The sequence below is a fragment of the Thalassophryne amazonica genome, unplaced genomic scaffold, assembly GCF_902500255.1.
Source record: "Thalassophryne amazonica unplaced genomic scaffold, fThaAma1.1, whole genome shotgun sequence".
Classification (NCBI taxonomy): domain Eukaryota; kingdom Metazoa; phylum Chordata; class Actinopteri; order Batrachoidiformes; family Batrachoididae; genus Thalassophryne; species Thalassophryne amazonica.
In genome coordinates this window covers 552233-624321 of record NW_022986249.1, presented here as the reverse complement: position 1 = coordinate 624321, position 72089 = coordinate 552233, and positions in this window count along the sequence as shown.

Genomic DNA, 72089 nt, shown 5'->3' with positions numbered 1-72089 from the left:
CAGGGGGTCGTTTTGACCGTTGGGGTTTTTACGTAATTATTGTGTCGCCTTGCCTTACAATATAAAGTGCCTTGGGGCAACTGTTTGTTGTGATTTGGCGCTATATAAATAAAATTGATTGATTGATTGACTGATTGAATATCAAACAGTGGAAAGGGGGGAAATGAGAACAGAGACCACAATGGAGCCAAAACCTGACATCGACCCTGTTCCTGTTGGTTCACTTACTGAGGCTGCAGCTTCTTAAAGATGGATCTGTCATGGCGGGGTGTGGCGTGGCACAGAAGGAGGTAGGACACACAATGCAGACTTGCAGACACAGCAGTTAAGGTAAAAAAAAAAAGGCTTTATTAAGGTACAGTACACAGTGTGGCAGTCAGCGGGGCGGCAGTACAGTTCAACGAGAGGCAGAGTCATAGGTTAGCAAACAGGCAGGGATCAGGATCACGGCGGGACGGAGGTCGCAAAAACAAGCAAGGTCAAAATACAAGACTAACAGGACTGAAACAAATCAAATCAAATCAAAATCAATTTTATTTATATAGCGCCAAATCACAACAAACAGTTGCCCCAAGGCACTTAGGACACAAGGATGAGAAACAAGTTCAACAACCTGGCAGGGAAGCGAGGGACTGTGAGGGCTTAAGTGCTGGCATGCTAATTAGAGGAATGAGGTGCACGTGTGAAGGAAGATTCTGGAAGGGGTGTGGCCAGGCAAGACAATGAAGACAGGTGGGTGTGACAGACAAACAACTGAGTGCAGAGACAAAAAGAACTGAATACCCCAGAAAATAAAAAGCAGAAACTTAACTAAGACAGAACTCACCAAGTGGCTAAAGAATAAGGCAAAAACAACTAATGACTACAGAGAAAGACGGAGCGCTACACCATGAGAAAATAAAAGGCAAAGACTAACGAGAACTCACTGGTGGCAAAAACAGAACAACAGATAACACATGATCAAAATAAAAAGTGATAGACAAATGATAAAGTGCTGAAAACAAGCACAGGGAACTGATGAAGAGCACAGAATAAACATGATAACAACCTGGCAAACCGACAAATGAATAACTGGAAAATAAATGATGACAAGCAAACAAAACCAGAGATTATCAATGAGTGCAATAAATAACAAACAACTTAATCAGACAAGAAACAGCAGAAGATAAATAACAACTATAACCTGTGACGAAGACATAATCCAATAAATGTGATAAACAGAAAAAAACTAAGACCAAAGCAACTAAAGGGACCAAGAATGAGAGCAAACGATAAGCAAAACTTTATATACGGCAAGCAAAAGATACACAGAGAGTAAATGAAAGTAAACCAATTAGAACCATGAAAACATGATGTGACATGAATAAAAGCACAGAAGGCTCAGGGCATGGAAGAGGAACAGGGTCCAGAACTATACCAACAGGACCTAAAGGGCCGGACCATGACAGGATCACCGTGTCCATGACAGAAACAAACACACACGACCTAAACAATCCTGATCGGCATTAAAGGACGTATAAGAACCCAAATAAAGCACAACACTTAGAGTGGCTGGACTTATTGTAAACGGACTGTATGTATATGCCGCTTTTCCATCTGCATCAGACACTCAAAGCGCTTTACAATACTGCCTCACATTCACCCTGATGTCAGGCTGCTGCCATACAAGGTGCTCACTACACACCGGGAGCAACTCAGGGATTAAAGACTTTGCCCAAGGGCCCTTAGTGATTTTTCAGTCAGGCTGGGATTTGAACCGAGGATCCTCTGATCTCAAGCCCAACGCTTAAAACCACCAGACTATCACCTTCCCTAAATCTTATTGTACAATAAGATTTTTACCAATTTACAGGCTGATGAATTTTTGCAGGTCCACGGTCATAAACACATTAAAGTTTCTACTCACAGCTGTGTGGATCTGGTGATGATTAACCACGTGACACGTCAGACACTCGATATTAAAGAGGAACTGAGGCGAGCTGGTTACTGCTGACTAATGGAAGAAAGACTAAAGACGACCTCAGGGGACGACTCAGTCCAGTTTAACCAGGTCAAAGGTGAGCCTTAGGGTGCTGGGCCTGCCCTCGGAGTCAGCTGGGCCACGCCCTTGGAGTCAGCTGAGCCACGCCCTCGGAGTCAGCTGGGCCACGCCCTCGGAGTCAGCTGAGCCCTGCTCTGGACTAATGAGCCTGTCAGTCACCCGCCAAGTACAAACAAATAAAGAAATAAAAAAACAATTGCAGCTACCATGATTACAATTTGTACAAATTTCCAATATAGATGATTTATAATAATGTTTCTGAGCGACATACGCACGCACGCGCACACACGCGCGTTCGTTCCAGCGTTGGAGTCATTAAACTGTCACAGCAGCACTGACGTCATCTGCAGACAGACTGCAGGTTGATGACGTCAGCTTCTAAAGTTCCCTTTTGTGAGGTTCGAACTGATTTTCTGAACTATGACTCGAATGCACGTTTGCCTGTTTGAAGGAGTCCGTTCAATAATCCACCAGCTGTTCTTCCTCATCGGGAAACAGAAAACAGCAGCATCTCGTGCACGACGAGCTTGTGACGTCACACTGCGTCCATGCGCACTGTGTCTTCTTTCTCCGGTTAAACTGTTTCTCTGTGGCGAAACACGCGCACACGCCACCGCTGGACTGATAGTACTGCACACCGGGCATTTGCCTGCTGGCCTGATGGCCAACTGGCCTGCAGATTTTTTTTGTTGTTGTTTTACGAAGTAAAGCGAGCTGTGAGCTTTTCATCCGCGTTTTTTTCTTTTTTTTTTTTTTTTTTTTTTGTAGCAGTTACGACTCGTCCTCACCTCTTAAAGCGCGGTGATCAGCACATCTGCACTGAGCTTTACAAAGACATTTTTATTATTTTTTCTCCTTTATTTAGAATTCTGAGCTGAGCCGCTCTGTATCTGCTCGTTAAAAACAGCTGATCCTCCGCCACGCGTCAACAACTAACACTATTTTCCACTCAAATGCACCTAAACTCTCTTTCTGAGGACCACATGATGTGAAAATGCAATAAAACTTTCTGACCTGTAAATCTGGTCATGTTTTCTGCATAAATAAATGTTATTCATTCTTTGTGCTCAAACGCCAAAGCAGGGGCGAATCCAGATGGAATGGGGGCGTGGGGGAGGGATGTGCCCCCCTCACAACACCCCTAGATTAAAGGTCCAGTTTTGAAGCCTTTTTTACTACAACTACTAATACTACTTAAAATAATAATTTCGACAAGTAAAATGTTTAGAGAAAATTTAAATGTTAGAAAAATGTTAGAAAGAATTTAATAGTTACATTTAAAATAATAATTTCGACAAGTAAAATGTTTAGAGAAAATTTAAATGTTAGAAAAATGTTAGAAAGAATTTAATAGTTACATTTATTATTAGTAGTATTAGTAGTTGTAGTAAAAAAGGCTTCAAAACTGGACCTTTAATCTAGGGGTGTTGTGAGGGGGGCACATCCCTCCCCCACGCCCCCATTCCATCTGGATTCGCCCCTGCTTTGGCGTTTGAGCACAAAGAATGAATAACATTTATTTATGCAGAAAACATGACCAGATTTATAGGTCAGAAAGTTTTATTGCGTTTTCACATCATGTGGTCCTCAGAAAGAGAGTTTAGGTGCATTTGAGTGGAAAATAGTGTTAGTTGTTGACGCGTCGCGGAGGATCAGCTGTTTTTAACGAGACGATACAGAGCGGCTCAGCTCAGAATTCTAAATAAAGGAGAAAAAATAATAAAAATGTCTTTGTAAAGCTCAGTGCAGCTGTGCTGATCACCGCGCTTTAAGAGGTGAGGACGAGACGAGCAGCTGCAAAAAACCGCGGATGAAAATCTCACAGCTCACTGAAAGTGGGCAGTTCAGTCGAACCCCGACCTCCTGCCCACAGACCAAGTTTAATGCTGCTATCGACCCACAATGCAAAATAATAATAACGGACAGTGACATGGAGAAGTAACTTTAATCTGATTACTGATTTGGAAAGATTAACGCGTTAGATTACTCGTTACTAAAAAAAGTGGTCAGATTAGAGTAACGCGTTACCGGCATCACTGTCCACGAGTGGGCAGTTTGTCCTCTCTGGTGATATTCAAACCCGTCTGTCTGTCCGTTTTTAAACACCTGTTCTGGGCGCAGAGTTCTGGTTCTGTGCTGCGTCCTGAGTGGACTTTGTCCTGCCTGTGGAGCCGAACAGCAGAGAAACAGGAGCACTGCAGGATGCTCAGTCCGGAGTCAAAGTGGAGCAGAGCGTCTGTCCCCGGGGACGATGCAGGAGACAACCGCCGTACCTTTTACACTGGTTCTGTTCTGTTGCAGCTCACGAAGCAGGGCTGTCTGCAGCTGCAGGGAGGGGGCGCCAGTTTGCTCCTTCTCCACACAGTGATGTGATAACCGCTTCTGTGGCACAGAGGATGATGATTTAGTTTTTCTGAAGTGTTTGTGCCGCCCCCTGTGTGTCAGGAAAAAATGCACCCCACATCAAATCCGCGTCTGGGCTCATATGGATAAAAATAAGGTTGTAGCTGGTTGTCCACCTTCCTGAGGTTAGAAACTAGTGTTGTTTGTTTTTCTACAATGTCTCTCTTAAGATTATTGAGCTGTGAACTTTGAACCTGTGAATATCTTTCTAACTTGAGTCTCCAGCAGAGGTTTAGTTCTGTCCTCCCTGAGTTTGACAGGTGGACCGTCCCAGTCAAACTCCACACCTGCCACTGTCCCTGGAGCGGGACACACCCAGCAGGACACACACAGCGGGACACACCCAGCAGGACACACCCAGCAGGACACACAGAGCGGAACACACACAGCGGGACGAACACAGCGGGACGCACACAGCGGGACACACACAGCAGGACACACCCAGCAGGACACACAGAGCGGAACACACACAGCGGGACGAACACAGCGGGACGCACACAGCGGGACACACACAGCGGGACACACACAGCAGGACACACAGAGCGGAACACACACAGCGGGACGAACACAGCGGGACGCACACAGCGGGACACACACAGCAGGACACACCCAGCAGGACACACAGAGCGGAACACACACAGCGGGACGAACACAGCGGGACGCACACAGCGGGACACACACAGCGGGACACACCCAGCAGGACACACAGAGCGGAACACACACAGCGGGACGCACACAGCGGGACACACACAGCGGGACACACACAGCAGGACACACAGAGCGGAACACACACAGCGGGACGAACACAGCGGGACGCACACAGCGGGACACACACAGCAGGACACACAGAGCGGAACACACACAGCGGGACGAACACAGCGGGACGCACACAGCGGGACACACACAGCAGGACACACCCAGCAGGACACACAGAGCGGAACACACACAGCGGGACGAACACAGCGGGACGCACACAGCGGGACACACACAGCGGGACACACCCAGCAGGACACACAGAGCGGAACACACACAGCGGGACGCACACAGCGGGACACACACAGCGGGACACACACAGCAGGACACACAGAGCGGAACACACACAGCGGGACGAACACAGCGGGACGCACACAGCGGGACACACACAGCGGGACACACACAGCAGGACACACCCAGCAGGACACACAGAGCGGAACACACACAGCGGGACGAACACAGCGGGACGCACACAGCGGGACACACACAGCAGGACACACAGAGCGGAACACACACAGCGGGACGAACACAGCGGGACGCACACAGCGGGACACACACAGCAGGACACACAGAGCGGGACACACAGAGCGGGACACTCACAGCGGGACGAACACAGCGGGACGCACACAGCAGGACACACACAGCGGGACACACCCAGCAGGACACACAGAGCGGAACACACACAGCGGGACGAACACAGCGGGACGCACACAGCGGGACACACACAGCGGGACACACACAGCAGGACACACCCAGCAGGACACACAGAGCGGAACACACACAGCGGGACGAACACAGCGGGACGCACACAGCGGGACGCACACAGCGGGACACACCCAGCAGGACACACAGAGCGGGACACACAGAGCGGGACACTCACAGCGGGACGAACACAGCGGGACGCACACAGCAGGACACACACAGCGGGACACACCCAGCAGGACACACAGAGCGGAACACACACAGCGGGACGAACACAGCGGGACGCACACAGCGGGACACACACAGCGGGACACACACAGCAGGACACACCCAGCAGGACACACAGAGCGGAACACACACAGCGGGACGAACACAGCGGGACGCACACAGCGGGACACACACAGCGGGACACACACAGCAGGACACACCCAGCAGGACACACAGAGCGGAACACACACAGTGGGACGAACACAGCGGGACGCACACAGCGGGACACACACAGCGGGACACACCCAGCAGGACACACAGAGCGGGACACACACAGCAGGACACACAGCGGGACGAACACAGCGGGACGCACACAGCAGGACACACACAGCGGGACACACCCAGCAGGACACACAGAGCGGAACACACACAGCGGGACGCACACAGCAGGACACACACAGCGGGACACACCCAGCAGGACACACAGAGCGGGACACACACAGCGGGACGAACACAGCGGGACGCACACAGCAGGACACACACAGCGGGACACACCCAGCAGGACACACAGAGCGGAACACACACAGCGGGACGAACACAGCGGGACGCACACAGCGGGACACACACAGCGGGACACACTCAGCGGGACACACCCAGCAGGACACACAGAGCGGGACACACACAGCAGGACACACAGCGGGACGAACACAGCGGGACGCACACAGCGGGACGCACACAGCGGGACACACCCAGCAGGACACACAGAGCGGGACACACACAGCGGGACGAACACAGCGGGACACACCCAGCAGGACACACACAGCGGGACACACCCAGCAGGACACACACAGCGGGACACACCCAGCGGGACACACAGAGCGGGACACACACAGCAGGACACACAGCGGGACGAACACAGCGGGACACACACAGCGGGACACACACAGCGGGACACACCCAGCAGGACACACAGAGCGGGACACACACAGTGGGACGAACACAGCGGGACACACCCAGCGGGACACACAGAGCGGGACACAAACAGCGGGACGAACACAGCGGGACACACCCAGCAGGACACACACAGCGGGACACACCCAGCAGGACACACAGAGCGGAACACACACAGCGGGACGAACACAGCGGGACGCACACAGCGGGACGCACACAGCGGGACACACTCAGCGGGACACACCCAGCAGGACACACAGAGCGGGACACACACAGCAGGACACACAGCGGGACGAACACAGCGGGACGCACACAGCGGGACACACACAGCGGGACACACCCAGCAGGACACACAGAGCGGGACACACACAGCGGGACGAACACAGCGGGACACACACAGCGGGACACACCCAGCAGGACACACACAGCGGGACACACCCAGCGGGACACACAGAGCGGGACACACACAGCAGGACACACAGCGGGACGAACACAGCGGGACACACACAGCGGGACACACACAGCGGGACACACCCAGCAGGACACACAGAGCGGGACACACACAGCGGGACACACCCAGCAGGACACACAGAGCGGGACACACACAGTGGGACGAACACAGCGGGACGCACACAGCGGGACACACACAGCGGGACACACCCAGCAGGACACACAGAGCGGGACACACACAGCAGGACACACAGCGGGACGAACACAGCGGGACGCACACAGCGGGGGACACACAGCGGGACACAACCAGCGGGACACACACAGTGGGACACAATCAGTGGGACACACACAGCGGGACACACACAGCAGGACACACACAGCAGGATGCACACAGCAGGACACACAGCGGGACACACACAGCAGGACACACAGAGCGGGACACACACAGCAGGACACACAGCGGGACGAACACAGCGGGACACACACAGCGGGACACACACAGCGGGACACACCCAGCAGGACACACAGAGCGGGACACACACAGTGGGACGAACACAGCGGGACACACCCAGCGGGACACACAGAGCGGGACACAAACAGCGGGACGAACACAGCGGGACACACCCAGCAGGACACACACAGCGGGACACACCCAGCAGGACACACAGAGCGGAACACACACAGCGGGACGAACACAGCGGGACGCACACAGCGGGACACACACAGCGGGACACACTCAGCGGGACACACCCAGCAGGACACACAGAGCGGGACACACACAGCAGGACACACAGCGGGACAAACACAGCGGGACGCACACAGCGGGACACACACAGCGGGACACACCCAGCAGGACACACAGAGCGGGACACACACAGCGGGACGAACACAGCGGGACACACCCAGCAGGACACACACAGCGGGACACACCCAGCAGGACACACACAGCGGGACACACCCAGCGGGACACACAGAGCGGGACACACACAGCAGGACACACAGCGGGACGAACACAGCGGGACACACACAGCGGGACACACCCAGCAGGACACACAGAGCGGGACACACACAGCGGGACACACCCAGCAGGACACACAGAGCGGGACACACACAGTGGGACGAACACAGCGGGACGCACACAGCGGGACACACACAGCGGGACACACCCAGCAGGACACACCCAGCAGGACACACAGAGCGGGACACACACAGCAGGACACACAGCGGGACGAACACAGCGGGACGCACACAGCGGGGGACACACAGCGGGACACAACCAGCGGGACACACACAGTGGGACACAATCAGTGGGACACACACAGCGGGACACACACAGCAGGACACACACAGCAGGATGCACACAGCAGGACACACAGCGGGACACACACAGCAGGACACACACAGCGGGACACACACAGCAGGATGCACACAGCAGGACGCACAGCGGGAGACACACAGCAGGATGCACACAGCAGGACACACAGCAAGACACACACAGCAGGACGCACACAGCGGGACACACCCAGCAGGACACACCCAGCAGGACACACACAGCGGGACACACACAGCGGGACACACAGCGGGACGAACACAGCGGGACGCACACAGCGGGACACACACAGCGGGACACAACCAGCGGGACACACACAGTGGGACACAACCAGTGGGACACACAGTGGGACACACACAGCAGGACACACACAGCAGGATGCACACAGCAGGACACACAGCGGGACACACACAGCAGGACACACACAGCGGGACACACCCAGCAGGACGCACACAGCAGGAAGCACAGCGGGAGACACACAGCAGGATGCACACAGCAGGACACACAGCAAGACACACACAGCAGGACGCACACAGCAGGACACACACAGCAGGATGCACACAGCAGGACACAACCAGTGGCACACACAGCGGGACACACCCAGCAGGACACACACAGCAGGACACACACAGCAGGACACACAGCGGGACACACAACGGGACGCACACAGCGGGACACACCCAGCAGGACACACACAGCAGGACACACACAGCAGGACACACAGCGGGACACACAACGGGACGCACACAGCGGGACACACACAGCAGGATGCACACAGCAGGACACACAGCGGGACACACACAGCGGGACACACACAGCAGGATGCACACACAGCGGGACACACACAGCGGGACACACCCAGCAGGATGCACACAGCGGGACACAACCATAGGGACACACACAGCGGGACACAACCAGCAGGACACACAGCAGGATGCACACAGCGAGACACAACCAGCGGGACACACCCAGCAGGACACACACAGCAGGACACACACAGCAGGACACACAGCGGGACACACAACGGGACGCACACAGCGGGACACACACAGCAGGACACAACCAGCGGGACACACCCAGCGGGACACACCCAGCAGGATGCACACACAGCGGGACACAACCAGAGGGACACAACCAGCGGGAAACACACAGCGGGACACAACCAGCGGGACACAACCAGCAGGACACACACAGCAGGACGCACACAGCGGGACACACAGCGGGAGACACACAGCAGGATGCACACAGCAGGACACACAGCGGGACACACACAGCAGGACGCACACAGCAGGACACACAGCGGGACGCACATGCAGGATGAGGCCTCTACTGGTGGTTGGCTCTCACTGCGGTATTGTATCACTTCCTGTTCCGGAGCACAGCGGTGTTTTTCTGTATCTGTTAGCTGTTTAATCTGTGCAGTTAGATTGATCTAGTTATCTAGATAACGATTTGTTTCCCAGTGTAATCACGTGCCTTAACTAAAGCACTCCTTCTGCTGAATCACCTCTAAATTAGTAACACATTATTCACTTTGCGTGTTTTTAGGAATCCGCTAGCTTAGCGCAGCTACTAGCTCTTAACCGGTTTAGCATGGCAGCTTCTCCTGTCTCTCCCGCACTTTTCTGCTCTGGGTATGAAATGTTTAGTTATTCCTCGGCCTCCTTTAGCAGTAATGGTACTTGTAATAAGCTTATTCGTAGCTTTGGAGGCCAGGCTGGGCGAATTGGAGACTCAGCTCCGCACCGTGGAAAATTATACAGCTAGCCAGGCCCCTGTAGTCGGTGCGGACCAAGGTAGCTTAGCCGCCGTTAGTTCCCCTCTGGCAGATCCCAAGCAGCCGGGAAAGCAGGCCGACTAGGTGACTGTGAGGAGGAAGCGTAGTCCTAAACAGAAGCCCCGTGTACACCGCCAACCCGTTCACATTTCTAACTGTTTTTCCCCACTCGACGACACACCCGCCGAGGATCAAACTCTGGTTACTGCCGACTCTGTTTTGAGAAATGTGAAGTTAGCGACACCAGCAACCATAGTCAATTGTCTTCCGGGGGCCAGAGCAGGCGACATTGAAGGAAATTTGAAACTGCTGGCTAAGGCTAAGCGTAAATTTGGTAAGATTGTAATTCACGTCGGCAGTAATGACACCCGGATACGCCAATCGGAGGTCACTAAAATTAACATAGAATCGGTGTCTAACTTTGCAAAAACAATGTCGGACTCTGTAGTTTTCTCTGGGCCCCGCCCCAATCGGACCGGGAGTGACATGTTTAGCCGCATGTTCTCCTTGAATTGCTGGCTGTCTGAGTGGTGTCCAAAAAATGAGGTGGGCTTCATAGATAATTGGCAAAGCTTCTGGGGAAAACCTGGTCTTGTTAGGAGAGACGGCATCCATCCCACTTTGGATGGAGCAGCTCTCATTTCTAGAAATCTGGCCAATTTTCTTAAATCCTCCAAACCGTGACTATCCAGGGTTGGGACCAGGAAGCAGAGTTGTAGTCTTACACACCTCTCTGCAGCTTCTCTCCCCTGCCATCCCCTCATTACCCCATCCCTGTAGAGACGGTGTCTGCTCCCAGACCACCAATAACCAGCAAAAATCTATTTAAGCATAAAAATTCAAAAAGAAAAAATAATATAGCACCTTCAACTGCACCACAGACTAAAACAGTTAAATGTGGTCTATTAAACATTAGGTCTCTCTCTTCTAAGTCCCTGTTGGTAAATGATATAATAATTGATCAACATATTGATTTATTCTGCCTTACAGAAACCTGGTTACAGCAGGATGAATATGTTAGTTTAAATGAGTCAACACGCCCGAGTCACACTAACTTCCAGAACGCTCGTAGCACGGGCCGAGGCGGAGGATTAGCAGCAATCTTCCATTCCAGCTTATTAATTAATCAAAAACCCAGACAGAGCTTTAATTCATTTGAAAGCTTGACTCTTAGTCTTGTCCATCCAAATTGGAAGTCCCAAAAACCAGTTTTATTTGTTATTATCTATCGTCCACCTGGTCATTACTGTGAGTTTCTCTGTGAATTTTCAGAACTTTTGTCTGACTTATTGCTTAGCTCAGATAAGATAATTATAGTGGGCAATTTTAACATCCACACAGATGCTAAGAATGACAGCCTCAACACTGCATTTAATCTATTATTAGACTCTATTGGCTTTGCTCAAAATGTAAATGAGTCAACCCACCACTTTAATCATATCTTAGATCTTGTTGTGACTTATGGTATGGAAATAGAAGACTTAACAGTATTCCCTGAAAACTCCCTTCTGTCTGATCATTTCTTAATAACATTTACATTTACTCTGATGGACTACCCAGCAGTGGGGAATAAGTTTCATTACACTAGAAGTCTTTCAGAAAGTGCTGTAACTAGGTTTAAGGATATGATTCCTTCTTTATGTTCTCTAATGCCATATACCAACACAGTGCAGAGTAGCTACCTAAACTCTGTAAGTGAGATAGAGTATCTCGTCAATAGTTTTACATCCTCATTGAAGACAACTTTGGATGCTGTATCTCCTCTAAAAAAGAGAGCTTTAAATCAGAAGTGCCTGACTCCGTGGTATAACTCACAAACTCGTAGCTTAAAGCAGATAACCCGTAAGTTGGAGAGGAAATGGCGTCTCACTAATTTAGAAGATCTTCACTTAGCCTGGAAAAAGAGTCTGTTGCTCTATAAAAAAGCCCTCCGGAAAGCTAGGACATCTTTCTACTCATCACTAATTGAAGAAATTAAGAACAACCCCAGGTTTCTTTTCAGCACTGTAGCCAGGCTGACAAAGAGTCAGAGCTCTATTGAGCTGAGTATTCCTTTAACTTTAACTAGTAATGACTTCATGACTTTCTTTGCTAACAAAATTTTAACTATTAGAGAAAAAATTACTCATAACCATCCCAAAGACGTATCGTTATCTTTGGCTGCTTTCAGTGATGCCGGTATTTGGTTAGACTCTTTCTCTCTGATTGTCCTGTCTGAGTTATTTTCATTAGTTACTTCATCCAAACCATCAACATGTTTATTAGACCCCATTCCTACCAGGCTGCTCAAGGAAGCACTACCATTATTTAATGCTTCGATCTTAAATATGATCAATCTATCTTTGTTAGTTGGCTATGTACCACAGGCTTTTAAGGTGGCAGTAATTAAACCATTACTTAAAAAGCCATCACTTGACCCAGCTATCTTAGCTAATTATAGGCCAATCTCCAACCTTCCTTTTCTCTCAAAAATTCTTGAAAGGGTAGTTGTAAAACAGCTAACTGATCATCTGCAGAGGAATGGTCTATTTGAAGAGTTTCAGTCAGGTTTTAGAATTCATCATAGTACAGAAACAGCATTAGTGAAGGTTGCAAATGATCTTCTTATGGCCTCGGACAGTGGACTCATCTCTGTGCTTGTTCTGTTAGACCTCAGTGCTGCTTTTGATACTGTTGACCATAAAATTTTATTACAGAGATTAGAGCATGCCATAGGTATTAAAGGCACTGCGCTGCGGTGGTTTGAATCATATTTGTCTAATAGATTACAATTTGTTCATGTAAATGGGGAATCTTCTTCACAGACTAAAGTTAATTATGGAGTTCCACAAGGTTCTGTGCTAGGACCAATTTTATTCACTTTATACATGCTTCCCTTAGGCAGTATTATTAGAGGGTATTGCTTAAATTTTCATTGTTACGCAGATGATACCCAGCTTTATCTATCCATGAAGCCAGAGGACACACACCAATTAGCTAAACTGCAGGATTGTCTTACAGACATAAAGACATGGATGACCTCTAATTTCCTGCTTTTAAACTCAGATAAAAATGAGGTTATTGTACTTGGCCCCACAAATCTTAGAAACATGGTGTCTAACCAGATCCTTACTCTGGATGGCATTACCCTGACCTCTAGTAATACTGTGAGAAATCTTGGAGTCATTTTTGATCAGGATATGTCATTCAAAGCGCATATTAAACAAATATGTAGGACTGCTTTTTTGCATTTACGCAATATCTCTAAAATCAGAAAGGTCTTGTCTCAGAGTGATGCTGAAAAACTAATTCATGCATTTATTTCCTCTAGGCTGGACTATTGTAATTCATTATTATCAGGTTGTCCTAAAAGTTCCCTAAAAAGCCTTCAGTTAATTCAAAATGCTGCAGCTAGAGTACTGACGGGGACTAGAAGGAGAGAGCATATCTCACCCATATTGGCCTCTCTTCATTGGCTTCCTGTTAATTCTAGAATAGAATTTAAAATTCTTCTTCTTACTTATAAGGTTTTGAATAATCAGGTCCCATCTTATCTTAGGGACCTCATAGTACCATATCACCCCAATAGAGCGCTTCGCTCTCAGACTGCAGGCTTACTTGTAGTTCCTAGGGTTTGTAAGAGTAGAATGGGAGGCAGAGCCTTCAGCTTTCAGGCTCCTCTCCTGTGGAACCAGCTCCCAATTCAGATCAGGGAGACAGACACCCTCTCTACTTTTAAGATTAGGCTTAAAACTTTCCTTTTTGCTAAAGCTTATAGTTAGGGCTGGATCAGGTGACCCTGAACCATCCCTTAGTTATGCTGCTATAGACGTAGACTGCTGGGGGGTTCCCATAATGAGTGTTTCTTTCTCTTTTTGCTCTGTATGCACCACTCTGCATTTAATCATTAGTGATCGATCTCTGCTCCCCTCCACAGCATGTCTTTTTCCTGGTTCTCTCCCTCAGCCCCAACCAGTCCCAGCAGAAGACTGCCCCTCCCTGAGCCTGGTTCTGCTGGAGGTTTCTTCCTGTTAAAAGGGAGTTTTTCCTTCCCACTGTAGCCAAGTGCTTGCTCACAGGGGGTCGTTTTGACCGTTGGGGTTTTACAGAATTATTGTATGGCCTTGCCTTACAATATAAAGCACCTTGGGGCAACTGTTTGTTGTGATTTGGCGCTATATAAAAAAAAATTGATTGATTGATTGATGCACACAGCGGGACACACACAGCGGGACACAACCAGTGGGACACACACAGCAGGACACACAGTGGGAGACACACAGCAGGACGCACACAGCGGGACACACACAGCGGGACACAACCAGTGGGACACACACAGCAGGACACACAGCGGGAGACACACAGCAGGACGCACACAGCAGGACACACACAGCAGGACACACACAGTGGGACGCACACAGCAGGATGCACACAGCGGGACACACACAGCGGGACACAACCAGCGGGATACACACAGCGGGACGCACCCAGGAGGATGCACACACAGCGGGACACACACAGCGGGACACACCCAGCAGGATGAACACACAGCGGGACACAACCAGCGGGACACACACAGTGGGACACACACAGCGGGACACACACAGCGGGACACAACCAGCGGAACACACACAGCAGAACACACCCAGCAGGACACACACAGCAGGACGCACACAGCAGGACACACAGCGGGACACACACAGCGGGACACACACAGCAGGATGCACACACAGCGGGACACACACAGCGGGACACACCCAGCAGGATGCACACAGCGGGACACAACCATAGGGACACACACAGCGGGACACAACCAGCAGGACACACAGCAGGATGCACACAGCGAGACACAACCAGCGGGACACACACAGCAGGACACACACACAGCAGGACACACACAGTGGGACACAACCAGCGGGACACACCCAGCAGGATGCACACAGCGGGACACACACAGCCGGACACAACCAGCGGGACACACACAGCGGGACACACCCAGTGGGACACACACAGCGGGACACACCCAGTGGGACACACCCAGCGGGACACACACAGCGGGATGCACACAGCGGGACGTGATGTCCACGTCTTTTCACAATTCCTGTGCTCTTCAGACGACATACCGGATCAAGACAGCGTCCAGTTTAGAAATGAACGGCACATTCCACTGTTACAGGAGTTTTTGTCATGGAAAGAGGAGCGGAGGAATCCCGCGCGTCGCGGTGGAGCCGCATGGCGCAAAGCCACGCCGTGATGAAGCCTCACAGGACATGTTCTGACATGTCCAGCTCATGCACAATTTCTCGGTTAGTCACACGACTGAAAACCCACTGACAGCCATCTCAAAGCCGTCCTGTGAGACCAACACTGAGGTGGTTTTGTGCCGTGTCATGAACGGCTCCGTGGTGCGTCCCTCCACTTTTCTTTCCATGAAAAAAACTCCTGTAATAGTGGAATGTGCCGAAAAAGTGCTGATGTCCACGCCTTCTGCCTTTTTGTGAAAGTCAGACGACGTCCCGAATCAACAAAGCCTTCACGTTGGAAATGATCTGGTTGTTTCAGCGGGGCCTGAGCATGTCGATCGGCGCTCGGAGCGCGGCACACTCTCAGCAGTTGTGGGCAGTCTTTAAACCGTCTGGATCACTCCTTAATCTGTGTAGTCCCCACAAAATCGTCCCTGAAAGCCATATTAATTTTCTGAACGGTGTCCACCTGGAGGTCTCTCACAGTTTCTGGAAAAAAATTGATGCAGCAAAGATCCAAATCGTTCAGACATTTATTCGCAATAAAAATCCGACAAGAGGGGTGGACCAGTGCTCACACAAAGCCTGCTCACAGGTGAATGACGCAACCGACAGGCATGAAAAAACTCACGCATGCGCACGAAGGTTCAAGCTTGGCTGATGCAATCACAAGTGATTCAAATCCATATGGTTTTTGCAAAAAATAAAAAGGTCCAATACTTTTTGGACAGACCTCGTATACATATTTGAATTAATACACAATATTTTTTCGATCGCTGATGATGTTCCTACTTATTTACTTTATTCTTAGAAATCAAGACGGAGTCAGAAGGCGTTAATGAAGATTGACCCCGTGCAGAAACATCGCAACTCCCGGCTTTGCCGCAGAGATGTAAGTAAACCCACCAACATTTCATTTACATAAAAAAAAAATACAGGTTAATCACGGGAAGTTGATGTGTTATAGCCAGTGGAGGTCTATCGAGCCGTCAGAGCGCCACAGGCAGGCACTTGTCGTTACACAGTAAGGAAAAAAAACATCAGAACGTGTAAATATTTAATTAATAAGTCGCATCTTTCTTTCAGTTTCTGGTGAGGTGAGAACATCGCTCCTGCAAATCCTCCAAGATGCGTGGATGCTTGAAGATATTGTGGACTGGTATTAATGAATGTTTCTGAGAAAGAATCATTTCAGTGCATAAAAAAATGGTTTAACGATGGAGCAGTTGAATTCCCCCCGACAAATTAACGGTGATTTCAGAGGCTTATTAGACTATTTGAATGCTCCATTAATCTACCCTGTGGGTGATGGCAGTGGAGTGATCGTCTGACCATCCAAGGTGTTAAATGCACCACCTCGGGATGAAGCTCGCTCCAGGGAGGGGATTTTAAACAGAGTTCATTTAACTCCTTTAAAGGATGTGCTTAATGAGTTAGCTAATGAAGTTAACCCTAATATTATCGGGGTAGTTATTGCATTAAATATCCCGCTCAACTCAGTGAAGATTATCCTGTTTTAGCGCACAGTGTTATGTGTCAGACGCGGTCGGAGCACCGACCCAGCAACAGTACCCCACCCTCACGGGAAGCCTCCTGGCTACCACACAAACCTGGGCCAGAAAAAACACCCCCCTCCAGGGACCATAGCTGGAATGTTGGCTAGGAGCAAAAAAAACACCTCCTGCAGCTTCAGTCTCAGCTCCGTGTGCTGATGATCCAGCTGGGAAAGTCTGTCTCCAAGAGCCGAGCATTACTGCGCTCTGAAGACAACTCCGTCGTCGGCTGCTCAACCTACAATATTAATTTCATCATGCGGTCATTGACCCTCTCAATGTTGAGCCTCTCTTCTAGTTTTTCCTTCAGCTGGATAATGCAAGCTTCCAGCCACCTCCTCTCCTCTGCCAACAGGGAACTTCATGTTGAGACTATCAATCCCATCTTGGAGCTTATCTTTTCTCACCCTGAGCCTGTCTGCAGTAGACTGCTCCTCCTGGGTGTGTAGCATGTCTCCCTCCATGGCTTTAAGCTTCTTATCACTGTCTCTAGCATCATTAACTGCTTCATACCCGAACATTCACAGCTCTTCCAACCCTAGCTCTTCTTCTAACCCTAACCCTTGCTTCTGTCGTTCACTTTGCTCAATTTTGGCCAGGAGTTCTTGAACCTGTGCATTCAGCCATCTTTCGACTATGTTTTAGAGTCTGCTTAGTAATAAAACAAAAAGAAAAAACCCCAATACCCACTCCCAGGGAACACCACAACCAAACCCCAGGGGTGCAAACTGGGAGAAAAGAAAAAAGAAAAACACAAACAACCATACCAACACCCCCCCCCCCCTCCCCAGAGGACCGTCCCATCAAACCCCGGGAAGAGGAGAAAAGAAAAAACAAGCACGACCCAAACTTAAGCTTGCAAAAAAAAAAAAGAAAAATCTAACACCCCGACATGTAGGGACCAACACCCCCCAGAGGACATCCCGCCAGCTCCAGGAGTAATAACCACAGCCGAGGTCCCTCTGGGATCCAAAGTCATCCACGGGGGCTCCCATCGCACCGTTCCATCAAACCCCAGGAGACACCCCCCCATGACTAACAACAGACTCAGCCCCGGCTGTCTACGGCTAGATGGACCCACAGTCATTTCCCCCCCAGAGGACACCACAGTCACACCCTGAGGGCGGGAACTGGGGGAAAAAAAACAAACAAAACAACAACCCCAACCCCACCCCCCCCCAGCACAGGGGAAACTGGAAGTACGTCCAGTGTCACCAACCATGACTATACCCCAAAAGTCAACCGGGAGGAGTGGAACAGCGGTAATGGCGTACAGCACAAGATGGCGCCACCCCTCCGACTTTTAAACCAGCCACCAGCTGTGGGTATATTCCACTGCCCCAAACCTCAGCTACGCCGATGGCGTACAGCTCAAAGGCGCGCTGAAGCCGGAGGTGGAACAGGGAAGTAACAAAAAACACCCCTAAACCCCCCCCACCCGGGTGCAGAGGTTACCTGGGAAACGGCCAGCATAACCGAACTGCACCACCCCAGCAACGCCAATGGCAAATGGCACAGAGGCGCGCCAAGGCTGGAGGTTGTAAAAGGAATTAAAAAAAAAATAAATACCCCAAACCCCCCCCCCTCCCCTCCCGGGTGCAGAGGTTACCTGGGAAACGCCCAGCATAACCGAACTGCACCACCCCAGCAACGCCGACAACGTGCGGCTCAAACGGCTAGGGCCGGAGGAGAAGACAGGGAATAAAAAAAATTAAAAATACCCCAACCCCCCCTCCCCTCCCGGGTGCAGAGGTTACCTGGGAAACGCCCAGCATAACCGAACTGCACCACCCCAGCAACGCCGACAACGTGCGGCTCAAACGGCTAGGGCCGGAGGAGAAGACAGGGAATAAAAAAAATTAAAAATACCCCAACCCCCCCCCCCTCCCGGGTGCAGAGGTCATCTGGGAAACGCCCTGCATAACCAAACTGCACCACTCCAGCAACGCCGACAACGTACGGCTCAAAAATACCCCAACCCCCCCCCCCCCCCCCCCAGAGGACCGTCCCATCAAACCCTGGGAGGTGAAACCAAAAGAAATAAAAAAAGAAAGACCAACAGACAAACATAAAGTCACCTGGGTCAAACTATGCTCCAGACAGCCTGCATTTTCAACTCCAGACCACAGACAGTGCTTTAAACCCACAAAAACAACAAATTAACCCCTGATAAAAACACCACATACTAAAACAAGAAACAGATAATAGACCAAAAAAAAAAAAAAGTAACATTGGCCTACATCGTCAAGTGGAAAGAATGGAAAAACATTGTGTTTTCCATCCATTGAACCTGAACGGTAATGTGACTGTCACCAACAGAGGGAGCCAAAGTGCCAAATAAGAAAATCCCCGTGGTAATAGAGTAAAAACCAATTCACAGTGCTGTAAACGACAGCAGGTTATAACAAACAGCTTAAAGTGCAAACTAAATACCACCGGGGCTGCTACAATAGGCGTCGGAGCCAGCTGCACGGGAGGAGACGGGGCTACAGCCATAACAGCGGGGTGCGACGCGACCCAAGCTGTGAACTCCGCCATGCGTGCACCAACGCGCACAACCCGGGCGGAGAGCACCCGCAACTGATCCCGGATCAACTCCAACATCTGCTGCAGCCTTCCCGGCAAAAATACCGTCTCTGCTTCCGCTGGTCCATTGTTAAATGGCCAGAGACTACTGTTATGTGTCGGATGCGGTCGGAGCACCGACCCAGCGTTTGACAGGACCCAGCATAAAATAAGCAGAGCACGGTTCAAAAGATAACAGAATTTAATAGTCATAATGAATGCAGTGATAAACAACCAAAAATGTCCGCGGTCTGGTGAGGTGAAAACACGGCGCGCTCTCAGCAGCGCAAACGGTCCGGAGCCACAGCAGTTCGGACCCAGGGACCCCGCCGACACCCCCCAGGTGGCCGCGACAAACCGAGTCTATGAAGAAAGAAAACATGAGGTGAGTCCAACACTCTCCACCCAGAGAGACACAGCTCAAAAGGGTGCACACAATCAGCAAACACTTCCTGGCTTAAATATATATCAGCTTCTCACCCTGCAGGCACGGAACAACTCAGTTCAAATCTCCACTGCAGCAGAAGCTGATTAGACAATTAGCATAACGTGACAGCTCACTAACACAAGGTGTGAGGGACACCGAATCCACTGTCATTACTTCATAAAAGTCACCAAAACCAAATTACCTCAGGAAGTGTGCTGAAGAGCGTGAGACCTCACCCAATCCTCCTTCACAGACTGTGGCGTCAAACCTGGAGCAGTCTCTGCGTCCGTGATGGTGAGATTGTTCTCCTGACGTCGATCTCACACGTCTGCTCACAAGGTCGAGTCTCTGGCAATCACACACTGTGCATTCAAGGTTTAAATGCAGCAATCTCTGATCAAGACAGAATACACCACAGCTGTGAGTCCTGATGACCTGCACGTGAAAACAAGCCTCAGGTGTTCAGCGTGAGGTCCTAATGCTCAGCCACTCAGTCCTGAATGCATACCACCTGGTGGGAGAAACAGAAAACAAAAACCAAGCCAGCCAAACACCCCAGCACACAACACACAGCCCGCTTCGAGATGAGGCGCAGTCCAGAAGAGAGGGGATTTTAAACAGAGTGCAGCTGACTCCCTTAAATAACGCTGTAAGGCTGCTCGCGGCTGAAATTAACCCGCACCTGCAAGCAGCAGTGAACGAATTAAACTTCCCTTTAAACCAATTTCTTGACAGTGATCGCGTCTTATCACCTTTAAGAAGTCATTCCCCGTGCAAGGTGGGCAGGGAAGAAGATATTTTAAACAGGGCATGTTTAACTCAGATAAATGCTGGGTTGTCTGCTCTGATGGAAAACAATGATGATGACGTACAACCAGGCTGTAGCAACGATGTCGCCGCTGTCGGGTGCCGGGACAACTAATGTCACCAGGAGACCCGCTTTTTACAATATCGAAATCAGACACTAAATTTCCTGCATGCCGGGAAAACCCCCTGACTATGCTGGATTTTATCGTAATGTCATGGCCGCTCTCCAAACCTTGATGGAAAGAGCTTTATCACACGCTAGGGGCAGTGACTTTATCCATATGGAAATTCATGGGGATTCCATTCACAATCAGGCCGCACTAATCACGGCATACAACACTGAAACCGATGTAACTGCCTTTCAAAATATTTTACAACGTTTAGTGCAATCAAACTCTAATGCTTTATCCGACAGCTCACTGGAATTAGTCGTCCAGGTCATTTGTAATCAAAATGGGGGCGGTAAGTGTAAAATAGATGACATCCTAAATCAGGAGGTTATACAGAAAAAATCCCGATGCCTTAATATCAACAACCCCGAGAACCATTTATGTTTTGTGATAAACCTCGTCCAATAATTGAACCCTCATCTCACCGCTCAGGAGGCCAAGGAGCGGGCGCTCACGTTACAAATTCGCGTGGGGTTAACGGCTGATACACCAGTATCTCTCAATCAGGTGGGAAAATTTCTATTTTATTTCTATTTAGAAATTTCTATTTCTCTTCAGAAACCACTATTACGTGATAAAAAAAAAAAAAAACCTGAAACAGTTTTTGGGGGTGAAATATGTATGTGATTTTTGCCACAAGGGGTATAACAGCCCTACGTCTCATAATTGTCCGTCTTATTGTAAAATTTGTGAAACCTCAGACTGTTATACCCAAAAACATAACCCCATATTTTGCAGAGAGACTGTAACAAGACGCATCATTCAGGGGCACATTACAGCCTACACAAACAGCTGAAGTACCGTCCTCTTACTGCTAAATTTGTTAGTGTGTGTGATAACAGGAAACTATGCCCTCGATGTAAACGTGAATATTACATAGCATTCTCTAAAAACAGCACTCTGCACGTCTGTAAGGAGAAAATGGGTCCGATATGTAGTGAGGTGCTCGAGGAATCAAGCGAGGGTCACCTCTGCTATATGACGCCGCTCAAAGCTGAAGAGACACATTCTGACAAATACGTTTTTTATGACTTTGAAACATTTGTCAATAATGATGGGGAACATGTACTGTTTTACATCAGTACTGTAACAAAGACTGGGGATTTTTGGAGTGCATGAGGGACAGACTGTGTAGCCCAGTTCTTTAAACATTTTAGAATGAGAAAATTCAAAGAATACGTGTTCATCGCTCACAACTCCAAAGCTTTTGACGGATATCTGCTTCTAAGGTTTTTAGTCGAGCAAGGCATAACCCCTGCTGTGATTATGACTGGGAGTAAACTATTACTCATGACAGACGGAGTGTTTAAACAGAAATATATTGTTATGTGTCGACGCGGATTGAGGAGCGAACCTGCGTCAGACAGGACCCAGTGCTAAAAATAACCAGAAAGCGGTTCCAAACAAAAACTATTTATTATACACCTGTGTTTAAAAGTGTAAAAACATAAAAAACAACGTCCCTCTGGTGGAGTGATCCGCGGCTCGCTCTCCAGCGCCCGCAAGGATCAAAGCCGGCGCTCCTGGACTTCCTACCACCGCCAAACACCCCCCAGGTGGACACGACAAACTGATTCTCTGTGAAGCAAAGAGACGGTGAGGTAAGTCAACAGATACAACTATATCTTCCAATAAACACACGCTGCCAGCAACACACTCAGGTCAGTGTCCTTTTTTTTTACTTTATGCAAATGAGCAGCTTCTCACAACAAGTGGAGGATCACTTATCCTTCACGCCACAGCAGTGAGAAGCAAACTGCGCAATTCTCTTTACAATTCCAGTATACTGTGTAACAAAACACCAAGTTACTATCAACAAGTACCTAAACACTTAATTACCTTTCGTGTGTGCTGACAGCATGTGTCCTCACCCCTCCCTGCTTCACGGGCTCGATGTGTCAAACCCAGGCGCGGTCCTCAGCGTCTCACAAACGAACGTCACAAGGTCGATTTCCCGGCGGTTCTGCTTGAATCACACATGACTTAAATGTAGAACGCCATCCAATTATCTGCTTCAGCTGCAAGTCGTCCAGGTTGCACGTGAGCACCAAGCACAGGTGCTTTCCATGATGTTGATGAGGGTGAAGACTCTTCAGCCAGCACCTTCTTCACAGACAAATCAGCCCTCATGCCACCTGGAGAGCAAAGAAAAGAAAAGAACACCAAAACATCCAGCCACGCCCCCCCCAACACACAACATATATAGATTCCTTATCATTTCTCACAATGCGTTTGACACAAATGCCGAAAGCCCTGGGAATCCGGCTGAAAGACAAAATCCTCCGCAAAGGTTACTTTCCGCACCTGTTCAGTTCAGAAAATAATCTGAACTATGTTGGTCAGTACCCCGACTCTGCAGCCAATATGTCAGAGGGGGAAAGACGGGAATTTAATGCATAGTACAAGACCAAAAAAAATGCTGTTTTTGATTTTAAAGCCGAGGCCATAATGTGTTGCGACAACGATACAAAGATCCTGGCTGCAGCATGCTCCAAGTTTATGTCAGAATTCATCTCTGAATCACACGTGGATCCTTTCACATGCGTTACAATTGCCTCTGCCTGTACGAAAGTCTTTAAAACTAACTTCCTCACCCCCAAAACACTGGTGATCCCATCCGGTGACAATTATAGAATGAGGTATAAAAAAATATTCGGATGTAGCGGAGCTGTGGTTAGAATGGGTTGCTGAGATGCAAAAGATAGCGATCGATCATGCTCTAAAGAGGGGAGAGAAAAAAGTAGGGGGTTATTATGCAGATGGCTATGCTAATATCAGTGGAAGCATAAAAGTCTGAGAGTTTCTCAGATGTTTTTACCACGGCTGTCCTTCATGTTTTACACAGTATGAAATAAATCCTCTGACAAACATCTGATTTGAAGAGCTGCACGCTGAGTGTCAGGAAAAAATAGCAGCTCTGCACGCTGCGCCGGGCGTCAGCCTCACTGTAATCTGGGAGCATGAATGGGCTGATATGAAATGGAGGGATGAGAGCATTCAGCAATTCCTGGCCCACAGGGGGTTACAGACTCCCTTTGTAGCTCATGATGGAACATGGAGGGCGAGCTTGTGCCTCGCAGTTGAGATACACGGCTATGCAAGGCGAGCGGGTCCATTATGTCAATGTAACCTCTCTCTACCCTTACGTCAATGTAAATTTTACATAGCCCACAGGGCATCCAAAAACTAATAGACAGAAATTTCCAAGATCCCAAGACTTATTTCGAGCTCAAAGCTGTCGTGTATCTGCCCCATGGATTAAAATTTCCTGTCCTCCCCCACAGGACTCCTCGCAGTAAACTGGTGTTTGCTCTGTGTCACATGTGCGCTGATGAAAACAACAAGGCAGGGCCGTGGACACACACCAATCAGCAGAGAGCTCTGTGTGTGTGCATGGCTACCCCAGAATTCCATAAAGGTTTGGATACAGGCTACACTGTAGCTAATATTTTTTGGAGTCTGGCATTTTGAGGATAAAAGCGATAAAATGTTTGAGGGATTAGATTAGATTAGATATACTTTTTTTGATCTCACAGTGGAGAAATTATGTTTACACTCCAGTTACCTCAGACAGCAATTAATCCACAATTATTACTTGTTTACCGTAATAATGGCACACATCAGAATTAAAGGCAACACATACACATTTGACATTGTTTATGCGCACTAAGTTTGAAGAAGTCCGTTATCTGAATTGAGGCAAGTGGGTGAAGGCCACGCAGCAACCCTGAGATGCGCCGCCGTCAGTTTGGGAGGGGTGACATTAGCAGGCGCCGGAAAGGGGTGGTGTTGATGGGGGAAGGACGGGGTGGGGGAGGGAATGGAGCATGCTTCAGTCCTGTGAAAAGCAGTTTATTGTCTTTGTGAGATAAGAAACAGCCAATGCTCCTCAGGCCGAAACAAATCCCTTTGGAGGAAAAACAGTCGGGCAGTTTGACCTTCAGGCTTGATAAGCCTGTAATGTTATGGTTACAGCAGTGAAAAATACTTTTTAACAGTTCCACTTGCACAACCAAATCCCAATTATGAATTAAGAATATTCCCAATTATGAATTAAGAATATTCACAGGCCTCTGAAATCTTCAGCTTCAACTGCAAGGCACACAACTGCTCCAAGATGTCATCCAATTTGCGTCTGAGTTCGAGTCATCGCAGTCTGAGAATGTACTGCCTTGCCAACCTCGTTAATCAAGACGGACAAGCGAGGGACCGTGGTTCTTGATGCCACCGTCTTGCCAATTTTCCAATAGATCAGGGCAGCACATAAGCCAAAAAGTACCAGCCCTGCTACCATGAGACCAAAAATGAATAAATCCTCAACGTCCTCAGCGGAGAAAGGCGCCAAGCATGCAACATGCCAACACCCCCAGGAGTTGAGGACATAGCCCGCAGGATACGTTCTATCTGGACAGGTAGGTTCCCCCAGTCCTGACCTTCTTATAGAAAAAATGGTGTCAACAGTGTTCAGAGACCAGCTAATCAATTCCATGGTTAATCCAATAGTAGTCGAATAGATCCAGAATCTATAATTTGAGGAATTCACAGTCTGGTGAAGTAGGGACTTGAAGGTTAAAGGCAGAAAACAGAGATAAGGGAGAGAGGAGGAGATGCGACCGCCCTCGTCACAGTCCCAAGCTGAAACACAATATATAAACACCTTAAAACATAAGCAGGAAGCCTCTTTTTGTTTCCCTCCCGAATTCGATAAAGACCCTGAGAGCAGAGAAAAATATATCACAGACTACTGGGTGAATCAGAACATTCGTTTAGACCCAGAAAAAAAAAATCACTCACAATCCTGCAAAACAACAGATGGCAAAGATTTGTCTGAACTCATTCTGGGGTAAATTCACCCAGAGGATGAATCTAACGCAGACCAAACTCATCAGAAATGCAGATGAGTTGTTCAGATTTCTGTTCTCTGATCAGTACAATGTCACTTATCTAACATTCCTCAACAGTCGGGTAGTGACAATATTTGTATTGCGGCCTTTATAACTGCGTACACGCGCTTGACCTTGTGTGGTTTTATGGAGGCTATGGTGAACCCTGGTGAACTATGATACTGATAGTCTGATCTACGTGTGTAGGCAGGATGAAACCCCACTGTCTACTGGTAATTATTTGGGTCAGCTCACCGATGAGTTAGACTGTGACACCGCTGTCGAATTCACTGCAGCGGAACCCAAAAGTTATGCTTATAAAACCGGAGGTAAAACTGTTATGCGGGTGAAGGGGATCACACAAAAGCTCAAGATTTTTTACCCTGTACAAACATCATCGGAATATGAGCATTATCATGATTACACAGGACATATTTCATAAAGGGAAATACAGTCGAACCATCAGCTTGAATTGTAATTTTATGGTGGTGTTTAATACTCTGGGGTCCGAGGGCATTTTTTGGACAGTTCACTCGCCTGGCATAAATCAATCAATCAATCAATCAATTTTTTTATATAGCGCCAAATCACAACAAACAGTTGCCCCAAGGCGCTTTATATTGTAAGGCAAGGCCATACAATAATTATGTAAAACTCCAACGGTCAAAACGACCCCCTGTGAGCAAGCACTTGGCGACAGTGGGAATGAAAAACTCCCTTTTAACAGGAAGAAACCTCCAGCAGAACCAGGCTCAGGGAGGGGCAGTCTTCTGCTGGGACTGGTTGGGGCTGAGGGAGAGAACCAGGAAAAAGACATGCTGTGGAGGGGAGCAGAGATCGATCACTAATGATTAAATGCAGAGTGGTGCATACAGAGCAAAAAGAGAAAGAAACAGTGCATCATGGGAACCCCCCAGCAGTCTACGTCTATAGCAGCATAACTAAGGGATGGTTCAGGGTCACCTGATCCAGCCCTAACTATAAGCTTTAGCAAAAAGGAAAGTTTTAAGCCTAATCTTAAAAGTAGAGAGGGTGTCTGTCTCCCTGATCTGAATTGGGAGCTGGTTCCACAGGACAGGAGCCTGAAAGCTGAAGGCTCTGCCTCCCATTCTACTCTTACAAACCCTAGGAACTACAAGTAAGCCTGCAGTCTGAGAGCGAAGCGCTCTATTGGGGTGATATGGTACTACGAGGTCCCTAAGATAAGATGGGACCTGATTATTCAAAACCTTATAAGTAAGAAGAAGAATTTTAAATTATATTCTAGAATTAACAGGAAGCCAATGAAGAGAGGCCAATATGGGTGAGATATGCTCTCTCCTTCTAGTCCCCGTCAGTACTCTAGCTGCAGCATTTTGAATTAACTGAAGGCTTTTTAGGGAACTTTTAGGACAACCTGATAATAATGAATTACAATAGTCCAGCCTAGAGGAAATAAATGCATGAATTAGTTTTTCAGCATCACTCTGAGACAAGACCTTTCTGATTTTAGAGATATTGCGTAAATGCAAAAAAGCAGTCCTACATATTTGTTTAATATGCGCTTTGAATGACATATCCTGATCAAAAATGACTCCAAGATTTCTCACAGTATTACTAGAGGTCAGGGTAATGCCATCCAGAGTAAGGATCTGGTTAGACACCATGTTTCTAAGATTTGTGGGGCCAAGTACAATAACTTCAGTTTTATCTGAGTTTAAAAGCAGGAAATTAGAGGTCATCCATGTCTTTATGTCTGTAAGACAATCCTGCAGTTTAGCTAATTGGTGTGTGTCCTCTGGCTTCATGGATAGATAAAGCTGGGTATCATCTGCGTAACAATGAAAATTTAAGCAATACCGTCTAATAGTACTGCCTAAGGGAAGCATGTATAAAGTGAATAAAATTGGTCCTAGCACAGAACCTTGTGGAACTCCATAATTAACTTTAGTCTGTGAAGAAGATTCCCCATTTACATGAACAAATTGTAATCTATTAGACAAATATGATTCAAACCACCGCAGCGCAGTGCCTTTAATACCTATGGCATGCTCTAATCTCTGTAATAAAATTTTATGGTCAACAGTATCAAAAGCAGCACTGAGGTCTAACAGAACAAGCACAGAGATGAGTCCACTGTCCGAGGCCATAAGAAGATCATTTGTAACCTTCACTAATGCTGTTTCTGTACTATGATGAATTCTAAAACCTGACTGAAACTCTTCAAATAGACCATTCCTCTGCAGATGATCAGTTAGCTGTTTTACAACTACCCTTTCAAGAATTTTTGAGAGAAAAGGAAGGTTGGAGATTGGCCTATAATTAGCTAAGATAGCTGGGTCAAGTGATGGCTTTTTAAGTAATGGTTTAATTACTGCCACCTTAAAAGCCTGTGGTACATAGCCAACTAATAAAGATAGATTGATCATATTTAAGATCGAAGCATTAAATAATGGTAGGGCTTTCTTGAGCAGCCTGGTAGGAATGGGGTCTAATAGACATGTTGATGGTTTGGATGAAGTAACTAATGAAAATAACTCAGACAGAACAATCTGAGAGAAAGAGCCTAACCAAATACCGGCATCACTGAAAGCAGCCAAAGATAACAATAAATGTTTTATTATTGCTGTTAACAGCTCTCCCTGCATCCCACAATCAAGTTTTATGCCTTTTTTTTTTCAGGACAACCTGTGCTTTCAGAATATACAGTGGTCCCTCGTTTATCGCGGGAGTTACGTTCTAAAAATAGCCCGCGATAGGCGAAATCTGCGAAGTGGCCAGCGTTATTTTTTACAATTATTATAGACGTTTTAAAGCTGTAAAACCCCTCACTACACACTTTATACACTTTTCTCAATCAGGCATGAACGTTTTCTCACTTTTCTGTCATGTGTAAACACTCTCAAAGTTCAAACCTTAGTAGAAAAATAAGACCAATCTGTTTTCAGGCCCAAACATTTGTTTGAGAAATAAAAATATAGAACGTTTTCCTATAAATAATTATGATGGCTTTTAGAACTAACAAATTTAATTTTAACGATCAACGTACGAGGTTGGACAAATAAGAAATTATTAATAGTGACTGACCAGTATTTCACAGTTCCTCTGATCGCGCCTCTTCGTCCTGACGCCGCTGCGCTGTCACGTCTTTTTCCATTGAGTCACACCTCACTGCAGGTGTCTTTTTCCGAGTGAAGAACACAGTTATGGGTAGTTGTTGGCGCTCTTTTTTCTTCTGGGCGAGAAGATTCTTATGAACAGACACGCAGAACACAATGCGCGTGCTCTCCCTTCGCGGTGTCGCGACCGGCTGCTTGATGAGGCCGCGGAACACAATGCACTGTAAAAAAAAGCATGCAAAATTAGACTAAAAAAAAATCCGCGAAACAGCGAGGCCGCGAAAGGTGAACCATGTTATAGTGAGGGACCACTGTATATGTTTTGTTGTGTTTTATAAGTGTAATAAAGGTTTACAATCAAAAATAAGCAAGGAAAAAATAAAGCAAAAAAATATTTTCCACACACATTTATTCAAAACACACAGAAAACTATAATAAACAACTGTTTCGATACTTTATAAAGGTAATTTGAGGTCTTGTGTGAAAGACTGTGCAACAAAAAGGTTCAAACAATAAACACAAATGCACATTTTGAACAATATATACAAAATATATACAAAATGGTCTATGCGCAACAGAGTTATCCTGTAACATTCACATGCAAACTAGTGGAGCAATCCTGATAGTTACACACTATTTGTTTGAGCACGTGAGATTGTCATCAGAGGCTCTCCGTGTGCTCCTGCTTTCACTGATCGCTGTGCGTAATGGCGCCGGGGGCACTGAGTATGTACTAATAGTTTGTACTCATTGGAGCACCCAGGGGGCTATTCAAACGGGCCAACTAGTAACACATCACTCCTTAAAACGATCTTTGGCTTTTCACGTGAGGTAAATCTGCCCTACGATTGGATTTTGGAAAACCATGTGACAGTGAACCAATTTTGATTGGACACTCACATTGCGCACGTCATCACACAGCTTCTATGAGGAGTACAAAGATGGCTGATGGCTGGCTCAAAAGTCCGCGGAGTTAACTTTTCAGCAAAAAAACGTAAGTTTCTATCTCATATCATTAAAAAGTTATTTATAATTTAGTCAAGCTTGGTCTTAGCTGTCGTATATGACGGCGTCGACCCCAGACCATTAAACCCCCAGAGACAAGTTACAGATGAACATTCTGGCTCAGAAAATATTTTTGGAGGCTCTTGATGATGCTGCGAGTGTACCTTACAGGTATTTATTACTGGATTGTACACAGGGTTGTCCAGATCAGTTTAGACTGAGGTCGGGTTTACTTCTGCACGAGTGGCCAGTGGTTTATTTACAGAAAGATAAACAGATATGAGCTCTCTTTTAAAAAGGAACGCCACCGCTCTTAAAACACTAATCAAAGCCGGGGCAAAGCAGCGTCCACACACATTGAAAACGTGTGGGTCAGAGCTCCTGAGAACCTTATCCAAGATTGCTTTGAATATTTTAAAGGGGAATATCGCTTTGAGCAAGTCTCATTTCCTCACCTTAAAAAAATGAAGGAGTTTTACGTCTTCTTGCAGACAGAAAAACCAGCTACAAAAGGAAGCGCGGAGCGCTGATTCAGACGGGCGGGAGAGAGCAGCTCGCCGGATGAAAACCATGTTTCAACCAAGTCACCCACCAGGAAGAAACTCAAGAAAAAGAAAGAAAAATACTTCTCACCATAAAATCAGGACATTGATGCGGCAGTGTGCATCAAAAAAAAAAAAAGATGGGATATTGTCTTCATTTTTAATACATAATTACTGTTAGACTTTTTTTCACCTCATTACTAATAAACCATCGAGTGAAACTAAAAAATGGTCTTCAGCAATTTTAATCAGTGGCTGATTCAAAAAAATCCGGCCTTCAGTACCGCTGCCAGGGGTCAAAGGTCAACACTTTCTTTAATTATTAACAATGTTTTAAAGCGTGCAAATGTGATAAAACTTCAAAGATGATGAGGAGACCGCTCTCAACACATCCGTAACATTTGTTTCACCAAAACATAAAAATAAAAAATTCAGGAGTATGGACAGCAATCCGGATCAAAGGCCAGCTTTAATCAGCACAAACCATGACAATTTTTGAACACGTGGAAAGGCCCGCTAACCAGTTACAGGAGGCGTTGCATTTATTCTTAAAGCTGTAGCGATATCTTTTCACAAAATCAGAACCATATCATCATTCATAATGACATTCTCACTGTATAAATAAAGTATAAATGATCGCCAACCAGTGTTCCCCAGGTAAATGTCTCAGGTGAGTGGTTACAACAAAATAGATGGGAGGTTTCGGTTTGACCCGGATTAACTCGTCAGATGCCAAAACACCACCGAACAGGCCTCCTATTAGTCCCCTCATAACAGCCTCCAATTCCAGGATGTTCATCAGTAAAAATCAACGAGGACCTGATACTTGGAATTAATTTCCAGGTGTCAAGGATTTTATACAGTTCATGCTCATATTATCATTTATTTTCTTTAGTTTATGCTTATATTATTATTATTTATTTATTTATTTTTATTTATTTATTTTTTTAAGATGAGGGCTTGTCTGTAATTGCAATCATTGATGAAATCTGTAATTTATTTTGTATATGTGTGAGAGTTGGAGCGGTTGTGTGAGTGTGTGTGTGTGTGTGACAGTATCGGACTGTATGCGTGGTATTGTTTGACTGAGTATTCCTTAGTAATAATAAAAGAATGAGACTGTGAATGACTGAAGCACGGATAGCTTGATATCCCATTTTATCAGGGGATAAAAGTGGAGCCGTTGTCTGCAAAGTAGGTCATTTTAAGTCCATATGCACCACACTCACATATTCCCGACGAGTCTGCAAAGAGGGGGATTCCAAGGAAGGTCCGCCCCACGGGGTAGAAGCTTGACCTGAACTTTGCAGAGTGAAGGGGAATAGGTGACCAATATGGGAAACACATGCACAGAAAATAAGCCCCTATTTCAGGGCGACGAAAAATACATGCACAAACGCAATCCGGAAAATCTGAAGTACATAACTAAATGGAAAAAGAAATATGGCTTTTCAGGTAAATTGGTTGTGTCAGATTGTGAAGGTTTGGTGTTAAAGCTTACAGCAGCAGCAGCAGCAAATAAAAGGGTAACAGGAAAGTAAGAAAAGAAGGAGAAATAGAGTGTGCAAAAGTATGGCTCAGTGAAGCACAGATGAGAGTAGAGGCCATAAAGAGGAAGAAAGACGAGAAAGGAAAGTCAGAGGGGAAAGTAATGTTTGTAAAACCTGAAGATAATGAGCCGGCCGTGAGAGGTCGTGATGTAAATCCACCCCTGCAGCCACAAAATCAGGCTGCAGTAAGACAAGCGGCACCAACAGTGGCTCCACCACTGGTAAAGGACCCGATTTGTGACCCTAATTATCCCCAGGGGAGTTCTGAAGGTCTGTCATATGCCCCAATAAGCTCACTGTATCCAAATCCATTTTTGGATAATCAGAGGGTGGAATTTTCAACTGTATTGACCCCGCCTGCGGCAACAAATTCTTTAATGCCCGAAAAATACATTTTGAGAGACAGGGCTATGATTAAGCCGCCTCTAAAATACGGTTTCAATATATCCCCAGATCACAGTTTTATTGCTCCAATGATCCAGGTCCCAAACCCAAATATAGCTCAAGGACAGCTGCCATTCCTTCATGTCTTCCATCCATGGACACCAGAAGAGGCAGCAAAGGCCGTGTCTGGCCTGCCAGACCCACAAGCTGATGTGAAAGAATGGGTAAAAGGAAAAGAAGATATTATAAAAGCGTATAGGTTGAATGGCTGTGAAGTAGGACAGGCCGTACAATTGGCTCTGGGACGAAACCGGGTCCACGTGAGAGGGACATTTACAGGACGTGCTGCAGACGGCACGGTCCTGCCATACGGGAATGAGGAAGATCCGGCAGCGGCGTTACAGGCTCAAATAACCGATCTAATGACCAGAGTTAAAAACAAGTTTAAACAGAAAGCAGACTATGGTAAAATAAATGCATGTAAACAGAAGGCAGATGAGGATGTGGATGATTATAATCAGCGTTTAGGGACAGTTTTCCGTTCAAACAGCGGTATACCGCATAGTGATGATCAAGCGGGAGCATATCAAAATCAGCTGAAACAAGCCCTCTTGAATGGTTTGAAGCCAGAAATTAGTGCATGGATCAGAAAGCACAAAGTGACCACTGACTCGGATGATAGATTAAGTCCTGGAAATATGTACTTCTCTGTCATAGACATCAGTAATGCATTTTTCTCAGTACCTGTTCATCCAGACTCTCAATTTTGGTTTGCTTTTACATTTAAAGGGAAAAGATATACATATACAAGACTCCCTCAAGGTTTTGCTGACAGTCCGACCATTTTTACACAAGCAATAAATTGTTGCTTATCTTCATTTACTCCACCAGAAGATTCACAAATCTTGGTGTATGTAGATGACATTTTGGTGGCAGGAAAGACAAAAGACAGCTGTACAAAATGTTCTGTGATGCTTTTGCAACATTTGGCAGAAGCAGGAAGTAAAATTAAAAAGCAAAAGTTGCAGTTTGTGCAACCACAAGTGACTTATTTAGGCCACGTCCTATCAGCTGAGGGGAAACGAATACAAGACGATCGAAAGCACGCTATTCTCAAAGCGCCTAAACTGTCAACAAAAAAGGAAATGATGACTTTCTTAGGTATCTGTAATTATTGCAGAGCCTGGATTCCATGTTATGCAGAGAAGGTGCAGAAATTGCAGGATTTAATACACTCTATACCAACGGCTATGACTGACAAAATACAGTGGAATAAAGAAGCTGAAGAACAGTTTACAGCTCTTAAACAAGAACTTGAGTTCCACAGTATTATCTCTGCCCAATTATGCCAAGCCATTCACTCTCATGGTGGACACAAAACAGGGATTCATGTGTGCAGCTACAACAACATGGTAATAAAAATAAACCAGTTGGATACATTCTTATCGCCTGCTAGACAGATAGCTTATACAGCAATGCTACTGTCTCAGCCACATATTACCATTGAAAGATGCAACACCTTGAATCCCACCACGCTCCTACCGCATGATTGTTTGGCAGACACAGAAAGCAACAATTACCTCGACCAGACTTAACAGACGAACCATTTACAGATGGACTACATTACTTTGTGGATGGCTCATGTTTCAAAGATCAGAAAGGTCAGACATTAACAGGCTATGCTGTTGTTCAATTACCAAATACTGTTATTGAAGCAAAACAGATTGATCATTTTAAATCAGCCCAAGCTGCAGAACTCATTGCATTAACCAGAGCTTGTATCTTGGCTAAAGGACAGAAACTGACAGTCTATACAGATAGTCAATATGCATTTTCAACAATTTGGTTCTTTGCAAAACAATGGCAACAAAGAGGTATGATAACCTCTACAGGGAAACCAGTGACACATGCAGGCTTACTCACAAATTTGCTAGAAGCAGTGACATTACCATCACACCTGGCATTATGTAAATGCGCAGCCCACACCAGAGGTACAGATTTTGTCTCCAGAGGAAACTGCCTGGCAGACAAAATAGCGAAAGAAGCAGCAGCTGGTCGATATGGTACTTCTTCTATTTACACAGTTCAGATAGACAATGAACCATTAATAGATTCTGACCTTTTATTGGATATGCAAAAACAGGCACCTGCGCAGGAACGACATTTGTGGTTGAAAAATGGGGCAACCCCAAAGGACTTTATTGTGTACATAACAAACCCGTCCTACCCAAAAGCTTATTCAAAGCAGCCGCAATTGCGATGCATGGGTTAACGCATGTGTCGACAGGGGGGATGGTATATATGGTAGACCAATACTTTACTACCTATGGATTTAATTTATACTCAAAAAATTTTTGTAAAGCCTGTGTTACCTGATTGAAACACAACCCACAGGGAAATATAAGACCCCGGAGAGGGCAATTCCCAAAACCACAGTATCCTTTTCAAATTGTTCATATGGACTATATTGAACTAAATCGATGTGGACCTTATCAATACTGTCTAGTATTAATTGATGCCTTTTCAAAATGGGTAGAAATTGTTCCATCACAAAAAGCAGATGCTTTAACAGTAGCAAAAGCATTGTGTAAGACAATTATTCCGTATTATGGAATACCAGAGACATTGTACAGTGATAATGGAACACATTTTGTAAATGAAGTTGTACAAAGAGTAGCAGAACACATGAAAATTAAGTTAAAACATCATTGTGCTTACCACCCACAAAGTGCAGGATTAGTGGAAAGGACAAATGGCACAATAAAAATAAGACTAAGGAAATGTATGGAAGAGACAAAATGAACCTGGATTGAATGTTTGGACCTAGTAAAATTGTATATGAGAATAACACCAACACCATCAGGTTTAACACCATTTGAGATACTTTATGGATGACCATATCGTCTACCAATTTTTGACATGGATACTAAAACAGCAGATGAGGAACAAACATTAGCAGATTTTATGAAAAAGACATTAACACAGAAAGAGATAACTCAAACACATTTACTGCTGAATAATTTTGATCTTCCACAGGACGGCCTTCCAGTAGTCCAGCCAGGAGACTGGGTGTTCATCAGAGTGATTAAGAGGAAGAACTGGTCCAGTCCTCGTTGGGAAGGTCCATACCAAGTGCTGTTAACAACACCAACTGCAGTAAAGATAGCGGAGAGATCAACGTGGATACATCTAAGTCACTGTAAGATACAGCGTGTGTTGGCTGCCTCCACAGTGTAAGGGGAAGTCTGGATACAAAGGGAGTCTATTTAATTAGCAATAGATTGTCTCAACACCAGTGAAGCAGGGAGATCCTTGCACTATTAGGTGAGGTTGGTTAACAACACTGTATCCTAGCAATCATGACTGAACTACAGCAGACCCCGGAGCGGCGTGCTCAGCGCCGCTGCTGCCGGACTGTTGGTAGGGTTGCGTTGTGATCTTAGTGTGTTTCGTGACCTCGGATTCCTGGCCTGGTGGTTGACCCAAGAATTGCAGCTCACTGTGGCCCGAGCCAGAGAACAATGGAAGCAACGTCAGAAGAGGTTTATTCATAATGTGAATGAGACAGATGAACACCCTCATATATACCATACTAATATGTGGTACAGATATGTTCATTTATTGGCTATGGAATTACATGTTACTAATTGTTATGTTTGTTTGCAAATGCCTATATCCTCAACACACCCAGCTCTGACGGCTAAACCGTACCCTGCTAGGGTGACAGAATGTCTTATCATACGGATGCATAATCAAACTGTATTTCGGGGGCAACAGTTCTCAGCAAATCTGACAAGACGTAACACCACTTGCCTCAGTGCAACCACTTATATGATAGGGATTTCAACAGAAGACGTGCAAGCGTGCCCAAGTGCTGCTCCATTGACTAGACTGAAGGGAAACGCAAAAAATATCATCACGTTCAATTGTCATCACAACGGCCATTCCCGATTTGCTTTTACGGGACAGGGAATAAAACTGTAGGTAAAATTAAGAAACGTCTGTGTACCCAAACGTATGTTTTATCAAATAATTTAAGCCTAACCAAAACATATTATGTGGATGGTACTTATCTTCATCACATTGGACGGGGATGTAATTATACAGGCTCCTGTCCATGGGGAACGGATGAATCATGTGCTTATGTTAGTAAGTTTTTGCTACCACCTGTAAATGGTACTCCGGTGTATGATGACATCTATTGGCTTTGTGGTTCCAGACTGTACATGAGTCTCCCACCAAATTGGGGTGGTGTGTGTGCACCTACCCAGGTGACTGACCATACATATGTGGTAGTGCCAAGGACCTCCACAGAGAAGAATGGCAGCACCAGACGGAGGAGACCGATATACCCAGATGTGTTGCCACATGATCACATGTGGGGCTCGGATGTACCAAAGGACCAAAAATTGTGGTCTGTAGGAGAGAAAATAGCACATTCATTGTTCCCCTGGATAGGAGTGGTAAAAAATTCATTAATGATTGAAACTCTAAATTATCGATTGGGTCTGTTCATGAATGTAACTGAGAAAATAGTAGCAGCTCAAAATACTGAAATAGATGCTTTACGTACCATGGTGATGCAAAATCGCATGGTTTTAGACTTGCTTACTGGTTCACAGGGAGGAGTTTGTGTTCTGCTGAACACAACATGCTGTACTTTCATCCCAGACTCCATTCATTCAGTGGATGTGCAGGACGCATTGGAAGAGCTGAATAAACTTCGTGATGCAATGCATAAAGACACCCTAGCTGTGAACCGGTGGAATCCCTGATGATATTGAAAAGCTCACAACTCCAGTTCAAGCTTGAACTGTTGACGTGATGAGTTAACACACTCTTAGCCTATGAGGCTTTAGCTGAAAATGTAATAAGACAAGAGGTTAAAGTGGACAAATTTTCTATTGAAGTGTGTTTTGGACATGACAAACTTATGTAAATAAACGATAAACAGTGTTGTGGCTGGCGTGCCTGGCTGGCTTTTGTTTGTCTTCTGTTTCTGTCTTTTGGTTTTCCTTCCAGGTGGTGCACGTTTAGGACTGAGTGACTGTGTGGCTGATTTATCAGGACCTCACCCTGATCACCTGAGGCTGATCACGTGCAGCTCGTCAGGACTCACAGCTGTGGTGCATCTACACGGATTGGAGCATGGTGGCATTTAAGTCTGGAGTACACAGTGTGTATTTGCCAGAGACTCGACCTTGTGACCAGACAGGTGAGATCATCGTCTTGAGAGCCATCTCATCATCAGTGGATGCAGAGAACATCCAGGTTTGATGCATGGTCTGTGAAAGAGGAGAGGGTTCTGGCTCCGGACCGTTAGTGCTGCTGGGAGCACACCGCAATTACCACCTCACAGACCGCGCACTTATTTGTTTGTATATTTATCACATCACTGTTATGTTTATTAAACTCTGTTATCCTTTGTACCGTGCTCTGCTTATTTTATACTGGGTCCTTCAAACGCTGGTTGGTTCTCCGGGCTGCGTCCGACTCATAACAGTAGTCTCTGGCCAAACATCACGGACCCAGCGGTAGCAGAGACGGTAACACGCCGGGAAGGCGGCAGCAGACGTTCAGAAGTTATCCGGATCAGTTGCGGGTGCTCTCCGCCCGGATGGTGTGTGTTTGAGAACCCATTACTGAATACTGATTTGTGCTCTCTTGCAGCCGAGATCCTGTGTTTGTTGCCTTATCCGTGGGTCATGGTGGAGTGTGACTGGCGACGGCTTCGCGTCACGCTCTGACCGGATAAGAGGTTTAAACGGGAGCTACAAGAGTGTGTCTGTAATGAGTGAACGCGCACGGCGGAGCTCTGTGGCACGGGTCGCTGTGCTTCCTGTGTTACAGTTGTAGCCCCGTTTCCCCGGATGAAGATAACTACTGCGTCTGTTGTGACAGCTCCGGCGTTATTTAGTTGAAACACATTTTGGTTGTGTGTTTGCACACAGCTGCGCACAGAAAAGCAGCATGAGTTTGTTTTCTCTGTCACCAAAGGGAGTTTTTCATTTTCAGCACTCTGGCTCCCTCTGTTGGTGACTGAGTCACATTACCGTTAAGCTCTTAAGTTGGAACAGGTGTGTTCCATTTGTTTGAGCTTAACGGTATAAATCACTTATTAGTTTTGTGTTGGTTTGTTTTTTGAGTTGGTTTTTGTGTGGGATTTTTTTTACACTATTTAGTGTTCTGGGGTCGTGACCCTGCAGTCTGTTTGGAGCAAAAAAAGGACCCAAGCCACTTTGTTAGTCTGTTAGTCTTTCTTTTTATTTCTTTTAGTTTCACCTCCCAGGGTTTGATGGGACGGTCCCCTGGGGGGTGATGGGGGGGGGGGGGTAATTGGGTTGTTTTTTCTTTTGTTTTTTGTTATGCCCTCTCTTCTCCTCTGGCTCCAGCCGTGTGAGCCGTAGGTTGTCGGCGTTGCTGGAGTGGTGCAGTTTGGTTATGCTGGGCATTTCCCAGGTAACCTCTGCACCTGGGGGGGGGGGGGGGTGTTTTTGTTTGTTGATTCCCTGTTCCACCTCGGCTTCAGCGCTTCTTTGAGCCGACTGCCATCGGCGTGGCTGAGGTTTGGGGCAGTGGGATATACCCGCAGCTGTTGGCTGGTTTGGAAGTCGGAGGAGTGGCGCCGTTTTGTGCCGTCTGCCATAACCGCTGTTCCACTCCTCCCGGTTGGCTTCTGGGGTATAGTCACGGTTGGTGACGCTGGACGTGCTTCCAGTTTCCACTGCGCCAAGGGGGTGGGGTTGGGGTTGTTTTGTTTGTATGTTTTTTTTTCTTCTTTTGTTTTTCCCCCCAGTTTCCGCCCTCAGGGTGTGACTGTGGTGTCCTCTGGGGGGGAAAGGGCTGTGGGTCCATCTAGCCATAGACGGCCGGGGTTGGGTCTGTTGGTCATGAGGGGAGGCGTCTCCTGGGGTTGATGGAATGGTCCTCTGGGAGGCGCTGGGAGTCCCCATGGGTGACGTTGGATCCCAGAGGGACCTCGGCTGTGGTTATTACTCCTGGAGCTGGCGGGATATCCTCTGGGGGGTGTTGATCCCTACATGTCGTTGGGGGGGGGGGGGGTGTTAGCGTTTTTTATTTGCAAGCTTAAGTTTGGGTTGTTTTTCTTTTCTCCCCTTCCCGGGGTTTGATGGAACGGTCCTCTGGGGAGGGGGGGGGGGTGGTGTTAGCGTTTTTTATTTGTAAGCTTAAGTTTGGGTTGTGTTTTTCTTTTCTCCTCCTCCCGGGGATTGATGGGACGGTCCCCTGGGGAGGGGGGGGTGGTTTGGTTGTTTGTGTTTGTCTTTTTTGTTTTATGACTAATCAGACTGTGAACATGGTTGGACAAAGGCTGACCGCACAGGTTTAAGAACTCCTGGCCACACCTGTGCTAATTGACTGACAGAAACAAAGGCAAAGATGCAGCCAGAGGAGAAGACATCAACCGTTCTGGTAAATGAAGATTCTGTTGGAAGACGAATGCAGATACGGTTTCCAGCCATGGTCCCTGGAGGGGGGTGTTTCTCCTGGGCCGGGTTTGTGTGGTCGCCGGGAGGCTTCCCGTGAGGGTGGGGTGCTGTTGTGGCTGGCGTGCCTGGCTGGCTTTTGTTTGTCTTCTGTTTCTGTCTTTTGGTTTTCCTTCCAGGTGGTGTGCGTTTAGGACTGAGTGACTGTGTGGCTGATTTATCAGGACCTCACCCTGATCACCTGAGGCTGATCACGTGCAGCTCGTCAGGACTCACAGCTATGGTACATCTACATGGATTGGAGCATGGTGGCATTTAAGTCTGGAGTACACAGTGTGTATTTGCCAGAGACTCGACCTTGTGACCAGACGGGTGAGATCGTCGTCTTGAGAGCCATCTCATCATCAGTGGATGCAGAGAACGTCCAGGTTTGATGCATGGTCTGTGAAAGAGGAGAGGGTGAGGTCTCACGCTTGTCAGCACACTTCCTGAGGTACGTTGGGTTTTGTGACTAACATTTGTACAGTCAGTAAATGTGGTGTCCCTCACACCTTATTATATTGAGCTGTTATGTTAGTCGTTTTAATCAGCTTCCACTGCAGTGAGTTTGTGAACAGAGTGTTCCATGCCTGCAGGGTGGGAAGCTGATTAGTAATTAAGCCAGGAAGTGTTTGCTGTTTGTACACCTTTGAGCGGTCTGTCTGTGTGTAGAGTGTGGACTCACATGATGATTTCTTCATTCACAGACTCGGTTTGTCGCGGCCACCTGGGGGGTGTCGGCAGGGTCCTTGGGTCCGAACAGGTTCTGGCTCCGGACCGTTAGTGCTGCTGGGAGCACACCACAATTACCACCTCGCAGACCGCGCACTTATTTGTTTGTATATTTATCACATCACTGTTATGTTTATTAAACTCTGTTATCCTTTGTACCGTGCTCTGCTTATTTTATACTGGGTCCTTCAAACGCTGGTCGGTTCTCCGGGCTGCGTCCGACACATAACAAACAGGGAGGATTATGTCAAGGATTTTATATAGTTCATGCTCTTATTATCATTTATTTTCTTTAGTTCATGCTTATATTATTATTATTTATTTTCTTATAGTTTATGCTTATATTATTATTATTTATTTTCTTATAGTTTATGCTTATTATTTTTCCTCTTTGTGAGAAGAGGAGGTTTTAGAAAGAAAGACTTGTTGTCTGCATTCTTCATGATTGAGCAAACTATTTTTCATTTTGCCTTATCCTGCTTTGACGAGCCACAAGGCTCATGTTGCAGGAATGAAAGGTTTCAGCCGTTACCTTGCTTTGCTATCACCCTCTTGCAGACATGACTCATGTGTAACCTCTCCCGACTGTCCTTGTTTGTTTTTTCTCATGTTGATGAACTAAATAAAAGGCTGGGCCAGAGGAGGAGATTTTAGGAGAGCTTTGTGGCTGAGCACTTACAAGCTGCTTCATTGTTCTCCTCATCTGCGCAGAGCAAAATAGATATATATATTTGTCTCTCTCTGACTGGTTTCTTTTCAGTGTTTGTGCCTCTTATTTCTTTAAAAACAGGGTGCAAACCCAACACCAGGAGAAAATCGTAACACGCGTACACGATCAGTGTGATGGTGTGAGGAGTCGTGACTCTGAATCTCATTTCAAGTCATAGGGTCTCTGTGGAGACGGGGCTCAGAGCATCGCTGTCCTCCTCTGGGTTTAAATTGAAGATGTACAGGGCGTAACCCGAGGCAAAATCCTCCCGGTCGATGCAGAGATGTAAGTCTTTCAGGTGTCTCCCCGTGGCCATGTACAGATTATAAAACTCCCTCACCAAGAGTCCATTTTTTTTTCTTTTTATATAAACAAACATACACCAAATATGACAAAAAACATAAGCTGGGAATAACAACACACATACAAACACCCCACCCAGAAAAACAGGTCCAAGTAAATGTGAGAGGTACATTATACAGTAAAATAATACCCCCCCCCCCCCCCTATACAAATGCTCTTGTCATTAGAGCAGAGATATTTACATAGATATAATGAAGGAATGGCTTCCATGTTCTTTCAAAGGCATCAGTTTTGTAGTGCAGGAGACAGGTCAAAAAAATCCACAGACATTTAGTACATTATCGTTCTACACCTGCCCTCAATTGAGGGGGCTTTATCTGAAATCCAGTGTTGAAGGATATTTTTCCTGGCACAAAATGTCAAAACATTATCCAATTTTTTCTGATATATATCAGTTAGCCGTCCGTAAGGGAGACCCAGAAGAAGGGAGACTGGGTCAAGTTCAAGCTCCTTCTTCAGAACCTTTTGTATTTCAAATAAGACATCATTCCAACACAGGACCAGAAACAGTAAGTAAGATCATCAGTTCCTGTCCTACATTTAAGACAAAATTGAGAGATGTCCCTTCTATATTTGGAGAGGCGATTTGGAGCAACATGTTCCCTATGCAGTAAGTTGCATTGCTCTTATTTGGTTACATACCATTATTTTCCTTGCATTATCCCAAATGTCCCTCCACATCTACTCTGTTATCACAACTCCCAGGTCTCTCCTGGCGCCCAGGCACCGACACCTGAAGAATCTCTCAGACAAGCATAAAGGGTTCTAAGAGAAGCATCTCCCTGAGAAAGAAGCACTTGTTTTTCCATCTGTGTGACAGTCGTATCAGCCAGTAGCAATGTATCTTTTATAATAAAATCTCTGACCTGAAAATAACAAAAGAGGTCATTTCTAGATATACCATATTTTTCCATAACTTGATTAAAAGACATGAGGACAGAACCATCAAAAAGATCACCCAAGGAAGAAATTCCTTAATCAATAAATCAATCAATTTTTTTATATAGCGCCAAATCACAACAAACAGTTGCCCCAAGGCGCTTTATATTGTAAGGCAAGGCCATACAATAATTATGTAAAACCCCAACGGTCAAAACGACCCCCTGTGAGCAAGCACTTGGCTACAGTGGGAAGGACAAACTCTCTTTTAACAGGAAGAAACCTCCAGCAGAACCAGGCTCAGGGAGGGGCAGTCTTCTGCTGGGACTGGTTGGGGCTGAGGGAGAGAACCAGGAAAAAGACATGCTGTGGAGGGGAGCAGAGATCAATCACTAATGATTAAATGCAGAGTGGTGCATACAGAGCAAAAAGAGAAAGAAACAGTGCATCATGGGAACCCCCCAGCAGTCTACGTCTATAGCAGCATAACTAAGGGATGGTTCAGGGTCACCTGATCCAGCCCTAACTATAAGCTTTAGCAAAAAGGAAAGTTTTAAGCCTAATCTTAAAAGTAGAGAGGGTGTCTGTCTCCCTGATCTGAATTGGGAGCTGGTTCCACAGGAGAGGAGCCTGAAAGCTGAAGGCTCTGCCTCCCATTCTACTCTTACAAACCCTAGGAACTACAAGTAAGCCTGCAGTCTGAGAGCGAAGCGCTCTATTGGGGTGATATGGTACTACGAGGTCCCTAAGATAAGATGGGTCCTGATTATTCAAAACCTTATAAGTAAGAAGAAGAATTTTAAATTCTATTCTAGAATTAACAGGAAGCCAATGAAGAGAGGCCAATATGGGTGAGATATGCTCTCTCCTTCTAGTCCCCGTCAGTACTCTAGCTGCAGCATTTTGAATTAACTGAAGGCTTTTTAGGGAACTTTTAGGACAACCTGATAATAATGAATTACAATCGTCCAGCCTAGAGGAAATAAATGCATGAATTAGTTTTTCAGCATCACTCTGAGACAAGACCTTTCTGATTTTAGAGATATTGCGTAAATGCAAAAAAGCAGTCCTACATATTTGTTTAATATGCGCTTTGAATGACATATCCTGATCAAAAATGACTCCAAGATTTCTCACAGTATTACTAGAGGTCAGGGTAATGCCATCCAGAGTAAGGATCTGGTTAGACACCATGTTTCTAAGATTTGTGGGGCCAAGTACAATAACTTCAGTTTTATCTGAGTTTAAAAGCAGGAAATTAGAGGTCATCCATGTCTTTATGTCTGTAAGACAATCCTGCAGTTTAGCTAATTGGTGTGTGTCCTCTGGCTTCATGGATAGATAAAGCTGGGTATCATCTGCGTAACAATGAAAATTTAAGCAATACCGTCTAATAATACTGCCTAAGGGAAGCATGTATAAAGTGAATAAAATTGGTCCTAGCACAGAACCTTGTGGAACTCCATAATTAACTTTAGTCTGTGAAGAAGATTCCCCATTTACATGAACAAATTGTAATCTATTAGACAAATATGATTCAAACCACCGCAGCGCAGTGCCTTTAATACCTATGGCATGCTCTAATCTCTGTAATAAAATTTTATGGTCAACAGTATCAAAAGCAGCACTGAGGTCTAACAGAACAAGCACAGAGATGAGTCCACTGTCCGAGGCCATAAGAAGATCATTTGTAACCTTCACTAATGCTGTTTCTGTACTATGATGAATTCTAAAACCTGACTGAAACTCTTCAAATAGACCATTCCTCTGCAGATGATCAGTTAGCTGTTTTACAACTACCCTTTCAAGAATTTTTGAGAGAAAAGGAAGGTTGGAGATTGGCCTATAATTAGCTAAGATAGCTGGGTCAAGTGATGGCTTTTTAAGTAATGGTTTAATTACTGCCACCTTAAAAGCCTGTGGTACATAGCCAACTAACAAAGATAGATTGATCATATTTAAGATCGAAGCATTAAATAATGGTAGGGCTTCCTTGAGCAGCCTGGTAGGAATGGGGTCTAATAAACATGTTGATGGTTTGGATGAAGTAAGACAGGCTGTGCTGCTCCACAGCCTGTCTAGTGGATTTTTATTTTTATTTTATTTTATTTTTTAGCACTGTTGTCGTGCGTTGCCTGTGCTGCTCCACAGCCTGTCCAGTGGATTTTTATTTTTATTTTATTTTTTAGCACTGTTGTTGTGCGTTACCTGTGCTGCTCCACAGCCTGTCTAGTGTCGGATTCCCTGTTTGGGAATCCGCTAGCTTAGCGTAGCTACTAGCTCTTAGCCGTTTTAGCATGGCGGCTTCTCCTGTCTCTCCCGTACTTTTCTGCTCTGGGTGTGAAATGTTTAGTTATTCCTCGGCCTCTTTTAGCAGTAACGGTACATGTAATAAGTGCAGCTTATTCGTAGCTTTGGAGGCCAGGCTGGGCGAATTGGAGGCTCGGCTCCGCACCGTGGAAAATTCTACAGCTAGCCAGGCCCCTGTAGTCGGTGCGGACCAAGGTAGCTTAGCCGCCGTTAGTTCCCCCCTGGCAGACCCCGTGCAGTCGGGAAGGCAGGCTGACTGGGTGACTGTGAGGAGGAAGCGTAGCCCTAAACAGAAGCCCCGTGTACACCGTCAACCCGTTCACATCTCTAACCGTTTTTCCCCACTCGACGATACACTCGCCGAGGATCAAACTCTGGTTATTGGCGACTCTGTTTTGAGAAATGTGAAGTTAGCGACACCAGCAACCATTGTCAATTGTCTTCCGGGGGCCAGAGCAGGCGACATCGAAGGACATTTGAAATTGCTGGCTAAGGCTAAGCGTAAATTTGGTAAGATTGTAATTCACGTCGGCAGTAATGACACTCGGTTACGCCAATCGGAGGTCACTAAAATTAACATTGAATCGGTGTGTAACTTTGCAAAAACAATGTCGGACTCTGTTGTTTTCTCTGGGCCCCTCCCCAATCAGACCGGGAGTGACATGTTTAGCCGCATGTTCTCCTTGAATTGCTGGCTGTCTGAGTGGTGTCCAAAAAATGAGGTGGGCTTCATTGATAATTGGCAAAGCTTCTGGGGAAAACCTGGTCTTGTTAGGAGAGACGGCATCCATCCCACTTTAGAGGGAGCAGCTCTCATTTCTAGAAATCTGGCCAATTTTTTGGGATCCTCCAAACTGTGACTGTCTAGCGTTGGGACCAGGAGGCAGAGCTGTGGTCTTATACACCTTCCGCAGCTTCTCTCCCCCTGCCATCCCCCTATTACCCCATCCCCGTAGAGACGGTGCCTGCTCCCAGACCACCAATAACTAGCAAAAATCTATTTAAGCATAAAAATTCAAAAAGAAAAAATAATATAGCACCTTCAATTGCACCACAGACTAAAACAGTTAAATGTGGTCTATTAAACATTAGGTCTCTTTCTTCTAAGTCCCTGTTGGTAAATGATATAATAATTGATCAACGTATTGATTTATTCTGCCTTACAGAAACTTGGTTACAGCAGGATGAATATGTTAGTTTAAATGAGTCAACACCCCCGACTCACACTAACTGTCAGAATGCTCGTAGCACGGGCCGAGGCAGAGGATTAGCAGCAATCTTCCATTCCAGCTTATTAATTAATCAAAAACCTAGACAGAGCTTTAATTCATTTGAAAGCTTGTCTCTTAGTCTTGTCCATCCAAATTGGAAGTCCCAAAAACCAGTTTTATTTGTTATTATCTATCGTCCACCTGGTCGTTACTGTGAGTTTCTCTGTGAATTTTCAGACCTTTTGTCTGACTTAGTGCTTAGCTCAGATAAGATAATTATAGTGGGCGATTTTAACATCCACACAGATGCTGAGAATGACAGCCTCAACACTGCATTTAATCTATTATTAGACTCTATCGGCTTTGCTCAAAAAGTAAATGAGTCCACCCACCACTTTAATCATATTTTAGATCTTGTTCTGACTTATGGTATGGAAATAGAAGACTTAACAGTATTCCCTGAAAACTCCCTTTTGTCTGATCATTTTTTAATAACATTTACATTTACCCTGTTGGACTACCCTGCAGTGGGGAATAAGTTTCATTACACTAGAAGTCTTTCAGAAAGCGCTGTAACTAGGTTTAAGGATATGATTCCTTCTTTATGTTCTCTAATGTCATATACCAACACAGTGCAGAGTAGCTACCTAAACTCTGTAAGGGAGTTAGAGTATCTTGTCAATAGTTTTACATCCTCATTGAAGACAACTTTGGATGCTGTAGCTCCTCTGAAAAAGAGAGCTTTAAATCAGAAGTGTCTGACTCCGTGGTATAACTCACAAACTCGTAGCTTAAAGCAGATAACCCGTAAGTTGGAGAGGAAATGGCGTCTCACTAATTTAGAAGATCTTCACTTAGCCTGGAAAAAGAGTTTGTTGCTCTATAAAAAAGCCCTTCGTGAAGCTAGGACATCTTTCTACTCATCACTAATTGAAGAAAATAAGAACAACCCCAGGTTTCTTTTCAGCACTGTAGCCAGGCTGACAAAGAGTCAGAGCTCTATTGAGCTGAGTATTCCATTAACTTTAACTAGTAATGACTTCATGACTTTCTTTGCTAACAAAATTTTGACTATTAGAGAAAAAATTACTCATAACCATCCCAAAGATGTATCGTTATCTTTGGCTGCTTTCAGTGATGCCGGTATTTGGTTAGACTCTTTCTCTCCGATTGTTCTGTCTGAGTTATTTTCATTAGTTACTTCATCCAAACCATCAACATGCTTATTAGACCCCATTCCTGCCAGGCTGCTCAAGGAAGTCCTACCATTATTTAATGCTTCAATCTTAAATATGATCAATCTATCTTTGTTAGTTGGTTATGTACCACAGGCCTTTAAGGTGGCAGTAATTAAACCATTACTTAAAAAGCCATCACTTGACCCAGCTATCTTAGCTAATTATAGGCCAATCTCCAACCTTCCTTTTCTCTCAAAGATTCTTGAGAGGGTAGTTGTAAAACAGCTAACTGATCACCTGCAGAGGAATGGTCTATTTGAAGAGTTTCAGTCAGGTTTTAGAATTCATCATAGTACAGAAACAGCATTAGTGAAGGTTACAAATGATCTTCTTATGGCTTCGGACAGTGGACTTATCTCTGTGCTTGTTCTGTTGGACCTCAGTGCTGCTTTTGATACTGTTGACCATAAAATTTTATTACAGAGATTAGAGCATGTCATAGGTATTAAAGGCATTGCACTGCGGTGGTTTGAATCATATTTGTCTAATAGATTACAGTTTGTTCATGTAAATGGGGAATCTTCTTCACAGACTAAAGTTAATTATGGAGTTCCACAAGGTTCTGTGCTAGGACCAATTTTATTCACTTTATACATGCTTCCCTTGGGCAGTATTATTAGACGGTATTGCTTAAATTTTCATTGTTACGCAGATGATACCCAGCTTTATCTATCCATGAAGCCAGAGGATACGCACCAATTAGCTAAACTGCAGGATTGTCTTACAGACATAAAGACATGGATGACCTCTAATTTCCTGCTTTTAAACTCAGATAAAACTGAAGTTATTGTACTTGGCCCCACAAATCTTAGAAGCATGGTGTCTAACCAGATCGTTACTCTGGATGGCATTTCCCTGATCTCTAGTAATACTGTGAGAAATCTTGGAGTTATTTTTGATCAGGATATGTCATTCAAAGCGCATATTAAACAAATATGTAGGACTGCCTTTTTGCATTTACGCAATATCTCTAAAATCAGAAAGGTCTTGTCTCAGAGTGATGCTGAAAAACTAATTCATGCATTTGTTTCCTCTAGGCTGGACTATTGTAATTCATTATTATCAGGTTGTCCTAAAAGTTCCCTAAAAAGCCTTCAGTTGGTTCAGAATGCTGCAGCTAGAGTACTGACGGGGACTAGCAGGAGAGAGCATATCTCACCCGTGTTGGCCTCCCTTCATTGGCTTCCTGTTAATGCTAGAATAGAATTTAAAATTCTTCTTCTTACTTATAAGGTTTTGAATAATCAGGTCCCATCTTATCTTAGGGACCTCGTAGTACCATATTACCCCATTAGAGCGCTTCGCTCTCAGACTGCGGGCTTACTTGTAGTTCCTAGGGTTTGTAAGAGTAGAATGGGAGGCAGAGCCTTCAGCTTTCAGGCTCCTCTCCTGTGGAACCAGCTCCCAATTCAGATCAGGGAGACAGATACCCTCTCTACTTTTAAGATTAGGCTTAAAACTTTCCTTTTCGCTAAGGCTTATAGTTAGGGCTGGATCGGGTGACCCTGGACCATCCCTTGGTTATGTTGCTTTAGACGTAGACTGTGTTTCATAATTATTGTATGGCCTTGCCTTGCAATGTGGAGCGCCTTGGGGCAACTGTTTGTTGTGATTTGGCGCTATACAAGAAAAAAGTTGATTGATTGATTGATGAAAATAACTCAGACAGAACAATCGGAGAGAAAGAGTCTAACCAAATACCGGCATCACTGAAAGCAGCCAAAGATAACGATACGTCTTTGGGATGGTTATGAGTAATTTTTTCTCTAATAGTTAAAATTTTGTTAGCAAAGAAAGTCATGAAGTCATTACTAGTTAAAGTTAATGGAATACTCAGCTCAGTAGAGCTCTGACTCTTTGTCAGCCTGGCTACAGTGCTGAAAAGAAACCTGGGGTTGTTCTTATTTTCTTCAATTAGTGATGAGTAGAAAGATGTCCTAGCTTTACGGAGGGCTTTTTTATAGAGCAACAGACTCTTTTTCCAGGCTAAGTGAAGATCTTCTAAATTAGTGAGACGCCATTTCCTCTCCAACTTACAGGTTATCTGCTTTAAGCTACGAGTTTGTGAGTTATACCACGGAGTCAGGCACTTCTGATTTAAAGCTCTCTTTTTTAGAGGCGCTACAGCATCCAAAGTTGTCTTCAATGAGGATGTAAAACTATTGACGAGATACTCTATCTCACTTACAGAGTTTAGGTAGCTACTCTGCACTGTGTTGGTATATGGCATTAGAGAACATAAAGAAGGAATCATATCCTTAAACCTAGTTACAGCGCTTTCTGAAAGACTTCTAGTGTAATGAAACTTATTCCCCACTGCTGGGTAGTCCATCAGAGTAAATGTAAATGTTATTAACTGTCCAGCATTTGAAAACTGTGTCCAAGGTCGCTGGGAGAAAGTCAGGGTTATCAGTGATCGGGGTGAAAACTGACGTGACCCCTGATCTACCTTCCATATGCTGCATGATCCTCCACGTTCTAACAGTATTAACTATAACCGGGTTGCTGCAATGCTTTTTGACCACACTTCAGTTTATCAATAAAAAGTAAATTTCTTAGAGGACAATTAGATTGGGACTTTTCAATATCAAGCCATATTGAGGAAGCATCTGTTGTGAAAGTGTCGTGACACGGACCCACAACAGGGGGCGTTAATGAACGGACAATGGATAAGCCAAAAGTAATTTAATGTGAATCGCACAACGAAGTACAGACAATAACAATATGGTGGACTGTCAATCATACACCGGGTGACGTGTGGGCAGGCTCGACGATAGAAGACGCCTGGCAAGAGAAGAGCTGGATCCCACACAGCTTCCACCACCAACGGAGCTGAAGAACACCGGAGCCGCCAAGCCCTGCGCCCCAGGTGGCCGCTGTCTTCAGCAGTCAGACCCGGTACTGCTGGCAGAGAACAGAGACAGTCCTGATGAGTGTGAGTTCGCACACTCAGTAATCCCACAGTCAGTGTTCAGTTAGGAGGGAGAACCTCCACCTCCAATAACACACTCGTGCAGCTCCTGTTTAACCACTTATCTGGTTTGGGGTGTGAGGCGAAGCCGTCGCTGATCACACCAAATGCCAATCCCACAGATAAGGACACACCAGGAAAACGGCTGCAAAGAAGTTCAGATTAATACTCAATGTTTTGAGTCAGCAGAGAAAATTACCTGAATGGTAGCTGATTTCTCGGCGAGGAGGTGGAGTTGCAGTCCGGTCTTTGCAGTGGTGGTGATGGGTGACAGCTGGTGTTGATAGATGACAGCTGTCACCTCCAGCGGCTCCAACGCCCTCTCGTGCTTGGAGCCCGCACTCCAAGCAGGGCGCCATCTGGTGGTGGTGGGCCAGCAGTACCTCCTCTTCAGCAGCCCACATAACAGCATCATCTTTAATCCAGTCAGGTACACAGTGAGAAAAATAAGTATTTGAAAACCCTCCGATTTTGCAAGTTCTCCCACTTAGAAATCATGGAGGGGTCTGAAATTTTCATCTTAGGTGCATGTCCACTGTGAGAGACATAATCTAAAAAAAAAAAAGCGGAAATCACAATGTATGATTTTTTAAATAATTTATTTGTATGTTACTGCTGCTGTATTTGATCACCTACTAACCAACAAGAATTCTGTCTCACACAGACCTGTTAATTTTTCTTTAAGAAGCCCTCTTATTCTGCACTCTTTACCTGTATTAATTGCACCTGTTTGAACTTATCTGTATAAAAGACACCTGTTCACACACTCAATCAATCACACTCCAACCTGTCCACCATAGCCAAGACCAAAGAGCTGTCTAAGGACACCAGGGACAAAACTGTAGACCTGCACAAGGGTGGGATGGACTACAGGACAACAGGCAAGCAGCTTGGTAGAAGACAACAACTGTTATGATTATTTATTAGAAAGTGGAAGAAACACAAGATGACTGTCAATCTCCCTCGGTCTGGGATTCCATGCAAGATCTCACTTTGTGGGGTAAGGATGATTCTGAGAAAGCTCAGAACTACACAGGAGGACCTGGTCAATGACCTGAAGAAAGCTGGGACCACAGTCACAAAGATTACATTAGTAACACATGATGCTGTCATGATTTAAAATCCTGAAGGGCAGCAAGGTCCCCCTGCTCAAGCCAGCACATGTCCAGGCCCATTCACCAGTGACCATCTGGATGATCCAGAGGAGGCATGGGAGAAGGTCATGTGGTCAGATGAGACCAGAATAGAGCTTTTTGGAATCAACTCCACTTACCATGTTTAGAGGATGAGAACAACCCCAAGAAAACCATCCCAACTGTGAAGCATGGGGGTGGAAACATCATATTCTGGGGGTGCTCTTCTGCAAAGGGGACAGGACGACTGCACCGTATTGAAGGGAGGATGGACAACAACCTCCTTCCCTCAGTAAGAGCATTGAAGATGTGTCATGGCTGGGTCTTCCAGCATGACAATGACCCCAAACACACAGCCAGGGCAACTGAGGGGCTCCGTAAGAAGCATTTCAAGGTCTTGGAGTGGCCTGGCCAGTCTCCAGACCTGAACTCAATAGAAAATTTTTGGAGGGAGCTGAAACTCCAAACCTGAAAGATTTGGAGAAGATCTGTGTGGAGGAGTGGACCAAAATCCCTGCTGCAGTGTGTGAAAACCTGGTGAAAAACTACACGAAATGTTTGACCTCTGTAATTGCAAACAAAGGCTACTGTATCAAATATTAACATTGATTTTCACAGGTGTTCAAATACTTATTTGCAGCAGTAACATACAAACAAATTATTAAAAAAAATCATACATTGTGATTTCCGGATTTTTTTTTTTTTTTAGATTATGTCTCTCACAGTGGACATGCAACTAAGATAAAAATTTCAGACCCCTCCATGATTTCTAAGTGGGAGAACTTGCAAAATCGCAGGGTGTTCAAATACTTATTTTCCTCACTGTATATCTTAGATGGGCACTCAATTGATATCAATTGATATCTCTTAATATCTGGAAGAGCCAGCCCACCCATAGCGCTTGGTAGTTGTAACACTGACCTCCTAATCTGTGGCCTTTGTTTACACCAGATAAACTAAACTACCGAACTAAACCAACCGTTCAGTTTTTTCATGGTTTTGTGATTAAATAAGATGGGAATCATTTGTATCGGATACAGCAGACATGGAAGGACATTCATTTTCAAGAATGAGATTCGGCCCAGCCATGATATGGGAAGATTATTCCATCTCTCCAGGTCTTGTTTAATTTTATCAAATAGTGATATAAAGTTGGCTTGAAATATTTGACTAAATTTAGGTGTCATATAGATGCTGAAATATATAAAACCTGTAGGGGACCACTTGAATGGGAAAGGATTAGGGTTATCTGGCTGTTGTTGCAAATTACCCAAGGACATCGCCTCCAATTTGGAAAAATTGACCCTGTATCCTGAAAAGGCAGAAAAGCTGGCAATAATCTGAATAAGCGAGGTACCCCATGTCAGTGTCCAAATTCAAACGGCAACAGATCTCTTCTGCCGCTGAACGCGCTGTGATTCACCATACCCAGGACCACATATTTGGGCATGGTTCCTAAAAACAGGTTCTCCTGATTGCATATCCTGGAATGGTGGGGGATCACGTAAGTCTTGACGTTGATTTGTGATAGGGTGTTCCCTTTCATGAGAGCCGCGGAGTGACCCAATCTCACGGCAGGGGATACGGACACTTTTTTGATGAACAGGGACGCTCCCAGAATTTTCAACTTGAATGTGCAGGCGTCCAATCCCATCAGGTAGAAAGCGTCACTGCCCCGAATTAATTTAACTCTAAGATCCACGTTGTTCAAAAGAACTCTCTCAAGCATGCTCTGGCCACGAGGCCTTCATTTGGACCTGCTGCAGCCATGATGGTTGAATTGTGATGACCTGCTGTGTCCTTGTAAAACAGTCCTGATGTGAACTGCGATTTCAACGAATCAGGTGAAAAGTTCAGCTGCCCTTCTTTGGGAACCAGACTTCACGGAGAGCGGTCATGTCGATGTTCAGTCGTGACAGTTCATGTGCAATAAGAGCTGAGTGACTTTCTGGACAATTGCTGTTGGCTGAGTCAAGTATTGTCCTGATGTTCCAGCATGCGACTGACAAACCCATGTCTGATTTGGGTTTATGACTATTTCGACCATTAGTGAAGATGCCCGTTGACTGCAGCTAGCCAACTGGGTAGAGAAATGAGCTTTGGTTAGAGCACCTTTTCTAGGTCTCTCTCCATGTGGAGCAAGCAGTGCTGTCCCTAGAGAAGGCTGCTTGGTCACTCAGGGTGCTGCCGAGTGGTGTTGTTGTCATCTGGGTCAACACCAGCTTGTCAGAGGCCTGAACCGCCTGCATGCAGGATTGGGACTGTGGTTTCCAGTGACATCTTCCACCTGCTGTTTTTGCCCCATTCCCATTTCTACAGGACTTATAGTTGTGGTGTGGACAGGGAACGGGGACATGGATGTGTCCTTCAGCCTGCACTGAGGAGTTTATGTAGGTGGAGCACAGTGTGCACAAACTGGCCCCACCCTTTAAACTTGAGGGTCATCTGCCATAGCCCAGCAAGCTGGGATGAAGACAATGAGGTTGTCATGTCATAGGTTTAGTGTCAGAGTTTCCCTCTCCTCGGTGGGTAGTCAATCAAGGCTGACGAGCGCGCTCCCCTGTCCACAGCAGCCTGTTTATAATTCCCCAGGCACCTGCAGTCGCCCTCTCAAGTTAGTTTTAATCCAGGAGGCACCACATGGAGGTTGGAGTAGGACCTGGGCTCTGTGCCACTAGTGGATATCTTTAGTCCAGTACAGAGCTCACCCACCCGCATACCAGCATCCAATAACTATATAGGCCCCCATTTTATTAGAAACACCTGGAATAATCTGTCTTGTTGTGGACAAACAATCTCATGGATCATTTGAGACATCTCTGCTGTAATGTTCACGCTGAGTCAAACTCTTGTCTTATTGGCACTTTTAGCAGCTATGGGTAGCTTCATCCGTTAGCTCCACTTAATGTGCGATTACTGAGAAAATAAGCGTCTCATAATTTTTAATGTCCATAATAAAGTAAACCATTATGAAAACCACTGCACAGTCCACAAAAATATAATTTAATAAACAAACCCAGGTTAGCATGTTAGCTTAGTGCCTACTTGGGCTCTGTCTGAAAACTTGATGCAGACTTGCTCTGAACCTGCACCATGCAGCTGACAGACCAGCCAAGCTTCCAATATTCTGAACCGGTTTAAATTCAGCACAGCTTTCCCTGACCTGTGCCGGTCTCCCTGGACACTCAGAACCTGAGCTGCTTTACTCACCAGTTCAGCCACTGACCCTCAGCTGGACATGAGCTCCTCACAGGTTCTAGTGAAGTTCTCATGAAGACAGTTCTGCTGCTCTGTAACTCGCCACAATTCTGTTCAGACTCCTTTATTAAAGCTTTTATTTTGCTGGGGAACTGACATGAAGTAAAACCTAAAAATGTTTAAAAGTCCTTACCACCGGTGTCATGCCAAATCTGTCCGGAGATGCAGTGCTGCATATGTGCACCTGGCCAAATCTGGGGCGTGCACACAGACTGGGCAGATCAGTCTTTTTGATTTATTTGACAGTGTCACGTATTGAGATTACCCCTGTACCAGATTTGTATATTCACAATCTGCACATGCGCAAAAAAAGGGAACTTTGTTCTGTACTGAGTTTATCCTTTCTGTGTGTAGAAATTGAATTGAAAATCCTTTTACACGAGAGAGATCGTCTGTGGGCAAAAGAAAAAAAATTGGGGTCAGATTTTGATTGGTTAGACTTTCGGCAGATATGAAACAAATTTTCATCATTAATCAAAAAAGCTAAACGTACATACTATTTATCAGAAATGACTAGAAATCTGAATGATCCATGAAAATTTTGGAAAATAATTAATTCAGTTTCCAGCAACTTTAATAAATCTGAGTTTCCTTCTCAGCTGTTGGTTGACTCCAGTCCAGTGTTTGGCAAATTCAAGATATTAGATTGTCTAAATAAACATTTTGCTGTCTCACAGTCTTTCTTGTCCGACATTCCAGAAAGTGTATCTGTCAGTCATTTTTTTGAAGGTCCAAATTCTGATCATCCCTTTTCAGTTTCAAAATTTTCTGTCAACAGTGTTCACAAGGAGCTCAAACACCTGGATATTAGAAAATCTGCTGGCCCTGATGATGTCTCGCCTTACTTTCTACGTCTGGCTGCTGATATTACAGCTGAACCGGCTACCTTTATCTTTAATCTGTCTATACAGCAAAATTTTTGTTGTGAAAAGTGTAGGAACACGGACCCACAACAGGCGGTGCAAATGAACGGACAATGGAATAAGCCGAAAATATAACAATTTAATGTTGTGAATGTGCACAACAGAGCAACAGACAACACAATTGAGATCAACAGTCAAATTAGTCACAGTGATGTGTGAGCAGGCTCCAGGATAGAAGACGCCCATCCAGAAAAGAGCCGGACCCACACGCCTTCCACTCCACCAGATCTGAAGCAGCCCTGGAGCCACCAAGCGCTGGGTCCCCAGGTGGCCACTGCCTCCGGCTGTCAGATCGGGTACTGCTGGCAGGAAGAACAGACAGGTGATGGTGGGTGCGTGAACACCCAGCAAACAGTTCAGTATAAAGGTGGAAAGCACCTCCACCTCTCAATCACAATGTTTACGTGCAGATCCTGTTGGCAAAGTACGTAGCCTCCAACCGAGGAGAGGAGTACGCCACCTCCCCACACACGACTACTCAGTACAAAACAGGAACGTCTGCAAAAAATACTTGTACACACAGAAGTAAGGACTCAGCCTAAAGTATCACATTAGTGATACTTTAGGCTGAGCGGTTTACCTGTTCGGTAGACGATTTCCTGGCAGTGAGGTGAAGATGCTGTCCGGCTCTTATGGAGGTGTGGATGATGATGATGAGTGACAGCTGGCGTTGTTGATGAGTGACAGCTGCCACTCCCGGTTGCTCCGGCGCCTTCTCGTGCCTGAAGCACGCACTTCAGGCAGGACGCCCTCTGGTGGTGGGCCAGCAGTACCTCCTCTTCAGCGGCCCACACAACAGGACCCCCCCCTCAACGGGCGCCTCCTGGCGCCCGACCAGGCTTGTCCGGGTGACGGGTGTAGAAGTCGGCCAGGAGGGCCTGGTCCAGGATGAAGCTCCTCTTCACCCAGGAGTGCTCTTCGGGTCCATAACCCTCCCAGTCCACCAGATACTGGAGCCCCCGGCCCTTACAACGTACGTCCAGGAGCTGGCGAACTGTCCACACGGGCTCCCCGTCGATGATCCGGGCAGGAGGTGGTGCCGGTCCGGGGATACAGAGGGATGAGGTGTGGTGAGGCTTGATCCGGGAGACATGAAAGACAGGATGTATCCGCAGTGAAGCTGGCAGCCTCAGCTTCACCGCGGCAGGGCTGAGGACCTTGATGATGGTGAAGGGGCCAATGTACCGATCCTTCAGTTTCTGGGATTCCACCTGTAACGGAATGTCCTTCGTTGACAACCAAACCTCCTGCCCGGGCTGGTATGCAGGGGCCGGGGATCGCCGGCGGTCTGCATGGGCCTTGGCCCTCGTCCGGGCTTTGAGCAGGGCAGAGCGGGCAGAGCGCCACACCCGACGGCACCTCCTCAGATGGGCCTGGACCGAGGGCACCCCGACCTCTCCCTCCACAAGCGGAAACAATGGGGGCTGGTACCCCAAACACACCTCAAACGGGGAGAGGCCGGTGGCAGATGAAACTTGACTGTTGTGTGCATACTCGATCCAGGCCAGATGGTTGCTCCAGGCCGTCGGGTGTGCCGAGGTCACACAGCGAAGGGCCTGCTCCAATTCCTGGTTGGCCTGCTCTACCTGTCCGTTGGTCTGGGGATGGTACCCGGACGAGAGGCTCACGGTGGCCCCCAGTTCCCTACAGAAACTCCTCCAGACTTGCGAGGAGAACTGGGGACCACGGTCAGAGACGACATCGGATGGAATCCCATGCAGACGTACGACATGGTGGACCAGGAGGTCTGCAGTCTCCTGGGCCGTGGGGAGCTTCGGGAGGGCCACAAAGTGGGCCACCTTGGAGAACCGGTCCACTATCGTGAGGATGGTGGTCATGCCCTGGGACGGCGGGAGGCCCGTGACGAAGTCCAGGCCGATGTGGGACCAGGGGCGGTGGGGCACAGGTAACGGCTGGAGGAGACCCTGTGCCCGTTGGTGGTCTGCCTTTCCCCTGGCACAGGTGGTGCAGGCCTGGACATACTCCTGGACGTCGGCTTCCATAGACGCAAACCAGAAGCGCTGCCTGACCACTGCCACGGTTCTTCGCACCCCTGAGTGACAGGAGAGCTTGGACCCGTGACAAGTCCAGGACAGCAGCTCTGGCCTTTGGTGGGATGTAGAGTCTGTTCCTTGGGCCGGTCCCTGGGTCCGGGTTCCGTGCCAGGGCCTCCCGGACGGTCTTCTCCACGTCCCAGTTGACGGCTGCCACGATAGTGGACTCGGGGATGATAAGTTCCGGTGGATCTGACAGCTCGACCTTGACCTCCTCTTCATGGACCCGGGACAGGGCGTCAGATCGCTGGTTCTTGGTCCCGGGGCGGTAGATAATCTGGAAGTCAAAACACCCGAAGAACAGTGACCAGCGGGCTTGCCTGGGGTTCAGACGCTTCGCGGTCCGGATGTACTCCAGGTTCCGATGGTCCGTGAAAACCGTAAATGGTACCGCAGCTCCCTCCAACAGGTGTCTCCACTCCTCAAGAGCCTCTTTCACCGCAAGGAGTTCCCGATTGCCGACGTCATAGTTCCGCTCTGCCGGGGTCAACCTACGGGAAAAATAGGCACAAGGATGGAGAACCTTATCGGACTCCCCACTCTGGGACAGCACGGCTCCTATCCCTGAGTCAGAGGCATCCACTTAAACAACAAACTGGCAATTGGGATCGGGCTGCACCAGAACGGGTGCAGACAAGAACCAACATTTCAACTCCCTAAACGCGGCTTCGCACCGATCCGACAGGTGAAGGGGACTTTAGTGGAGGTCAGGGCCGTCAGGGGGCTAACTACCTGGCTATAGCCCTTAATAAACCTCCGGTAGAAATTTGCGAAGCCGAGGAACTGTTGCAGCTTCCTACGGCTTGTCGGTTGGGGCCAGTCCCTCACCGCCGCATCCTTGGCCGGATCGGGTGCGACAGAGTTGGAGGAGATGATGAACCCCAGGAAGGACAAAGAAGTGCGGTGGAACTCGCACTTCTCAAACAGCCGGTTCTCCAACAACCGCTGCAGTATCCTGACGTACATGCTGGACATGGGTCTCAGGATCGGGGGAGAAGATGAGGATGTTGTCCAGGTATATGAAGATGAACCGGTGCAGGAAGTCCCGCAAGACGTCATTAACCAATGCCTGGAATGTCACGGGCGCATTGGTGAGGCCGAACGGCATGACCAGGTACTCAAAGTGACCTAACGGGGTGTTAAATGCCGTCTTCCACTCGTCTCCCTTCCGGATCCGAACCAGGTGGTACGCATTTCTAAGATCCAATTTGGTGAAAATTTGGGCTCCATGCAGGGGCGTGAACACAGAATCTAACAGAGGCAGCGGGTATCGATTACGAACCGTGACTTCGTTCAGCACTCTGTAGTCTATGCATGGACGGAGTCCGCCGTCCTTTTTGCCCACAAAAAAGAAACCTGCACCCATCGGGGAGGTGGAGTTCCGGATCAACCCGGCAGCTAAGGAGTCCCGGATGTAGGTCTCCATTGATTCGCGCTCAGGACGAGAGAGGTTGTACAGCCTGCTGGACAGGTACTCAGCGCCTGGGATCAAATCAATGGCACCACAATCGTACGGACGGTGCGGGGGGAGAGTGAGTGCCAGATCTTTGCTGAAGACGTCAGCAAGATCATGGTACTCCTCAGGCACCGCTGACAGATTGGGGCGGACTTTAACCTCCTCATTAGCTGTCACACCAGGTGGAACCGAGGATCCTAAACATTCCCGGTGGCAGGTGTCGCTCCACTGCGTCACTACCCCAGACGGCCAATCAATCCGGGGATTGTGCTTTAATATCCATGGAAACCCCAAAATCACTCGGGAGGTAGAAGGTGTTATATAAAACACAATCTCCTCCCTGTGATTTCCAGACACCACCAATGTCGTTGTGTCTGGTGTGTGATTAATGGGAGAAGGGTGCCATCTAGTGCCCGTACCTTCAATGGGGAAGGTAGTGCCACTAGAGGGAGCCCTACCTCCCTGGCCCATCTGCTGTTCAGCAGATTCCCTTCAGACCCCATGACCACCAGTGCTGGAGCGTGAAGGGTAAGATCCCCACAAAGGATGTCACTGGGATGCGTGCTGATCTACGGGCTTTCCCCACGTGGATGTTATGGCCCACCCTTAAGCCAGTCTCTAAGGGCGGGCGTTGAAGTTTAACCATTTGGGGCAGTTTCTTTGTATGTGCTCATCAGAGCCACAGAAAAAACACTCCCCGCGAGCCAGCCTCCGTTGTCTGTCATGTGATTTTACTTTGGCCCTGCTCGTGTCCATAGCTTTGTCAGTAGGGGGAGCTGTGGCTCCCCGGAGCTCTCTGACTGTGGAGCGTGGGGACGGCGGCACCCTTTCGGACCCGGAAGGAAGAGGGATGGCTCGTACCTGGCCACGCCCTTCGCCCCGCTCCCGACGGTGTTCTTCTAACCGGTTGTCCAACCGTATAACCAGGTCGACAAGCCCGTCAAAATCCCGCGGCTCATCCTTAGCCAGCAGGTGCTCCTTCAGGATCGGAGACAGTCCATTTACGACCGCGGAGTGCAACGTTATTCCAGCCGGACCTCGCAGCCGCGATGCGGAAGTCGACTGCATACTCAGCTGCACTCTGACGTCCCTGTCTCATAGACAGCAGCACGGTCAAAGCGGTCTCGCCTCTATTGGGATGATCAAACACTTGTTTAAACTCCCTCACAAACCCAATATATGTCGTTAGGAGCCGTGAATTTTGCTCCCAGAGCGCCGTAGCCCAAGCGCATGCCTCTCCTCGAAGCAAATTAATGACATAAGCCACCCGGCTAACATCTGACGCGTACATGACGGGACGTTGTGCAAAGACGAGCGAACACTGCATTAAGAAGTCCGCGCACGTCTCGACACAACCTTCAGTACAGATCCGGTGGGCTTATGTATGCTTCAGGGGATGGGGGGGGGGGGGGGTTCGTTGAATCACCACTGGAATGTCTGTATTTTGTGCTCGGTCGGCTGGAGGAGGTGCTGCAGCAGCGCCTTGAGTGCGCGCTTCCACCTGGGCGGTGAGATCCTCCATCCTCCGATTGAGTATGACGTTCTGCTCGGTTACTAAGTCCAACCGAGCAGTGAAGGCGGTTAAGATGTTCTGCAGCTCTCATAACACGGCTCCTGCCGACGCCTGTGCACCCTGTGTTTCCATTGGCGTTTCAAGCAATGGTTGACGCCCCTCGGGATCCATGACGCTAGCCGAGAAATCCTGTTGTGAAAAGTGTAGGAACACGGACCCACAACAGGGGGCGCAAATGAACGGACAATGGAATAAGCCGAAAATATAACAATTTAATGTTGTGAATGTGCGCAACAGACAACACAATTGAGATCAACAGTCAAATTAGTCACAGTGATGTATGAGCAGGCTCGAGGATAGAAGACGCCCGTCCAGAAAAGAGCCGGATCCCACACGCCTTCCACTCCACCGGATCTGAAGCAGCCCTGGAGCCACCAAGCGCTGGGTCCCCAGGTGGTCACTGCCTCCGGCTGTCAGATCGGGTACTGCTGGCAGGAAGAACAGACAGGTGATGGTGGGTGCGTGAACACCCAGCAAACAGTTCAGTATAAAGGTGGAAAGCACCTCCACCTCTCAATCACAATGTTTACGTGCAGATCCTGTTGGCAAAGTACGTAGCCTCCAACCGAGGAGCAGAGTACGCCAACTCCCCACACACGACTACTCAGTACAAAACAGGAACGTCTGCAAAAAACTATTGTACACACAGAAGTAAGGACGTCACTAATGTGATACTTTAGGCTGAGCGGTTTACCTGTTCGGTAGACGATTTCTCGGCAGTGAGGTGAAGATGCTGCCCGGCTCTTATGGAGGTGTGGATGATGATGATGAGTGACAGCTGGCGTTGTTGATGAGTGACAGCTGCCACTCCTGGTTGCTCAGGCGCCCTCTCGTGCCTGAAGCCCGCATGTCAGGCAGGACGCCCTCTGGTGGTGGGCCAGCAGTACCTCGTCTTCAGCGGCCCACACAACAATTTTGTTCCTGATATTTGGAAAAACGCATTCATTTCTACCGTATTAAAGGGTGGTGACCCGACTTTGCCAAACAATTATAGGCTAATTTCAAAATTGTGTGTTTTGTCAAAAACGCTTGGAAAAATTGCTAAATGAGCAGGTAAAACATAATTTATGTTCAAATAACATTTTATCATCTTATCAGTCTCGTTTTAGAAAAGGTCATGGGACAGTTACTGCCATAATGAAGGTTCTCAGTGATGTTGAAGTGCTTCATTCAAAACATTATTGTGCAGCGCTTTTTTTTTTTTTGTATCTGTCCAAAGCTTTTGGCACAGTCAACCATGGAAAGGTGTGTCAAAGACCTAAGGACATTGGTTTCAGAGGCGAGGCTACTGGTTGGTTTTTAAATTATTTGACTTGTCAGAAACAATGTGTACAACTCGGTGGCCAGACATTGGGTTATTTGGATATAACAAAAGTGTTGGGAAAGTGTAGTGACACGGACCCACAACAGGGGGCGTAAATGAACGGACAATGGAAGGAGTCAAATTATAACACTTTACTGTTGTGAATGTCACAACCAAACACAGCAGATTCAGAATGTGCAACAGTCAATTAATAAAGGTGTCGTGTGGGCAGGCTCGACGATAGGAGACGCCCGTCTGGAAACGAACCGGAACCACACGATTTCCACCGGCACCTGAACCCGAGGAATACTGGAGCCGAGCAAGTCCCGGAGTCCCCAGGTGGCCACCTTCCCGACGTGTCGGATCTGGTACTGCTGGCAGAAAGCAAAAGACAGTCAAAGGGTGGGTGTGTGAACACCCAGTAACAATGGTGGGAATGCCACCTCCACCTCTCACTCAACACGTTGCAGCGGTCTCAGATGAAAAGGAGCGCCGTCTTGCACAGCCTCCGCAAAAACGACCGGTTCTCCTGCAAACACTCACAATAACAGATTTATAAATCTCACAAAAAGGGCTGAGAGTATTACCTCCAGATGAAGATGATATCTCAGCAGTTTGGTGGAGGTGTCTTCCTGCTTTTATACCAGATGTGTTGATTAGTGACAGCTGTCACCACGGCTTGTTCCTGAGGCGGCAGCGCCCTCTCGTGCCTGAAGCCCGCACTTCAGGCAGGGCACCTTCTGGTGGTGGGCCAGCAGTACCTCCTCTTCAGCGGCCCATACAACAGGACCCCCCCCCCTCAACGGGCGCCTCCTGGCGCCCGACCAGGCTTGTCCGGGTGGCGACGATAGAAATCGGCCAGGAGGGCCGGGTCCAGGATGAAGCTCCTCTTCACCCAGGAGCATTCTTTGGGTCCATACCCCTCCCAGTCCACCAAATACTGGAAACCCCAGCCCATTCGACGGACGTCCAAGAGCCGGCGAACTGTCCAAGCCGGCTCCCCGTCGATAATACGGGCAGGAGGCGGCGCTGGACCGGGTGCACAGAGGGGCGAGGTGTGATGCGGTTTTATCCTGGAGACATGAAAGACCGGATGGATCCGCAGTGAGGCCGGGAGTTGGAGCCTCACTGCGGTAGGACTGAGGACCTTGAGGATGGGGAAGGGTCCAATGAATTGGTCTTTTAATTTGGGGGACTCGACCTGGAGTGGAATGTCCTTGGTGGAAAGCCATACCTCCTGCCCGGGCTGGTATGCGGGGGCCGGGGACCGTCAACAGTCTGCATGGGCTTTAGCCCTCGTCCGGGCCCTCAACAAGGCCGAATGGGCAGTGCGCCACACCTGACGGCATCTCCGCAGATGGGCCTGGACCGAGGGCACACCGACCTCTCCCTCCACCAAAGGAAACAAAGGGGGCTGGTACCCCAGACACACCTCGAACGGGGAGAGGCCGGTGGCAGAGGACACCTGGCTGTTATGAGCGTACTCGATCCAGGCCAGATGTTCACTCCAAGCCGTCGGGTGTGCGGAGGTCGTGTACCTGAGGGCCTGCTCCAACTCCTGGTTGGCCCGTTCGACCTGTCCGTTAGTCTGCGGGTGATACCCAGACGAGAGGCTTACAGTGGCCCCCAGTTCCCGGCAGAAACGTCTCCACACCTGCGAGGAGAACTGGGGACCGCGATCCGAAACGATGTCTGTTGGTATCCCATGCAGCCGGACAACATGGTGGACGAGGAGATCCGCCGTCTCCTGGGCCGACGGGAGCTTCGGGAGGGCCACGAAGTGGGCCGCCTTGGAGAAACGGTCCACTATCGTGAGTATGGTGGTGTGTCCCCGGGACGGCGGGAGGCCCGTGACAAAATCCAGACCGATGTGGGACCAGGGGCGGTGAGGCACAGGAAGTGGCTGTAGAAGTCCCTGTGCCTTCTGGTGGTCAGCCTTGCCCCTGGCGCAGGTGGTGCAGGCCTGGATGTAAGCCCGGACATCAGTCTCCAGGGACGCCCACCAGAAGCGCTGCCGGACTACTGCCACGGTCCTACGCACCCCTGGGTGGCAGGAGAGTTTGGACCCGTGACAGAAGTCCAGGACGGCAGCCCTGGCCTCTGGTGGGACGTATAGTCTGTTCTTCGGTCCTGTTCCGGGATCTGGGCTCCGTGCCAGGGCCTCCCGGACGGTCTTCTCCACGTCCCAGGTCAGAGCAGCCACGATAGTGGACTCCGGGAGAATGGGTTCCGGTGGATCCGACAGCTCGGTCTTGACTTCCTGTTCATGCACCCGGGACAGGGAATCCGATCTTTGGTTTTTGGTCCCGGGGCGGTAGGTGATCCGGAAGTCAAAACGGCCGAAAAACAGTGACCAGCGGGCTTGCCTGGGGTTCAGTCGCTTGGCGGTCCTGATATACTCCAGGTTCCGGTGGACAGTGAAAACCCTGAAAGGCACTGACGCTCCCTCCAGCAGGTGTCTCCACTCCTCAAGGGCCTCTTTCACCGCAAGGAGCTCTCGATTGCCCATGTCATAGTTCCGCTCTGCTGTGGTCAACCTGCTGGAAAAATAGGCACACGGGTGAAGAACCTTATCGGTTTCTCTGCTCTGGGATAGCACGGCTCCTATCCCTGAGTCAGAGGTGTCCACTTCAACCACAAACTGGCGACCAGGATCGGGCTGCACCAAGACCGGTGCAGTCGAGAACCGGCGTTTCAACTCCCTAAACGCGGCTTCGCACCGATCCGACTAGGTGAAGGGAACTTTTGGTGAGGTCAGGGCCGTCAGGGGGCTAACAACCTGACTATACCCCTTAATGAACCTCCTGTAAAAATTTGCGAAGCCGAGGAACTGTTGCAGCTTCCTACGGCTTGTAGGTTGGGGCCAGTCTCTCACCGCTGCGACCTTGGCCGGATCCGGGGCGACGGAGTTGGAGGAGATGATAAACCCCAGGAAGGACAAAGAAGTGCGGTGAAACTCACACTTCTCGCCCTTCACAAACAACCGGTTCTCCAACAACTGCTGCAGGACCTGACGTACATGCCGTACATGGGTCTCAGGGTCCGGAGAAAAGATGAGTATATCATCCAGATATACGAAGAGGAATCGGTGCAGGAAGTCCCGCAAGACGTCATTAACCAAAGCTTGGAACGTCGCGGGGGCGTTAGTGAGGCCGAACGGCATGACCAGGTACTCAAAATGACCTAACGGGGTGTTAAATGCCGTCTTCCATTCGTCTCCCTTCCGGATCCGAACTAGGTGGTATGCGTTCCTAAGATCCAACTTTGTGAAGATTTTGGCTCCATGCAGGGGGGTGAACACTGAATCCAACAAAGGCAACGGGTATCGGTTGCGAACCGTGATCTCGTTCAGCCCCCGATAATCAATGCATGGACAAAGACCGCCATCTTTTTTTCCCACAAAAAAGAAACCCGCTCCCATTGGAGAGGTGGAGTTACGGATCAGCCCGGCAGCTAAGGAGTCCCGGATGTAGGTCTCCATCGATTCGCGCTCAGGTCGGGAGAGGTTGTACAGCCTGCTGGACGGGAACTCCACGCCTGGCAACAAATCGATGGCACAATCATATGGACGGTGCGGGGGAAGAGTGAGTGCCCGATCCTTGACGCTGGCCGAGATATCCTGTTGGAAAAGTGTAGTGACACGGACCCACAACAGGGGGCGTAAATGAACGGACAATGGAAGGAGTCAAATTATAACACTTTACTGTTGTGAATGTCACAACCAAACACAGCAGATTCAGAATGTGCAACAGTCAATTAATAAAGGTGTCGTGTGGGCAGGCTCGACGATAGGAGACGCCCGTCTGGAAACGAACCGGAACCACACGATTTCCACCGCCACCTGAACCCGAGGAATACTGGAGCCGCCAAGTCCCGGAGTCCCCAGGTGGCCACCTTCCCGGCGTGTCGAATCTGGTACTGCTGGCAGAAAGCAAAAGACAGTCAAAGGGTGGGTGTGTGAACACCCAGTAACAATGGTGGGAATGCCACCTCCACCTCTCACTCAACATGTTGCAGCGGTCTCAGATGAAAAGGAGTGCCGTCTTGCACAGCCTCCGCAAAAACGACCGGTTCTCCTGCAAACACTCACAATAACAGATTTATAAATCTCACAAAAAAGGAGATGCCAATGATTCCAGAGCTAATGTTCATGAGCTTGTTCAGGTGTTGACATGCACAGTCTACCCCAACAGACACAAAGAGAATGACACTCTTGGTGACTGATTGGGGGAGGTGATGGGCTAGTGGTTAAGGTGTTGGGCTTGAGACCAGAAGATCCTTGGTTCAAATCCCAGCCTGACTGGAAAATCACTAAGGGCCCTTGGCCAAGGTCCTTAATCCCCTATTGCTCCCGGTGTGTAGTGAGCGCCTTGTATGGCAGCACCCTGACAATGGGGTGAACGTGAGGCATGATTGTAAAGCGCTTTGAGCGTCTGATGCAGATGGAAAAGCGCTATATAAATGCAGTCCATTTGCCATTTACCATTTGATATATTGGCTGCACGTTAGACCTGTTCAACATGTCAAATATTAAAAAATATTTTGGGACACATGTTGCTCTTGTTCCACTAATAAAATAAAAGATGTGTGCCAAATGTTACTGTAATCAGACATTGTTTAGGGGTCCCCCACAAAGCAATAATTTTCCCCAAACAAGCAATGTAGTAATCCAGTAATTCCAGTAATGTTCTCCTCTGGGTGACCAATCAACCACTACGTTTTTGTGATTAGAAGCCATCACATGTACCTGTAAAAAAATAAATAATAATAATAATAGTAATAATAATAATACTAATAATGGCATCAGTCTTCTCCCGTTTGGGTGACGTTGTCTTGCCAGCTGAGAGAGAGGGAACTGTGTCAGTCAGGGGGACGTCTAAATCTTATCTGATTGAGTTCAAATTTGGTCTGCACCTATTAAAAAACCAACTGGAACAAAAACAACATGTGGCTCTCACAGCTTTTATTTTTCACTTTTATTTTTTTAACATGAACATCCCTAATGATTGTAGTTCCTCCCATGCCTGAGGGTGATTGGTCCTCAGGTCAGGCATGTCTGAGATGTATCTTGGCCACAGTCTCTTGTACTTGATGCAGTCCATGGCAAAGAACAGCTTCCTCAGTGTTTCAGCTTGAAGATGGAGTTCCTGGTCAGCATTCTGAGTTGCCGCTATGAAGGACAGGATTGTTTCCTCACGATGTAGGTAATTGATCATAGCCTCGAACACTGCATTCTGGGATTTCTGTTCTTTCCATTTCTTGAATGCTGTGATGACCTCAGCAGTAGTCCAGGTTTCCCGGAGGGTGCTGTTTGCTTGCTTCATGGATTCAGCCTTCATGTCTTTCCCTTCGGAGCAGGCAGCTTCTACTCCCTCTGTAGCCTTCAGGCACACATCTTTCCGTTATGAGTTATCCTTAGGCACTTTTCTACTACAAAGCTCCAGCACTACTCGACTCTACTCGGTTTGGTTCCAAGCGCTACTACAACTAGAACCTCCCCAACTTGGGCGGGGTCAGCTGCCCGAAACTGCCGTGACATTGTTTGTTCCGCGACACAAACACATTAACAATGGAGGACAGTGAGTTGGTTGTGTGTTTATTATTAGTTCTGTGGATTATTAAAAGAAGCCTACAGGCTTTGAGACGAAGAACTTTAGAAACGTAGAGGAGACTGTTTGAAGTCATCCAACAATTTGAAGACGAGAGGATAAGACCTGCCTTGAGATGACGCATGACGGTAAGTTTTTGTAGCTATCGCTAGCTTGCTACGGAGCTCATAAATAATAAGTCCAGTGTACAATGTTGTAATGACTGCAAGCTGTCGCCATTGATTTCAAATTATGGTGGTCAAAATAAAGCATTAGTTCCGATTCAGTAATTGCGCCACCTTTGGTGCCTTTAGCTGCACTTTGCTCTGTCACAGAGCACTGTGCTGCTAAAGGCGCCAAAAGCAGCCTCTGCATTATTTACCGATGTTCATGCACAAAAACGTTGGTTGGACTTTAACCATCATTAATTAACATTGCCACTGAACTTGAACAGGTGTAAACCAATTAAAATGTTAAAATGTGTCAAATGAATTAAAGCTCTGTCTGGGTTTTTGATTAATTAATAAGCTGGAATGGAAGATTGCTGCTAATCCTCCTCCTCGGCCCGTGCTACGAGCGTTCTGGCAGTTAGTGTGACTCGGGGTGTTGACTCATTTAAACTAACATATTCATCCTGCTGTAACCAGGTTTCTGTTAGGCAGAATAAATCAATATGTTGATCAATTATTATATCATTTACTAACAGGGACTTAGAAGAGAGAGACCTAATGTTTAATAGACCACATTTAACTGTTTTAGTCTGTGGTGCAGTTGAAGGTGCTATATTATTTTTTCTTTTTGAATTTTTATGCTTAAATAGATTTTTGCTGGTTATTGGTGGTCTGGGAGCAGGCACTGTCTCTACGGGGATGGGGTAATGAGGGGATGGCAGGGGGAGAGAAGCTGCAGAGAGGTGTGTAAGACTACAACTCTGCTTCCTGGTCCCAACCCTGGATAGTCACGGTTTGGAGGATTTAAGAAAATTGGCCAGATTTCTAGAAATGAGACCTGCTCCATCCAAAGTGGGATGGATGCCGTCTCTCCTAACAAGACCAGGTTTTCCCCAGAAGCTTTGCCAATTATCTATGAAGCCCACCTCATTTTTTGGACACCACTCAGACAGCCAGCAACTCAAGGAGAACATGCGGCTAAACATGTCACTCCCGGTCCGATTGGGGAGGGGCCCAGAGAAAACTACAGAGTCCGACATTGTTTTTGCAAAGTTACACACCGATTCAATGTTAATTTTAGTGACCTCCGATTGGCGTAACCGGGTGTCATTACTGCCGACGTGAATTACAGTCTTACCAAATTTACGCTTAGCCTTAGCCAGCAGTTTCAAATTTCCTTCAATGTCGCCTGCTCTGGCCCCCGGAAGACAATTGACTACGGTTGCTGGTGTCGCTAACTTCACATTTCTCAAAACAGAGTCGCCAATAACCAGAGTTTGATCCTCGGCGGGTGTGTCGTCGAGTGGGGAAAAACAGTTAGAAATGTGAACGGGTTGGCGGTGTACACGGGGCTTCTGTTTAGAACTACGCTTCCTCCTCACAGTCACCCAGTCGGCCTGCTTTCCCGGCTGCTCGGGATCTGCCAGAGGGAAACTAACGGCGGCTAAGCTACCTTGGTCTGCACCGACTACAGGGGCCTGGCTAGCTGTAGAATTTTCCACGGTGCAGAGCCGAGTCTCCAATTCGCCCAGCCTGGCCTCCAAAGCTACGAATAAGCTACACTTATTACAAGTATCATTACTGCTAAAGGAGGCCGAGGAATAACTAAACATTTCACACCCAGAGCAGAAAAGTGCAGGAGAGACAGGAGAAGCCGCCATGCTAAACCGGCTAAGAGCTAGTTGTTGCGCTAAGCTAGCGGATTCCTAAAAACACACAAAGTGAATAATGTGTGAATAATTTAGAGGTGAATCAGCAGAGGGAGTGCTTTAGTTAAGGCACGTGAAGATTACACTGTGAAACAAATCGTTATCTAGTTATCTAGATCAATCTAACTACGCAGATTAAACAGCTAACAGATACAGAAAAACACCGCTGTGCTCCGGAACAGGAAGTGATACAATACTGCAGTGAGAGCCAACCACCAGACCACCAGTTTAGCACCATGAATGCTGCTAAATTCATCCTCTGACTGTCTATTCGTGCCAGATTTTCTATTGATTGTTGTGCAATAAATGCTAGAATAACCATTTGAATTAGTGGTTGTATATGCAGAGACATTTAGACATGAGACATTTTAGCAAAGCTACGAGTGCCCCATATGTTCATTAGAATTGTTTGTATTCGGTGAAGCTGAGACGGCCAGATGTCACAGTCCTGTATTACTTGTGATATATGGTCACCAGGTGTCCTATGGATCAGACCTAATATGCTGAATGTGGCACATTAATACACTGCAATAGGGACATAGTTTGCAGAGAGGTGAAAGTGAAATCTGTCACACTGCATGTGCTACGTTATGGAATTAAAATAAAATATTTGAATGGGACAAGTTTAAAAAATTGGCAGCTATTGTTTTTACAGATATCACCATTATAAAAGTACACAATGGTACAAGTAGAACAATTCACTCTGCAGTGCCAATGCTGCACACTAAACGAAAACGTCCCTTCATGGACAGCGACATGACGTCTCCTAACCGGCAAAATATTAATGAAATTCCTGGATGTTAATGCATTTTCAATGGCGATTCACGACTGAACACACTCAGAAAAATGTTCTCAAAATACGTGTTAAAATGCCATTTTGACCTGGATATTGATTTGGGGAGGTGATGGTCTAGTGGTTAAGGTGTTGGACTTGAGTTCAGAAGATCATGGGTTCAACTCTCCACCTGACTGGAAAAATCACTAAGGGCCCTTGGGCAAGGCCTTCTGTAGTGAGCGCCTTGTATGGCAGCACCCTGACATCGGGGTGAATGTGAGGCATAACTGTAAAGCGCTTTGAGCGTCTGATGCAGATGGAAAAGCGCTATATAAATGCAGTCCATTTACCATTTACATCAAGCCAGTAAAATGAAATTACATTAAACTTACTCTGACACACACACATTCCCAAATATTAGTGTTGAAAGTTAAACGGATCTGCGCTGTTCAAGCTGCTGAGCTGAGGCGTCCTGCTGCAGCTGTTGTTCAACGCAGCTCCTAAAACCATTATAATACATTTATGTATATTCTATTTTTACACAGTTATCCTTTATTGACCGAGTTTCATTCATGAAGTCAGTGGTGTGTGTACACGTCTCTATGTGTGGGTGTGACTGTGAGCGGCACAACGCGGGTCATTATAATCTCATTATTTTAAGGTGCAAATTTAAAAAAATCCCCCGTCTTGTCGAACAATTTTAATCACTAACAACAAGTATTTTAACTAGACATTGGTCGAGCAGTGGAAAATATCAACTACACATAAGTTAAGAGTTAATGGTTCGTGTCATCGGGCCACACAGGTACGGCAGGAGACATACAGCTGTTTATCATCCAAATATCACGGACAAAGTGACAAGAAGAACCAAAACCACTTACTTATGGAAGGAAATATTGTCTCCCTTGTTCCTCCGTTTGTGACTTTGCCAACATGCGCAGCTTTCCAGCATATTCCACCTGTTTCTTGACGAGACTAAGTGAACTTCTATGCACGCAAATCACTAACTTGCCAAGAATTAAAATGGCGATCACGCCATTAACTGATTAACTGAAAAGTTATATTTTATGAAGCTAAACCAATAAACCACCCAAAAATTTATCTGAAGCTACAGCTAACCAATAACTTCCGGTACTGTCTCCAGTGCACTTGCAACTACAAATAAACTGATTTTGAGTTTTAACACCACAATCGCTTGGACTACAGACCCAAACAATGAGTCAGCACTTCTGTTTTTGATAGTGCTGACTTATGGATTTGATTTATAAATAAAATTAATACCAATAGAATAACTCCATTAATGTCAATTCTGTCATTTGTACAAAGTTAAAATATAACATATATCTTTTAATTTTAAATAATGCACTAATTCTGAAGTTTTGTAACAAACACAGACAGATGCCAAAGGGATTATGGGTAAAATGTGCCTC